The sequence below is a fragment of the Pinus tabuliformis genome, chromosome 4_2 (genome assembly GCF_031772625.1).
Source record: "Pinus tabuliformis cultivar Carrire ecotype Pingquan chromosome 4_2, CPIR1, whole genome shotgun sequence".
NCBI classification, from domain to species: Eukaryota; Viridiplantae; Streptophyta; class Pinopsida; order Pinales; family Pinaceae; genus Pinus; species Pinus tabuliformis.
The window spans coordinates 351,980,579-352,052,667 of record NC_142304.1 but is presented as its reverse complement, the minus strand read 5'-3'; positions in this window follow the sequence as shown (position 1 = coordinate 352,052,667).

The following is a 72,089-nucleotide window of genomic DNA, read 5'->3' as shown; positions in this document are numbered from 1 at the left end:
CTTTCCGAATTACTCGCATTCATCGAGAAGTAGAACCGGGGGTGGTGGCATTCCTTGAGTGAATAAACCGTTAAGGGATGGTATTTGACTATTTGCGATGCGTGATCCTGGAAATGAAAGTTGGTCTACGAGCTTGACCATTCTTCCTTCGTGCGGAAAACACATGACTCTAAAGAGCGAGGACACTATTGCCTCCATGCAATATATATAGTCTCGTCCAAGGAGTAAGTTATAAACCAAGGGTCCCTGGACGACCATGATGTTCATATGAACTGTCTTCCCTTTCAATGTAACTGGAACATTGGGGAGAATCCCTAACGGGTGACTGGTTCCTTTATCAAAACCTGATAGATTTCTTATCTCAGGTAAAAGCGCCGGGCAACCCAGTGCTTTCCAAGCAATAGAGGAAAGGATACTCACAGATGCCCCTTCATCAATGATAGTTCCAGCCATCACCATTCTGTAGATTTGGACGATGATTCTGAATGGGATACTGGCTGGTAACCGGGGTCTGCCTAGTTGATTCCAATCAAAGGATACAACTAGGTTGCTTGGTGGTGGGACCAAATACACGGCCGGATACGATCCTGACGATGTTCCTTCCTGCGATAAAGGAATGGGCGCATTGCCCTGATGCTCATCAGAGTCTGTGTTGATGAAAAGAATATGGACGGTGTCATCCTTATCCTCTTCAGTGAGGGTGTCATTTGAAGATGGGTCTTCAATGACGGAGTCATTTGAGGATGAAACCTTTGAAGGAAGAACCGGGTCAACTGCCGTTTCGACCTTTAGACTTTCGTCTGGTCTGGATTCAGCAGGTTCATTCTCAATGACCGACACTTCAGCTGACCACTTGAGCGGGCCAGCTGGATTTTCAACTATCGAGGGATTAGGCACGAGTTTTTGGTATCCAGGAGGAAGTCGTAACGGTGATACCGGACGATCTTCCAAAACTCTCTTCGCCTCATCTAAGAATGGACATCGGTGGATGGCGTGATCGCCTTCACACAACATACAGGGTGATCTTGGTTTCCCTCTTCGTCCTTCACTCTCGCTAGTTGACGGACTGCAATCAACATGACTACCAGAGGTTGATGCTACCGGATTGTGCAACCTTGGGGACCAGTCCCTTAGTATCCGGGGAATACAAGGACAATCACGATGGAAGTGGGTCCCTTTGCAAATGACACATGGCGATTTAGGCCCGGTCGGTGCAGTGTGTGGATTTTTGTCAGATGTCTTTTGCTTGCCCCCAGTCGCCTTCGCCATAGGCCCCTTCTGCTTCTTTTCTCTCTTCTTCTTTTCTTTCTTCTCCATGGGAGGCTGACTTTTGCCGGCTCTACCTTGCGAAGATGAAGGATCAGAGGAAGTATTGTAAGAAGTGGAAGGCTGGTGGGTAGTTCTAGACTGGTCTGACTGTTGATTCGACTGCTCAGGATTAGTGGCGATCTGCACTACATTAGTTGAAAAGAGCCATACGGGTAGGCCAATTGTCAATCCTGGAAGTGACAATGTGGCCATATGAGGCGCACCAACATCTCCCCAAGAGGAGAAGGGATTGGGACTTCCACCAAGGTTACTTCCTTGGTTGGTGGGCTCCATACTTTTCAACTGAAAGATCAACGTGGGAATAACAGGTGATTATGTTCCGATTTAAAATAAATTTTATTAACGACGCTTTAGACACAACTTTGCTTTTTCATGTTTTAAGAGTCGAGAAAAAGCTAAAGATGACTCTAGTCTCCTTTGATGTTTTAGCGAGCCCGAAGTGACAAATGCTCGGATGGACTTTTTCAGTTATAGAGTTTGAAAAAAGGCCAAAAGAAACTTCTCTGGAGTTCTAGGCAGAGGGTGTGCCAAACTTTTCGCGAAACCACAGAATACGTTTTACGGTACGGGTGGTCGATCTTCGTGAATGCTGTGTTCACTGCATCGCGATCAGTAGGGCGGCCGACACGGCTTCCTATGGATAAAGGATAATTGCCTATAGGGGTCTCCCAATATATACGCGACGGTACGTGGGAGCACAAGTCCGTATTAGTGCCACCGACTCTCAGGAGGAATCACCCACCTTCGTAGAGATCGACAGTCACTATGTTTAACGACGTCGGAACACATCTCTATCTAGAACTCTATGTGTTTGCGTTATGTTACAAAGCGTTGTTATGTAAATTGGATTTATTTTAATGTTGATCTTGCTTAGCAGTTTGCCTTTAAGGATCACCACGAGATGTATGTAACAAATTCCTGAATGCAGTCTAAGATGAGAAGCAAACTTTTCAATCTTTCAACTTTGAAAACCTTAACTACTGAGGGAAAAGAAAGGCAAATCTTTTCACACAGATCATAGAGCACACACTAAATGCAAATTTTTCCTAAATCGTCAAGCAAACAGTCAAATGCAAAATGCACAATGCATGTATTTTCTTTTCCCTTTCTTAATGTAGATGGGTTACAAAAAGAAAGTTGTTATATAACTTTGATTTCGATTTAAAGTGAAAACAAACAAGCTTGTCCAAAATCAAAAGACACCTTAAGATTTACTTGCTTAATCACTGGAAATGCATGAAATCAAACCATAATGATGAAAGTAAAATGACTAATCAGCTATGGACAGCAAACAAGCTAACTCTTTAGACCAGCAAAATGCCTAACACAGGTTCAGATCTAAGAGGCCAAAAGCAAGACTAGTTTACTCTTCGTTATGGGAAATTGTAAATGAGTAAGAAATACAAAGAACAAGTACAATTTCGTTATATAACAGAGGCGGAATGATGGCAAGTAATGTTGGTTTCAGAACAGGTGCAAGACTGGTAACTGGCAGCCAAATCTATAGTGAAAACAGGCAAGAGAAAAGGAGGAAACCCCAACAGCACTAGGCAAAATTGGGCCAACGCAGGTGCTGCACAACCAGTCTGGCTCTCAGCGCAGGTAGCCCCTTCGGGACCTGCGTTGCAAAGCAGGTAGCCTGTGTACTACCTGCTTTGGAAAACGAAAGTTGCGTTTTCACAGTTTTCGGGTCACAATTTTCTCAAAAATGCACAGTTTTTGCTCAAATCAGAAGCAATCAGTCAAGCACACTCAAAGGGATGATTATGAGGATGAAAAGCTATCACTAAGAGCTTACAAGGATCCTTGTAGATCAGCTCTTCAAATCATGAACATGCTCAGAAATGAGCTAGAGTAGCTGCCCTCTACTTCGCTTTTGATATAGCCAAAAGCTTTTCGATTTGGTACTCTTTTGTTCAGGAAATGAATAGCAAAATACTACAAACAATCAAACAGATACGATCCCCAGCGGAGTCGCCAGTTTGTTGTAGGGAAAAGTATCCGACTCGGATGACCCTATCCCACTCTAAGGGTGATAGTACCTCAGCAACAACTGTAAAGAAAACTACTTAAGGTTTACTTCTTTATGAAAGCAAAAGAGAGTGGATAAATGCACTAACCGTTGCCTTGCGCTTAATGTCGAATCCAAAACTCTTCTCTACGGCCGCTTGCTCCCAGCTCTTTGCTCTTTTGCCGGCCCAGCTACAATGAGATCCTGCAAAATGACAAAGAAGGAGACTACAAGAGGCATGCAATCATAACTGATTCACGGATTAGCATAAACCAAATATACAATTATCACAAAACATCATTGGAACAAATGCATATAGAAGAACCTCAATAGCTTTTATTAATGAAGAAGTAAAGGTTCTGAGAGTGTTACAACCATTGAAGGTCCTAATCCAGCAACACCTCCCAGCAGAAAGAATTTCTCCTCTTCACCTCCCTCAAGCAATCACCCAATAGCTCTATAGTGAAACCAACAGCATAGCATTACTTTGCACAAAATTCCAGCCTCCTGAGCTCATAGGAGAGAGCTCAATATATAGATGAATTGAGAAAGGATGAGTCAGCTTGCAACTGATGTGTAGCTGCCTTGTGTCCTTTCTCTCTTCAGTTAATCTTTAGTTGATCTTCAGTTCTTGAGTCCACTTGGAGAACCTTGCTTCCACTTGGAGAAACAGAGCCTCTGACTCATCACAAGGCGAAATCCCTGATCCAAGTGTCATTTTTGGAGAAATGACTCAGTGTGCCACTTGTCCCATCTCGCTCAGCGCAGGTGGCCTTTGTTCCACTTGCTTTGCAACGCAGGTACACCATGGAGGATCTGAGTTTCAGCGCAGAAGCCTAGTGGAGCACCTGCTTTGATTTCAGGATTGCTTGTTTTTGAGTGTTTTTAGGTGGAGAACTGATCTGAGAGCTGTTGGTTTGCTGACCTTGTTCCTCTAGGGGTAGGAACATCATGTTTAGGGAACTTTGGATCCCTTGGATTATTGACAATTCATGCCTGTTGCTGTAAGGCACAAAATTGTCTATAACACTCTACCCAAGTAATTTACGGCTCCATAGGGTTTGTTCCAACCTGAATCCGGGTTTAGTAACTCAACCCATTGTTTCCATAGGGCTCCAAAGCATTTTTCCAACCAAGGCTCCAGGACTAGTAACTCAACCCACCAAGGACTCTAGAGTGTTTATCCAACCAATTCTTCGATGACTAGTAACTCAACACAAGTTTTTCGAAGGCTTCTAGACCGTTTTTCCAACCAAGGCTCCAAGAACTAATAACTCAACCCACAACCATAAGGAACATGAGAACTAATCAGAAAACATATGGGCAAAACCCACAACAACATGGATATCCAATAAATGAGAAGCCTAGTCAAAACCACTATCAAGCTAGGCGATCCTCCATGCCAATGATAGCTCATAACCAAGAAACCACTTGCATGTACTATGCATTCCAAAACTAGCGAGGAAACCATACATGCAACTTGATACCTGCAGAGCAATCCCGTTGTAGCTGTTGATCCAATTGTTCCCTTGCACTTTCTTGCTTTCCTTTGCCTTCTTTTCAAATCCAAGTGAATGCTAGAGTGCTCTAATCATGCTCCAAGAATACTCTAAGTGTGCAAGAGTATGAGAGAGAGAATGAGGGAGAGAGCTCCAAGCTAAAACTGACAAAATTATGTGAGCTAGTCCTCAAAATCCCTTTATCATTGAGGCCCCTATTTTCTTCATTTTCCTTCACTTGTCCTTTAATTTCATCCTCATGCAAATTTGTGACCTTTCACCTTCCTTTTCTCCTATTTTCCATTATTTTCATAAATAAATTCCAATTAATGCCACTTTTCCTTTTCCAATGCCTTTTCCAATTTCCTTAGCCATAATAAACTGAAAGTGACAACCCACTAGGATTTTTTTCCCACCATTCATTTTGGAATACGTGTCCCTTGACCTTGGTCTTATATTTTTTTACATGAATTTTTAATTGGGGCTATTACAAATTCATGCAGAAACAATTGTCTAAAAATTTGGAGGAATTGGAAGTATATATTAATATCAAGCAATCCAAGATACATAGGATTGCATGCATGTTCCTAGTCATACCTTGTGCAAAAGTGATTGAATGGATTCTTACACATATGGATGATTTTGATATGGTTCTCCATAGTGAAAGCAGTGGTTAGATTTCCACCTATTACAGAGAAGACATGCATACCTATTATAAGATGCAAAATCCCACAAAGCATGCCAATAACAAATTTTACACTGGATGGGTTGATCTCAAGATAAGTGACATCATAAAATCTTGGCGTCGAGAGCTTGCTAAGCTCTAACACCACCCATCTATAGTCTACCTGACTAAGATTCTTAAATACATATATCAATATCTTATTTATATGTGTTGTAGGCTGCATGGGTGAAAGAACATTAACATATTTGAAGAGAATTGGATATATATGCTCAACATGGTGATCATCGTTGGAAAATTCTTCATTTTGGCATATATCCTTTCTTTTTAGTTGCAACATCATATTAGGTAGGCTAAAGCATATCTAAGGTCAAACTAGGCACTATATTTCTACATGTATGCATTTCTATTGGATGGGATCTGTGTAAAATATGCATTCCCAGGAGTGTATTGGAATTGGACCCCGCAGGATAAGTTTCCAATTTACTTCCATTTCAGGGTGTTATCAGATTTGAGTTTCGTAGGTGCATACGACAGATTGGTAGATCAATTCTTTGCATTCATATTTTAAATGATATATGAGATTGATCCTACTTGCATGACCGACCAAGTGAATGAGTCTCTACATAATATCACAGATTGGTTTTCTATGCCTAAAGGTACATAAATTTGATTCTTTGGATGTCATATTTATTGTCATCTCATGCCGCGATATGTAACTAATAAGGTGGTCATGTAAGAAGTGGCTTATTAGTTGAATAAAGAGTTGTCAGGAGTCCTTCACATAAGGAAGAAAGCCCCTTGGCCCACTTTCCCTTTGAGGATTAGATTGTATGAACTGATTATCCATAAGGAAACAAAGGAAGAAATATGGGAGTTACACTGATTACACTTTCCAGTAAAGGAATTTCATGGATATGACCCCAGGAGAGTGTGCATGAAGCATTGTGAAAGGATTGGTTTCACTTGGGGATATTCATCAATGTCTACAATAGACAATGAGAAGGTGAAGCACTAGTAAAATTCACTAAGGAATACACATCTAGGAATTGGATACGATTTCCCCCAAACTTCACCAACTCAAAATGTACAAGTACAAGAGGTACCACAAAGAACTTCTTAAGAAAAGAGTGAAACTCCCAGAAAAATGATCAAGTACGATAAGACAGGAGAAAGTAGTAGGAAATGGAAAGTTGATACTTTGAAGAAGGGCGCTATTAAATCTGACCAAGAGAGGAGAGAATTAGAGGAAAAGATGCAACAATAAGAAGAGGAGAATAGGAAGCAAGAATAAGTGCTTAGAAATAAGTAGGAAGAAGAAGAGGAAAGAAGGAGACTAGAAGAAGAGCGACAAAGGAAGTGACAAGATGAGGAATTAGGACATAGGATGGAGGAAGAAAAGTTGAACTAGGAGATAGAGGAAGAGTTGGAGGAAGATGATACCATCTAACACATAGATGATGAGCCAATTTCTCTAACAGAAGCTCCTCTTACGGGTGGTCATCTCCCATTCGACGAAATGGGAATCACACCTCCACCTAAAAACAAAGTCATGGATATTTGTAATGTCACATTTGATTAGCTCAAGAAAATGATCATGTAAAAAAGGAAAATATACTTCTTAAATGATCCTCAAAATCCAGTCTCTGTATCCATAGAAAAGGTGATAACTGCTAATACTAGAATGAATCCCTGAGAAATCATGGCAGTTAATGTTTCTTTTGCTAAAACAACACAAGACAACTCAGAGTATATGTTGAATGAGAATGCATGACTAAGGAAAAATTTGGTTGTATTAAAGAAACAAGTGTAACATCTTGTTTTGGAAAATCATCAAATTGTTAGCATTATGACGCAGGCTTGGCACTATGGCACAGGTATTGTCCTTGATGGCAAGTCTCTCGGCACAAGTATACACGCGAATTAACATACCAAAAGGCACATATGTGTATACACGCACTTTCATGCACATAAAAGCGTGTACAGTTTGGAAAACTTGGTTTTTGGTCCTTAGTATTCGGACCTATGGTTTTGGACCATGGTATCTCGTCCGAAGTGTTGAACCCAGGTATTTGGACCCAGGAATTGGTTCTAAGTGGTTTTGGACCATGGTATTGAGTAAGGCCTAAGACTATAAAAGGGGAAGGAGATCATTAGGCAAAGACACTCAAGGATTGAATATCTTATGAAGAGAAAGATCTAGTATATTGGTCATTGGGTTATGGTCCATAGCTGGATCTGAACCAAGGAGGAACCTGAGCGCTAGAAGAAGGATAAGTTATATTGATGGGTCAAGATCTTAAGAATTGAAGAGAAGTATCTTTGTGTGATTTTGATTTTTTATATTTGGCGCATGACTTGATCTATAAATCCGATGATTTGGGTAAAATTGATGTCTAAATAATTGAAAAGGGTAAATTATCTTTACAGACTTGTACGCGTGTTCAACACAGCAAAGGCACATATACACGTTGGTTCGATAATTCAAAATTGCATATACGTAGGTTTGCCTTGATATAGAAGTGTATGCACGCAGGTTCTACACATTGAAGTAGTGTACGTCCCATAAAATATGTTTTAGCTACTTTTGTTTATTATTACAGTGTTCTGGGTTCAGGATTGGTTTCTGGTTACTGTTACTGTATTCTGGCTACAACAGTTAGAGAAGTGATTTTTTGATTCAGTTTTGGTTGGTGCAAAGAAGATTGGTTGATGCAGGTATATTTAATGTTTGATTGATGTTATTGATGGATCCAATCTGAAAATTTATGAAACGTGATCCCTGGAAGAAAAGAGAAGGTTGTAGCCTTCTGCAGGTAGAAGCTTGCGTACTAGTATAAGACTACACCAGTACATAAATATTGTAAAAAGAAGTTTCTTATTAAAAGAAGATAGAGACGAATTGCAACAGATAGTTTTCACCCACATTGGGTTTCCACCTTATATCTTGCATTCATGTGTGTGATTTCCTATACTGTTTACTGCACTTGATTACTGTTTTATGGTCCTGATACGCAGATTAAGATTAGCTAACTCAATTATAAGTCTGTAAGATATACGTGGTTTTCTCTAAACACAGTTGCATATATACGCAAGTTGAATTAACATAAGTAGCGTATATCAATCTGTTTATGGAAATGAAAAATTATTAAATTTAACACTGATTCACCCCCCTCTCAGTATTATTTCCAACAATTGGTATCAGAGCAGGTCCTTCAGAAGAAGCTTGATCACTTGAAGGAAGATCTATCATCATGAGCAACTACGAAAAAGAGGCATCCTTCAGGCCACCAATTTTTGATGGGAGCAACTTCGTTATTGGAAGGTAAGAATCACAGCCTATCTTCAATCTCTTGGAACAAAAGTTTGGGATATCATGGAAGGAGGATACACATTTCCAGCAGCAACTCCTACAGATACGGTAGGTAAAAAGAAGTATGAAACAAATGCAAAAGTTGTCAATACTCTATTTGGGAGTCTATCACAATCAGAATTCATCAAGGTTATGCAGCTCAAAACCGCCAAAGAAATATGGGACAAGATTGTTCTAAGCTATGAAGGAGACGATCAGGTAAAACGTGCAAAAATACAATCTCTTAGAATTCAATATGAAACTCTAAAAATGCACAATGATGAAATTGTAGCTCATTATTTCCTATGTATAGATGAGATTGTTAATCACATGAAAAATTTGGGTGAAGAGATAAAAAAATTTACTTTAGTTGAAAAGGTTCTAAGTTTGAATCAAAAGTTTCTACCATATAAGAAAAGCAGAATCTTCAGAGTATTACTATGCCACAGTTGCATGGAATCCTAACCATTTTCAAAATGAGAAAAGGGGGTCCATCAGACATGAGAGAAGCCGCATTCAAAGATTCAGGAAAAGGAGAATACAATGAGTCAGAACATACGTCAGAAGGAGAGGAAGAATCAAATTTTGTCAAGAACCTTCAACGGGGTTTTGGAAGATTCAGAGGTAAGTTACCTTTCAAGTGCTTTGCTTGTGGAAGAGTCGGTCACTATGCAGCCACCTCATAAATATAAGCTCGATAAAGGTAAGGAACCGGCTAAATGGAATAGAAAACAGAGCGTACGTAAGAAGAGCTATTATACACTTGAAGACAGCGATGCACTTTCAAATAGTGATGAATATGAACATGGTAATGATTATAGACTTTTGATGGATTTTGAAGATGATGATTTCTTGGATGCTATAGATGAAGATGATCTCTATGAAGAAATTTCTAAACTTAAAATTTGTTTAGAAGAAAAGAGTATGATTATAGATACTCTGACATTCCAACTCGCTGAAAGGGAAAAACACAATGAAAAGTTAGAATGTGAAATTGTGGGACTTAAAAAAGATATTGAGAAAACAAAAGCTCTTAATCTTAGATTTGCTAAAGGATCTGAAACTTTAGATGAGATTATCAAAGTGCAGTGTTCTCCTCTAATAAATACAGGTCTTGGATATACTGAAGAAGCATCTCAAGCACAGAAGCAATCCACCTCCAACATTTATCTTGATGCAGCAAGGAGAAGTGAACAGGTTGACAATCAGCAGCAAAGGCATAAAGCGGATCACCAGGTAAATCAGGGTCAATCTACTTCAAGGATGAACAAAAGCTACAACCAACCGCAGGTAAATCATTCCCAATTTGCTTCAAGAATGAATGTCAATGGAAACTACAATCACATGGTCAGTAGATTTGATAATCGCGGGAATTTCTTTAATGGCCAATGTTTCTCATGTCATAACTTTTGACACAAAGTTGCTCAATGTGTTGCCTACAAGACCATCATGACTAGAGAAGCACAAAATCAAAGGAGTGTGACTGGGATCATTAAAAGGACCTACAATAATTTTTCTGCTCTTGAAAATGAAATAGAATGCTCTATTTTTAACAACTTCGGTCATGAAGATTTTGAACGCAAGAGTATGTTTCGGCAAACATCTCAAAAGGAGCAAGCTTCATTGGGTCCCAAAACATGGAGAAAGAAAGAATCGTGAACAGAAAGATGTGGTATAGCCTTATATGTAGAAGGACAGGAAAATCAGTGGTACATCGACAGTGGATGCTCGAAACATATGACAGGTGATAAAGAAAAACTTCAGTCATATATTGCTTTAGAAAAGGAAAGGAAGGTCTCATTTGGAAATGACACCCCTGCACTCATAAAAGATAAAGGCTATGTTCTTTTAAAAGAAAAGGTTAAAGCTGGAAATGTCATGCATGTTGATGGATTAAAGCATAATCTATTGAGTGTTAGTCAAATGTGTGATCAAGGGAATGAGGTAGTATTTCGATCAAATGGATGTATTGTTCGTGAGCTTGATACAGGAGAAACAGTGATCAGAGGCATAAGAACTCCAAATAATTTATACATACTCAAGGGAGGATAGAAACAATGCTATCTAAGCAAAAATGAAGAACACTTGCTATGGCACAGAAGATTGGGGCATTTGAGCTTCCCTCAGATAAGGAAAGCATGAAAATATAAGGTTGTTCGCAATCTTCCTGACATCAGAATACCAGAAAATACAATATGCAAATCATGTCAGTTTGGTAAGCAAACCAGAACACATTTCCTTGAGAAGGAAGGATCAGTTAGTAAGCCACTTGAACTTGTCCATACTGATTTATGTGGTCCATCAAGGAAAAATTCACCACGAGGAGAAGAATACTTTATATTGTCCATTGACGACTTTTCCAGGATGTGTTGGATAGGACTTCTGAAGCATAAAGACAAAACTTTCAAAAAGTTCAAAGCTTTCAAAGCCTTGGTCGAAAATGAATCAGATCGCAAAATCAAATGTCTCAGGTCTGATCAAGGAGGGGAATTTACCTTTGATGAATTTTTCAACTTTTGTGAAGAACATGGAATAAGAAGGGAATTCTCTACTAAAAGGACTCCTCAACAAAATGGAGTGCTAGAAAGGATGAACAGAATGGTTCAACAAATGGCTCGTGCTATGCTTGATGAGTCTGGAACTCCTACAACCTTCTGGGGTGAAGCTACATTTGTTGTCGTTACTATTCTCAACAAAACAAATGTCTGGGTAAACAACACTCAAACTCATGAACTTTGGTATGGTAAAACCCCTATTGTAAAATACTTCAAAGTTTTTGGAAGCAAATGTTACAACAAAAGGATTGATGAAAAGATTGGCAAGTTTGAACCTAGAGTAGATGAAGGCATTCTCCTTAGTTACTCTTCCCGAAGTAAAGGATATAAGTGTTACAATAAAATTCTTGGTAAAATTGTTGAAAGTATTAATGTGGTGATTGATGAAGCAGGAAACAATCCAAAATAGATAAAAGCCAAATATTTTGAAGATGATGAGGACTATCCTTCAACATCAAATTAGACTAATGCTGAAGAAGAAACTTATGAGGCACCAGAAGAACAAATAAGGGTAGAAGAAAAAAATCCATCCAGGTATGTCCAGAAGAACCATCAAGGGACTCAAATTTTGGGGCAGAAAGAGGCAGGTGTACAAACAAGAAGAACTATTACAGAAGCTTCAAGCTATCTAGCATTTCTCTCCTCTGTCGAACCATGAAATATAAGTGAAGCATGCAAAGATGAATGCTAGGTTAAGGCCATGAATGAAGAACTTCAGCAGATTGAAAAGAATAACACTTGGGAATTGATTCCTAGACCTAATGATAAGAATGTCATAAGGACCAAATGAATATTCAAAAAGAAGCTGAATGAAAATGGAGATGTTATTAGAAACAAGGCCAGACTTGTTTGTAAAGGGTATGCTCAACAAGAAGGTATAGAATTTGAAGAAAATTTTGCACCAGTTGCCAGACTTGAAGCCATAAGAATGTTCCTTGCTCTTTCTATCTTTCAAAATTTCAAAGTATATCAAATGGATGTGAAATCTACCATTCTAAATGGAGACTTAGAAGAAGAAGTGTATATTGAGCAACCAGATGGATTTATCCTTGGAAATGATCCAAAACTTGTATACAGACTCAAAAATGATCTCTATGGTCTTAAACAGGCTCCAAGGGCTTGGTATTATCGTCTGGACAAATACTTCCATCAACAAGGTTTTTCAAAAGGATCAGCAGATAGCAATCTATATATAAAAATAGACAATGATAAATTGCTAATACTTGTTGTGTATGTTGATGATATCATCTTTGGTAGCAATGAAGAAACCATGAGTCAAAACTTTGCTTTGGTGATGCAGAAAGAATTTGAAATGTCCCTGCTTGGTGAGCTCACATACTTTCTTGGTTTACAAGTCCAACAAAACAAAGATGGTATCTTTCTATCACAAACCAAGTACCTCAAGCAGATCTTGAAGAAATATGGCATGGAAGAGTCGAAACCAGTATGTACTCCTATGGTAACAGGATGCAGCCTCAACACAAATGATGAATCAGCAGTAGTATATCAACCAACCTATAGATCCATGATTTGTAGTCTACTCTATCTAACAAGTACCCGACCAGACATCATGCATGCAGTGGGAATAGTTGGAAGATTTTAGGCAAATCCAAAGGAAGCACATCTGCAGGCAGTTAAAAGAATTTTCAAATATCTTCAAGGAACTCAAAACTATGGCTTATGGTATCCTTGAGATACAGATCTCACACTTCATGCATATACAGATGCAGATTGGGCAGGAAGCGTGGATGACAGAAAAAGCACTAGTGGTGGTGCATTCTTTATGGGTTCCAGATTAGTGTCTTGGTTTAGCAAGAGACAAAGTTCAATTGCTTTATCTACAGCTGAAGCAGAATATGTGGCTACTGCATCTTTCTGCACACAACTCCTTTCGATGATGCAAACATTGCAAGACATTCAAATCACTTGTACTCCACCCATCTCCATTCTATGTGATAATACAAGTGCAATCAACATTTCAAAGAATCTTGTCATGCATTCAAAGACCAAGCACATACCTATCAAATATCATTTTCTTTGGGAACAAGTGCCTGAACAAAAAGTCAAATTTGGAGTATGTTCCCTCCAAGGAACAGGGTGCTGATATATTCACCAAACCACTGCCCAGGGAGACATTTGAATACCTCAGACAGAAGCTAGGAGTAGTTGATGCATCATCTTGTTGTTGACACTTATCTATTTCAGAGAAAAGTTGGTGTACATGAGTTTCATGAAGCGTATCTGCATACATACGTCAGTTTCTGTGGATACAGTGGCGTATATGTTGGTTTGAAAAATATCAGTTGGATAGAATCAGGATGAAAAGAGTCTGATATGGGTCTGATCACCTGCCACAGGATCATGGGGAGCATATACTTCTAATAGTGCATTGTTGGCATTACCTTAGAAGATCTTGGTACAATTTCACAATTGTTTTCGATTCAGTGGAACAGGTGCAGAGGGAGATCATGGTTGCTGGTCTGGATGGTGACTGACACATGCTAGTTTTTGATGACTATCATAGTCTTGTCTTAGATATTTGGTCTCTATGTCATGTATTTCTTTTAGTATCAAGGTCATGTAACAACCTATTTTGTTTCCCCACTATACCTGGGATGGATGATGTAATGTTCTTGTTTTACCATGTATAAATTTTTGGTATATCCCCACTTGGTTGGGAGATGGATGTATGTATGAGTCTTTGGTGATAGGAAGGTCATCTATGATGTATAGAGTCATGTTCTTTCTTTTAGAAAATACTTTTTCAGACCTTTCCTACAGTCAGGGGGAGCATGGACAGCGCAACAGAGCAGAGATTTCAGCATGTACTCAGGGGGAGCATAACCCTTTGTCCTTGATGACAAAGGGGGAGAGTGATTTGGGGTTTCCATCAAGTCCAAAGGGGGAGATTGTTGGCATTATGACACAAGCTTGGCACTATGGTATAAGTATTGTCCTTGACGGCAACTCTCTTGGCAAATCACTTAGATGACAGTTCAGGATCACAGGCTCTTAGAATAAAGGAAAAAGAGGTATACGCAGGTTCCCATTGATTAAGCCACGTATACATGCGGATTAACATACCAGAAGGCGCGTATGCATATACATGCACTTCCATGCACAGAAAAGTGTGTACATTTTGGAAAACTTGGTTTTTGGTCCTTGGTATTTGGACCTATGGTTTTGGACCATGGTATCTCATCTAAAGTGTTGAACCTAGGTATTTGAACCCAGGTATTGGTTCTAAGTGGTTTTGGACCATAGTATTGAGTAAGGCCTAAGACTATAAAAGGTGAAGGAGATCATTAGGCAAAGACACTCAAGGATTGAGAATCTTATGAAGAGCAATATCTAGTATATTGGTCATTGGGTTATGGTCCATAGCTGGATCTGAATCAAGGAGGAACCTAAGCACTAGAAGAAGGATAAGTTCTATTGATGGGTCAAGATCTTAAGACTTGAAGAGAAGTATCTTTGTGTGATTTTGATCTTTTATATTTGGCGCATGACTTGATCTATAAATCTAATGATTTTGGTAAAACTGATGTCTGAATAGTTGAAAAGGGTAAATTATCTTTTACAGATCTGTACGTAGGTTCAGCACAGCAAAGGCGCATATACATGCTGGTTCAGTAATTCAAAACTGCATATACACAGGTTCGCCTTGATACAGAAGCATATGCATGTAGGTTCTACACATTGAAGTAGCGTATGTCCCATAAAATATGTTTTAGCTACTTCTGTTTATTGCTACAGTGTTCTGGGTTCAGGATTGGTTTCTGGTTACTGTTACTGTATTCTGGCTATAGAAGTCAGAGCAGTGATTGTTTGATTTAGTTTTGGTTGGTGCAAAGAAGATTGGTTGATGCAGGTATATTTAATGTTTGATTGATGTTATTGATGGATCCAGTCTGAAAATTTATGAAACGTGGTCCCTGGAAGAAAAGAGAAGGTTGTAGCCTTCTGTAGGCGAGAACCTACATACTAGTACATCAGCTAATACAAGAGCTAAGGGGGTTGTAGCTCCCTTCCAGCAGAATCTGGAGAACGAGAGAAGGTTGCAGCCTTCTACAGGTAGAAGCCTGCGTACTGGTATAAGACTGCACCAGTACAGAAATATTGTAAAAAGAAGTTTCTTATTAAAAGAAGATAGAGACGAATTGCAGCAGGTGGTTTTCACCCACATTGGGTTTCCACCTTATATCTTGTGTTCATATGTGTGATTTCCTGTACTGTTTACTGCACTTGATTACTATTTTATGGTTCTGATACACAAATTAAGATCAACTAACTAAATTATAAGTCTGTAAGACATACACAATTTTCTCTAAACACAGTTGCGTATATACGCAGGTTGAATTAACAAAAGTAGCGTATATCAATCTGTTTATGGAAATGAAAAATTATTAAATTTATAATACTGATTCACCCCCCCTCTCAGTATTATTTCCAACATGAATATCTTCCCACAGCCTCAACACGACACAATGTCATACATGAGGAATTGGGACCAATGGAGGATACCATGGCACAATTGTATGATGAGGATAGTTCTACTACAAGCAGTGGCACCACTTGTTGGCATTTAGGAGAAATCACTAGAAGTCTTAAAGCTCCTGAAAGTGGCAAATAGAGTTGTTGATCAACCCAGGAATGGGCTTCCAAATATCTAAATGTTCTGCAATAGTTGGTTATAAAGGACTGTATTGCCGTTGAGATAGAAAAAGTACAGCTGAGACTCCATCATCAAAACTACATCCATCTTGGGGAACAATTGACTAGAACTATTTTTGCTTATAGTCGACTGCAAAACATTTTTAAGTCTCTAACACAGAAACATGGGATGCCTTTAATAGGATCACTTGAAGAAATATGAAGAGGGAAATTATCTTTCAAGAAATAAGGCAGTACATACAATAAATCAAGAAAGAATCATAACAAGAAGGCTTGGATATCACTAAAGACATTATTCTACAATATTTCATTGCACCAGTCAAAGATCACATGAAACTATCATGGATATGGAATAGTGTGCAATTAAGCTCCAAGACCATATTGATAGAAGCATTCGAGGATTTAGTATGCAGTAGACTTGTTGGTTCGGATCAAAGTCATCTATATGGAGTTTAGAGCATGGCATACATATATTACTAATGAGTTCCATGAGCAAGAAAATGACTTGTCAATTTAGTAGAATTTTTTTCCTATTACCAGTTTTGTCTCATAAATCCACCGTCTTACATGGATTTTTTCTTTTAATAAGTTGTATGTAAGGAAGTCCAAGAGGAACATGGGGAATGTAAAATATCATGTATATAATGTGAAAGGCTGTATGGAAGCCCATAAGTTATAGAAGTTGAAGAGTCATGAGGAAACTCAAAATTCATTTTCATTTGTTATAAATAACTCCTCATAACTAAATAAAATGGCTTGGATTTTGAGAATCTTTCCTTTTCTTCTCTTGTAATTCATAGGAGATAAATCATTCTTTGGAGAAGCAAGTTGTGGCTTCATGTTCCACTACTGGATCTAGTGTTTCACTTATGTAATAGTGCACCTAGAATCTTTCATTTATAATCAGAAGATCTATGAGCCAACACTTCTTCATGCATGTATCTTTGATGTAGTAATACTATTCTTGTTATGTTTTTGATATATGTTGGCTTAATTACATACTAAGACTAATGAACTATTTCATTGCTTAGATATGGATATTGTTGAATGAATGTTGTTATGATTTCATTATTGTTGTTTATCTTGTGAACTAATTTGCAAGTAATCAACAAGCCTTTCTCTTCGCTCTTGGTTCTCCCTTAGGATAGTACTATTACTTCCCTAACCAGAGGCTATTTTCCTTTACTAGTCGTCAAAGTTCCTTGTGCATCTTACATTTGGTGTCACACAAAGCTTACATACTTGTTTCCCCAAAGACGTGTTTGTGATCTCTTGTGCATGTGTTATAACCTAGGTGTACCTCTAAAATCTTTTCAATGGTCGCCAAACCATATAGCCAGATGTGACTCCTACACCAAATGATGTGAGGTCTAATTGGTACCTCATATTGGGGAGATCCCCTGCATGTTGGCGATATCGAACACTAACAACATTTTGGTGCTAGAAGGAGGGCAAAATGAAAAACTGAGTCTGTGAAGTCTGTTTGAATCTCTTACCTTTAATGGCTTTATCCAAAATCATAATACCAAGGTGTTTTTCCGAATCTTTAGGTCTTTCAATCCCTATGTAATTTTAACATAACTTGTTGCATCTAAAATTTGATGGCAAGGGCACAACAACCATCCTTGATTATGTAATTGAGTTTGTTCAATTTTTTTTTTTTCAAGTGGTATTTATTCTAAAGATATTCTCACAAGTTTTTTTACCCTTACATTGCATGGTTGTGCTAAGCAATGGTGTTATTCTTTACCCACTGCTTTTATCACTTGTTTCAAGAATTTGGTTAATGATATTCGTCGTGTTTTTGACAAGCATGAATATCAAGATATCCTTAATGAAATCAATTAGCTTACAATGGAATTGAATGAATATCTTGAACAATTTGTTGACCAATTCATTCATCTTTGCTATGAATTTCCTGACGAGGATGTGGAAAAGAATTTTTTAGATGACAAGTTTCATTTCTTTGTCAAGATTTCAAGAAAATATTTTGAATTAGATTCATCATGCACTCTCATTTGAAAGGAATTTCAACATCCCGAAGAAGAATCCAATGTCCATTTTATTCCTTTTCCTCCTCATTTTGATGTTCTGTATTTTGAACCTGAACTGATCAGTAAACCAGAAGATCAATTTGTTGATGAAGAATTATTTTTTATTTCACATCTTTCCCTTGGTGATGATTTTACTGATCCTATTAACAATTCATCTTTGTATATTGATAATCCTCTTTTCAATCCTAAACCCATTAATCAAGCTGAACCCTTGAACCACCATCATCTCGATCATTTATTCTTCTCTTAATTGTATGGTGATGATTGTTCAAGTTTCATCAATGAGCCTTTGTTCCCGCCAGAACATGTAGATTTGCATAAATTTAAAATTGAGTCTAATGCAATTATTGAAAACTTCCTTTCAGGTATATCTCCTTTTGATCAAGAAGATGGCGTGCTTGTTATTGAGGATTTTTCTCATAATTTTGAAGATCCATCCAATGAGCCTCAATTACCTTATGAATATTGCAATTTGAATGTTGACTCTTGTTTAGACAAGTAGCTAACAATGTTTTCTCAGCTTAACTTTCAATCTTTTTAGAATTCGAAGTCAAGTCATGTGGATGGGACACTTCAACCTACGTTGATGGTTAAGTCAGGTTCCTTCCACCCAAACGGTACTTGTGATTTTTGTTAGTTTATGATTTTCTCATAGAATCATGTCATTAATGTCATCTTATGGGATTTATATTCTCTTTTGAGGGATTCTCATTTCCTTCATGTACGATTTTTAAACCCTCAAGGTAGAAAGTTTCATCTTAATTTTGAACTTCAATTGCTACATCCCACCTGATGCAAATCTCTAATTTAAAATCTGGAAACAAGGAATGATCTTAAATATTGTCAAATGTTTCGATTTGACATCCCTTTACATTATCCATTGAAAACTTCAACCTACACAACAACACGTATTGTGATCGACCTGTCGATTCTACTCATAGTATGGATTTGTCTTTAATTAATCTTTCTTGTCAAATTTTTTCTAAAGGTTGTTTCTATGATCCTTTTTCATATTTTCTTGAAGAGACCTATCGATTAGGACCCATCTCTCAAGGCGTGTCCCTTCATGCATTTAATTGAGGCTTGTATGGTCATGAAACTGGTAGTTGTTGTTGTTATGGAGCCTTTTGTTCAATAGAGTAGTTTAGTGTGTCATACCATTGTGCTTTCACTTCTTATTTTTACCTGTTAATGTAGATGTTTTGGTTTTTTACCTTTTTCACTGCATTGTACCTCACTTTGATTTTACACATTCATGTTTTTTGACTCAAAAGTCGGGAGAAGATTCTATGGCTGCATTAGAAGTTGAATTTCACTTAACCCAACCCTATAATGTTTAGTTTAGGATAGGATAGCTACATTTTAGTTATATGCATTGCATTCCTATTTTACTTTTCATTTTCCCAATTTTATTTTTTTTAGTTTTATTAGTCCTTGCATAAAGTTGGTTTCGAGCTTCAAGATGATGTGGCTAATATTTTGTGAAAGGCAAGTTGTAGTAACATGCGACGCTTAGCTTATCTATGACTCACTTCTTTAATTTGGTTTACATATTTAAATTCAATGGTTTTTGGATGGAAAATACAATCCTTCAGTTGGGAATCCATAAGCAAATTGTAATGTCAATATATATCTAGGATTCTCCTTCCTTTACTCGCTTATGTTGGTCAATGATATTTTCTCACCTATCTATTTGAATGGAGAATGCTGAGGGAAAAATATTTAGCATGCAAACTATAAAAGGTTTATAAATGTGTATCTGAAGGAGCAACCTCTTCTCCTCTCAATAAGTCAGGATCCCTCTTCCACCCCATTTAAAAATAATAAGTGCCTAAGAATTGTCCTATTTAAAAGAAATAAATAAATGGTTAAAGAAGAGAAAGGCTTCTTATGCAGGGAGGTTGAACAAGTGACTTACCATGAGGTACTATCTAGGCTCGATGACAACAAATCAACACTTGTGTTCCTGAAGTAACTTCGCCGGGGTATTGTCTAGGCCAGCTGGTAGTGGAGCAACAATAGAGATGAACACTGATACTTTGATTAGTTTTGATTCGTTCTCTATATTACCCTTATTCTCATCAAAATGAGTTGGCTTGCATTATGTTGTGTTATACTGAGTAATGGAACAAGGAAATCTATATCTTTAACTTGGTAGAATGGGGAGATGACATAACTCACTGATATAATCAATACTTCCTAGAAAATTGATATTATGTGGATAAGTGAAACCAAAAGAGAGAAGTTGGGGTTTCCCCAATGTGTCACCAAGTGTTTTCATTGCGACAACGACCCTCCAAAAAATTTTCCTAACTCAATTTTGGAGCCTATGTGAACTATCATCACAAGCTATATTGTGTCATCACATTGTTTGATTTGCTATTTTTATGTTTTCTCTAAGTGTTGCATCCTCCTAAGTCAATGTTTTCTAAGTGTCATCACTTTACCTTTAATATCACTTGTGTTATCTTGTCCAATAATAGGTGAATACATAGATTTTCTTGACTTGATAACTAGCCTTGTTTGCCATATACACAAACAAAAGAAAACAAAAAAAAAGAAAATCACTTTAAAAGCAAAGGAAAACTTCAAGATGACGAAGAGTTTCTCTCTTTTTGAGTGAACTCATTCGAGATAAACAACAGTGCCCTCCTTGGAGTGAACTCCTTCAGGATCAGCCAGTGTGCCCTCACTTGAGTGCACTCCTTCACCATGAAGACACACTAAAAGGAAAATACCTTCTAATGGAGGTTATAATGGAGGTTTTTAGTGTTATAAAATTGGAAAAAATTGTCAAAAAACATCTACTAAAATATATGTTTGTGATAGCAGATGTTTTAGGGGAGATTATAACGGAACTTCATCACAACTAAAAACATCTGGGTGGCCAGAGGTTTTAGCAAATGTTTTTTGTAGTGTGTTTAATGGAAAAAGTAGCACCAATGCACTACATATATCAAAAGCATCGGGGTTGTATACATAACTAAAAGCACTGAGGCATTGAATGAAAATAAAAATGGTGCTAAAATGTATATTTCCCTAGTATGTATACATCAAAAAATGCCTCAAGGCATTATTTTAAAGAATGACACCATGACATGCAAAAAAGTATTACAAAAACGATGCTTTTTTTTTAAACTTGCAGCGTCAATGCATACTGTTTGTATAAATACATTGGTGCACTAAAATTATAAAAGGACTGGTGTTGTTAACTTTAATAAGGCACCAAGGCTGTAAATAATATTTTGTAGGACCGGGGCATTAGTTCTATGAAAGCACTATTGTGTTAAGAATTTCTATGCATCGAGGCATTAATTACAAAAAATACTAGTGCTTGCAGAGCTAAACACCTTGGTGCTATCATTTTCTGAAAAGGCACTGGTCATGCAAAAAATATGTCGTCACAATGATTTTATATAACATAACGCACTGGTGTGTGTTTATGTTATGGACATACCAATTTTTTTGTATGAGGCTCTCTTTTTTGGAAACATTGACCTATGATAGTGCTATTATTGTAATTTTTTAAATCCATTATTCATCTAAAAATAAACATATGTCTTATAACAATATTCATATAAATTAAAATTTGATAAGTGAATTTTTATATGATGTTTGGATTAATATGTTATATTATCAGACTTCACATCTCTTCATTTTAATATCTATTCATCCATACATTTAATCAGTGGTGTAACACTTCACAATGACATTGCATAATGCAATAGAATAAATGAAAATGTATTTTATTATATATCAATAAGAGGCTTTTTGTCATACAAAATGGTATTGCTGTTGGTAACCCCTTGTCTTCCAATTGGGACACTATGTCCATTAAATTAAACAAAATGTCTAACTTTCATGGACAATTATTTAAACAAATTACAACGAGTTGTATTGATATCCAAAATGGTCATCATTCTTCATTGGAACTACTGCCAGTGCTCGAGATACTTCCATGAATTGGGTTATTTGGATGAATTCTTTGTTGATTTCATTAATTGTTTTCGTATTCTTGATATTGTTCCATATACAAACATAAAAAGAAAAGTGTAATGAGTGTATCTACGTTGGTGAGAATAATGAAAATTAAAATAAATAATATAAATCAATGTAAATCGAATAGAAATTTACCACAGTAAGAAGTGACTCATAAATTGCACACATGGTTTCAAAACCAAGTCTCATGCCTTGTTGCAACAAGTCTTCTCCTAGTGTAGTTCCATAAGTCTTTTGTTTCTTGCATGTTTTAAACTCTATTATAAATCATAGATTTAATATAAAGGATTGTTTTGTTCTATTAATTATAAACTCAGAGAAGTAAAAAAAAATATACTTACAAAATCCACAATTAATTTTGGATATGCCAACAAATACTCACAACCCATATTTAATTCAATGCCAAGCAATTCTTCTAATGGCTCTTCTTTGTATGTTAGCACCTATTTGAAGACATTCAAGGATGTTTGTTGTAAAAAAATATATATATACAAAAATGAAACCTTGATTTGTTATAAGGAAATATTAACAATTACTCACAAACTTTGATATCAATACTTTTCTTCCTTATCATCATGTTTTATGTGATGAATGAGTTTGATTTTGTTTTATTTTCTGCAATAAAATACTTGAAAATTAATATTTAATGCTAAATTATTTTTTTATATGTACAAAGTCAATCATGTTTACATACATTTAAATCGCGTTGTTGTTGAGATGGTTTCTCCCATGATGCAATTATGTTCGTTTCTTTGACCTTCTCCTTGTACACAATTTTGGAAATTCCTACAGGCATGTTTCGCATATCAACTCGTTGATCATTTGGGTTTTTCATAATCTTCCTAAAAAAGTAATAAATTATTTTTATATTAATATATGAAAACTAAATATCACGAAATTGATATTAATAAATGAATAGTTTGTAGTAATATAAACATATAATTCTAGAAAATAATTTTAATTAGGAATGTTACTTTTTGAATGATTTTTTTTGTTGTTGTATGTTTTTGCTATTTCAAGTGTGACATGTCCCATTAACCATTGCTCTAGAAATGCTTCTTGTAGTTTAGATATAATTTGGTTCTTGGAATCATTGGATTTCTTTTGTATTGTAAGCGGAAAATATGCCTATATGTTCATTCCACTAGATCCCTCATAGTTTTGTAAGAAAAAATCCCCTTTTCATTAATCTCCAACACCACTCCAAATGAGCTAAGGACCAATTCATTGTCATTTACATGTTCTACAACTTTTCTTTTCTTAGAACAACATTGATCTTTTCCTTCGTTGTTTGAAACATGTTATCTAATATTCTTAAGTATACTATTAATGAAAATTAAAAAAAATAAAATAAAACTCACATTGAATAATAATTTTTCGTTCACCTGATTTATCCTTCTGCAATTTTTCTATCAGGATTTTACGTTTTTCTACACTTATATTATAAATAATATTATCGACCTTCTTCATTTTGTTGCTCCGCATGACACACACACACTAACAAATACATATTAGTTAAAATTACATATAGTTCAAACATATTAATTTTGTAAAGAATTTACAAAGAACTTTCCTTCTCTACTTTTTCTGATGTGCTATCATTATGTCGATCAATATTTTTTTTACTTGACACCTGCTTACACATTTTTTCTAAATATATGACCTCTACCATTCAATACAGAAGCCATCAAATATATTTTATACATAAATCAAATAATTTTGAGCAAAAAAGAGCTTTGATAACTGGTGAGTTTATTTGAATAAATGAATTAGTGTGTTTAGGCCATTAAACACACCACGTGTTTAATTGTTCAACACCATCAATGAAAATTAATTTTTTAAAATAATTTTATATTATGATGGTGCGATTTGTAATGATAAACGCACCACAATGACTTAACGGTTCTACTTGGTAGAGCCGCGTCAATGCATTATATTACACCAGGAGCACCAATGAATAGATTGGACAACACCAATGGGGTTATAATACGATAATGTGTTTTATTACATAGGGTGCACCTGTGTGTTATATTACGTTAGCACATCGTGAAACATATGCCATTTTTTTTAAAACAGATAATGTTACAAGGTTTGGATCTAGTTCAATAAGTGAACCCTATACTTTACATGTCAAATGCCTTATATATATTAAGTACACAAACCCATTAAATCTAAAAAGCCTAAAATGAAAAACCCTAATTGTGAAGTGGTAGAGGGAGTTAAACCTTAAGGTAAAATTTTGCAGTCACATAAGCAATAAGAAACAAGGGTTTAAGGTAAGTATTGATTTTTTTTTTTGTTTTCTTCTTCTCAATTTTAATTAAATTTAAATAGGAACAAAGATCGTAAACATTTTTACTAGTAAAATCAATAGTAAATTTGTTACTATGCATGACTTTTAATTATTTTTTTTTAATGAATTATGAATAAATCTAACAGAAATTGTAAAGTTTTTTAACTATAAAATTAAATTTTAGTTATGCAAGGTTTTGAGTGAATCACCATAGATTTCAGCTTCTGATCTTCTGAATAGTTCTCCTGATCAAAAGTATTATGCTTCTACACTGTGCTCCTGTCATATCTATCTTGAAAATCACTCCCTCGAAATTTTGGGGAAAATAATGAAATAGTGAATAAAGGACTTTATGAAATTATATTTTGAAAATCAATTTCCACTCATTTTTTAATTTTAAAAAAAAAAAGAAAAAGAAAAAAAATCAATACTTTTTTTTTCAATTAATCTAAACATCGGTGCATTTGATAGTAAAGAAAACTAGTGCATTTACATGTATAGCACATTGACATTGCCGGTACGCCAAATTTTTTTAACACACCGACATGATACAATTTTTACTTTTTATTTTTTTTCGAAATCCCAAAATGGTGCGATTAATATTTTAATGCACCGATGTAGTTTGTATTTAAATGCATCAGTGTTGTAATTGTTATAAGAGCACCAACATGGTAGAATTTGTTTTTATTTTCAAGGTCCTGAAAATATGTGTGTACCAATGTTGTTTTTATTTAAACACATTGATGCATTTTCGTACAAGAGCACTGATATGATAACATATTTTAAATTTTTCAGAACTTTGGAAACTAGTGTGGGTATTTTTTGAATGCCCTGGTGTTTTTATGATCCAAACACATCAATGTGACTTGTTCTGATAAGTGCACCGATAGGGTTTAAAATCCATATGAATTTTTATTTTCACATAAAATGCCATTTTAATTTTAAATTATACTTTAGGATGCATCCACATGAATTACAGTAGTTCATAGTATATATTTTCGGCTTAAAGTCACCTTATTATTGAAAAATGGTTTGAAAACTATATTGAAATTTAGATTTTTGTTATATGGTTCTCAAAATTAATTTAAATATGCACACAAAATTTTATTCCAATTTTTCTCAAATGCAGGGACAAACCTCAACAATATCAAATGGCCAATTATTCAAATTCTAGCTCGTTCCGTATTGCTGATCAAATTCCTTCGCAAAGTTATCCCTTTCCATCTCTAGTGAGTTAATATTTTATTTATATTTTGATTATCCAAATGATTTTTTTTTATCCATGTCAAGTTGAATAAAAATGTATCCAAATTTGCAGGATACTGATTCAAAATCAAGTTTAGATGCAAAAAATATTCTTCCATTTCAAAAATTTCAGAAGCCCTTATTAGGAGAACCATACCACAAAAAGTAGGTAGATGATAATGGACAACCTCTTCACCCTGCCAATTGGAACATGGAATCTTCCAACCACAATCTTGGATCAATGATGGTAATAATTGTTTGGTATAATGTAATTTCAACAAACCAATTTCATTGACACGCTTACTAATATCATTGATATTGTACTAATGACATTCAATATTTTTTGAAATTGGGATTCTAGTGATGATGAGTGACCCACTTACCATTTTCCAATGCACCCCACTATAGCGTAAACTCGAGAGAAGGATGAATTAAAAGTAGGAATCAGGGAGGAAGTATACAAAGAATGGTTGAATCAACCACATATTAAATTCCCATTATGTACAGATTCACCAATTAGGAATGACTACAACCATAGTAGCTCTTCATCACAAGTTGGAAATAGAGGCAATCAAATAGAGGTTGGTATGGATGATTTCTTATAGGATACGACTGCCATGGAGGCAATGTTGTTGTATTCATTCTAGAACTATGTGTTATGGGATGATGCTCATATCACTAATACCTTATTCAAAAGTTTGAAATCTGCTTCCACCACCCCTTTCTTTGGAGCTGGTAGAAAGTCAAAGTCTACTCAGTTGAGGACAACGATTTTGTTGTAAAATTTGAAAGCAAAGTTTGGCATGTCGAATGCATGTTTCTCAATAATATTGAGGCAATTCACTTGCATGATTGATAAAGTCCCTTATATTTTGAGAAATATTTTCACACAATCAACATTAAAAATGGTTGATTTTACGAACGTTAAATATTGATATTTTACAATTATATTCCCCACCAATTGCAGGCTATTTAAGTATAAGGTTCTTTGGAGTGATAATTTTTTGCCATGTAGCTACGAAGAGGCAAAGAAGTTGTTCAAAATGTTGGGTGTTGAGTACATATCATCGCATGCATGTTTGAATGATTGTATTTTATATAGAGGAGAATATGTAGACAAAGAGATATGTTTTAAATGTGGGCATGATAGGTACCACAATTAAAGAAGGGTAAATCACATGGTCCTCCTCATAAGATATTTAGGCACGTGCTTATAATCCCAAGGATTCAAAGGCTCTTTGATTACAAAAAATTAGCTATGTTGCAGAGATGACATACCTCAAACAGAAGTGAATCAAGAGTTATGTGAATTCCAACAAATTCAATAGCCTTGAAGATTATAAAGGATTCATGGCTTGAAAAATTCAAGGATGAAGTACGAAGTCTACGACTCAGCATAGCCATGGATGGCATCAGCCCATATTCTCTCCAAAACATAGCAGTGATCAATAAAAATATCCCCTTATGGTTGTCCACGAAGAATGAACATCTTATGTTGGTTCTCATAGTTCTTGGTAGAAGACAAGTGGAGAATATGAATGTCTACTTACAACCTTTGGTAGATGAATTGAAGGAATTATGGGAAGGGATACATGTGTAGGATATATCAAGACCCATTGCAATAAAGAGGAGTTTTATGTTGTATGGAATATTTGTTTACACCATACATGCTTATTTAGGATTAGGAATTTTCTCTAGTAAATTAAATTTTTATTGATTTGTTTATATACGTAACAATGTTGTTTCACATATATTTAATTTAATTCGTTGCATTTGTTCTGATCTTCATGGTCACTAATGTGTTAACTTGCATACAATAATTTCACAGGTTTTGTAACAAAATGGTATCATAGATGTAAATTTTGTGGACCTTATCTAAAGGTTATGTGGTCTTACCACCTATGAAATCTAGTGTATGACTGCTCCAGGGTATTCCTCCCATAGGAACATCCTTATAGAAGAGAAACATCCACGTTCAATGGTAAATCAGAGTGAACCCAAAGCTTGCAATAATGACACCAAATGAATGGCTTAGAGCACATGGGAGAGAGAAGGAGAAGGAGTTTTTAGAATTTTTTTATTCAAATGGGGAGCCTATATTTGATGATCCATAATTCTTTGACACCTATGTTGAGAAATTTCAAATTGGGATGAAAATGAAATTTGTCTTTAATGAGCTCCCATATTGGGAGCATCTTAAGATTGCCCACTTACTAGATCCCATGCATATATTTAAAAATGTCTAATCTTCCTTATGGAGACACATATGATCGAAAGAAAATGACACATTGGCTATTAGGAGAGATCTTGTTTCTTCAAAAACTAAAAATAAACTTTGACTAAGACAAGAAACTGGAGGAGAAGTTGGTCCCTCTTGGGCTTTCAAAGAAGGTGATTTCCCATGGATTTTAAAGAAATATTATCTTTCATTGGCAAAGGAAGTTATAATGAGTGTGAGGGTTCCTTATTTATATGGGTCTTCCCTACGACACTACTTCACTATGGAATACCATTTTTCAAGGTCGAAATCACATGACCATTTAAACCTTCAAAGAGTATGTATGTCAAAAACATGATTTTATTATTATTTTTTTATTTTTATGCAATGGAATATTTCATAATTATGTTTTGTATAATGTATTATTTACTGTGCAATACCATCATCCTATTGTTACGAGTGGAAACACCCTAAGGTATTGGGTTTAAAGACCCAACAGAGTGGAGGGCATACAACATAAAGAAACGCAGACAAACAATATGAATGCTTAAGCTATTCAATTAGGAAGAAGAGGTATTACCTGGAGGTCCTACGTTCGAGGTTGATCCTGCAGGGTCCAAACCCTCTGCTCCTTCCAATGCCTTTAGAACTTGTAATCTATCCAAGCAAATCATATATAACTGTAGTAATAGAAAGCATGTTCATGATATAGGTGTTAAATCATATAAGCATGTAAGCAAATAAGCATTAACATTAGATTCATAAGAAAATCATGACATAGATTAATGCATAAACACAATAAATATCAGGAACATAACAACATTTCTTTATTGATGTAAGCTAAATGAAATGTGGAAAACTACAACCTAAGTCTTCCTCCACCTCCAAGCGAAACCGTCCTCCGGATCTGTCCTACCCAGGCCTTAGCAATCCTCCTCCATAAACGTACACCAGGATGTCATACAAAGATGATGGACACCTCAAAGAAGGAAACAAAGGTTTCCTATAACTTGGGAGTGCAGAAGGCACATGGATTTCTTCAGACTTGATCAGGGATGTAATCAACTATAGTATCAATATCTCATCTCTCTTCCCCTTAGGCCTTCCCATGAAGGTTTATTTATACTTCGCCAAATTAGTTTTTTCAGTTCAGAAATAGTTGGGCCACAGGCTATAATAGGTTAGTAATAGGTAAAACCTATAAACTCCGCCTGATTTTAAGGAGATTATATACTTTTTAGTGTTTTAACACATATACATGGGTTGGGTATAGACTGACCTGCATGTACACGCTTTTTATACAGGGAAAAATAGCGTATGGAATTTAAAACATTGTTTCTTAGAATTTGGACCAAGTCTAGAAAGGAAGGGTTTCTCTAGGCCATAACCAAAGCATCAGATCTACCAAGAGTGGTAAATGGTTCTATAATATACCCCTACAATACATGAGGTCAGAAGTGGTACATGGTGGCCGAAATGTATTAAGTGTATTGAAGGAATCATGCCGAGACCTAAGAGGAGTTCACTAGAATTTAGCCTGCCAAACCAGTGAAAGAGATCCAAAAGAAAGTTGTTGTCTCAGGCGGGCATACCCATGCTCAAATATAATAAAGCATGTTTGCATATCAAATGAAAAACAAATCCAATATATATGCAATTATAAAAGGACTGAAAATACATAGTGGATCATTTGATCATATCCATAGAAGTAGATGTCTCAATATCACATATAAAGAACTGATCAATGATGTTGAAGTAGAAAGATGATCACTGAAGTCATAAAGTTGATCCAAAAAGTACCAAGTCAAATGGTGGAACAAATAGTACTACACACAACTCAGGTGAAAACATATAAGATGCCATTGTAATGAACTGCAACATATAAGGTGGATGGTGTCAATTAGTAGAAACATGAGCAACTAACAAGTGAACCAAGAAATGTTGATGCAAACCCGAGGTCTTCATCGACCACCGTGGTACATTTATACACAATGGGAATAAATGATCTGAAGTTGACCATGTGAGAAATCTTTTGATTACAAGTCATCGATGTATACTATTAAAAATGTGAGACTACTCACCGAGAATGATGATGAGAGCCAAGGTACCCAGTACAATCTAACAAGTGTGAATAAATGAGTTGAATTCAAACACTTGGAAGAATATATCAATCAGGAGATAATGATGTTTTCCCACTGTCGATAGCGAAGGAACCTACCACTGAAGACTGCAAAACCTAAGGTACTGCTAAATCGACTCTAGACCTTGTTCCCAGAGAAATGAGTTGAAGTCGATGGGAAAAGATCCACTAGAAGGAATGCATTAAGGCATCCTTCATCAATCCAGTGCAAGTGTAACCCGTAGGCCAATAATGTGGAAGGAATCGAATGAAGAAAGATGTAGTAACCCAACCGAACCATGTTTCCAACGTGCAAAAGATGTAGCTAGCGCACAATAGAAACCCACTGAACCAACCAATAATGAAAGCTGACACAGAGGCGAGGAATCCACCAATAGGTTCAGATGGAAACCAAGGTACCGCATGAATCCCAATGTGTGATAATGAAAGCTAACGTCAAACACAAGGGAAACCGCTCAGTCAAAGACCTATGATACTGATTGATTTTGACCACAAGGTGAACTCTCAATAATGAAAATAGGGCCAGGGTGTAGCTCTAGACCCGCTCTCAGAGTAATTTGTCATGGTCGATAAGAGAAAGACCCACCAGCAAGAAGTCAATTTAGACTTTCTCAAATCAGCACAAGAAAAGGACCAAAAAGCTAATGTGATAATGAACATAACTTTGAAACCCAAGGATGGCTGATTGAAAATAGGTCAAGGGACACTGCAGAAAGGTCAACTCATGTTTTCTCCCCTTGAAAAAGAGCACGACTCAAATGTAACTACATGGAAGCATATGATAACTTTGTATAAGTTTTTCATGTAGAAGGCATAAACAAACTCTCCATATGATTGGAAGAGATAACCAATTAGAGGAGTATTGACTCAATAACAAGGTTAAGCCTCTCCTAATTCAAACTAAAGCCCACCCAATGGAGGAAAGACTTATTTCTGAGTGCTTTGTTCAAGGGCAACACAACTGACTCTAGTTGCCATCAATCATGGCAGTAATGTCCCGTTCCCACTCTTTTTGGAATATATAATTTTTTTTTATCTTTTTCATATTTATGAAGCCTGAAAAAGAATAAAAGAATGCCTATGGTACAGTGGAAAGAACGAGTGTCCAAATACAGATGCACTAGTTCTTGGGAGGGGAACATTCCTATGCTCAATTCAAAGTGACGAAACTGGTCAATCACGGTCAAAGGAATCTCTTTCCATGGGTGAAAATCTGTCAAGTTACAGAGGCTAGGTGATTGCAAGGTTGATTTCGCAAAAGACTTGGTCAAAAGGTGGCTTAAACATGAGTCCAAGTGAAGTTGGCTTAAGGCCAAAATGTACAAATGGTCAACATGAAATCCAATAGTACAATTCAACACAAAGTAGCCTCTAGGGTATAAGGCCAGAAAAATAGCGAAGAAGTCAGAGAATGAGTCTTCAACGCATAAGTCCTGGCGGGACTAAAGAGGAATCCCAAGCCTACGCAATATATTAACATGGGTAACATATGCTAGCAAGGATCTAACTGTGCCCATGTAAAGGTTGGATCTACCATCATATCATGGTTTCACAAGTCAGCGAGTGAAAATGGTTTTAGAACCAAGACATGATGGGGTCGACCCTATCTCAAAAATATCGCAGTATGGAGGTTAGTATGCAAAATGTAGCAGAAAATGATATCCCTAACCTATATTCTAGTGAAAGAATGATACCTGCCATGATGGATTTGTAGTCATGGAATCAAAGCAATCTCTCAAAAAATTTCCAAAGTATCCTATAAAAACAACCCATCCCAACACTCCAAGCCAAAAAGGTAAAAAAGCCCACAAAAAAGAAAAATAAACTTTAGAAAAAGTAATTTTCATATGTCAATTTATATAAGGAATTTTTGACTCACAATTCTTCATTTGTGTTTTGAGCGATTGGGTGAAGGAGTTGTGGAGAAAAAACCAAGCAAGCTTATTCCATCAAATTCATTCGTTCAAACAGCCTCCAATCTTCCAGATAACCTTCCAACTGAGATTTTAATAAGTTTTAATTCTTTTCAAATGTTTTTGTAAAAAGATTTACCATGGGAATTTGGTTTAAAAATTTTGCTCTACACACACATGGGTTGGACACATGTGAACCGCGTAACCCACGTGTGTGCGAATTCAAAATTTGAAACACGGTTTTAATGATTCAAAACATCTTTTTTTGCATAATGTCAATTAATTGGCATGAAATAGAGCATAGTGTGATTTATAATGAAGTGATGGAAGATCAAAATGCATTAGATGCCTTATGAGGATGCGTATTATTGAAAATTTTCAAAATGCCAAATATGAAGGCAAATACCCAGTTGCTTGAGATGTTAATCCACTACTGGAATCCAGAAGAAGATTTTTTTTATTAATCATATGTAGGCCTGACTATTGAAATATATGATATATTTTTCATCACAGGTCTTTCCCGGAGGGTAGGGAGGGTCCACTCAGTAGGAAGAACAAGAGGTAGTCTTAGTGTGGAAGACTACGTACGCATCTATTGCCCAGACAACACTAAGAAGATTGGAACCCATATTCCAATCAAACATGTAGAGATTCTATCACTGAAAATCCTTCCTTTTACCATTACCAGAGTAAATGGTTCAGCTTGTCTACATCAGGCCTCTCATGTTTCAATGAGTCTTATAGTGGAGTGTCTCATGATAGTCTTCGATTGGTGCACACCAATGTTAACCAATATGAAAAAACAACTTACCTCTATCCAGAAGGGTCAGACAAAGAACTTTGGATACGAAACCATCTTATGTTCCTTCTTCATTGAGAGAGAATCTGGGCTTCGTCCCAGGGTATTATCCACCATCAGCAACCCAAGAGATCCACAGATGGGTAGGTGGGCTGATCTAATGAAACGACTAGGGATAGTGAGGTCCTGTTAAAGGCTCGAAAATCGTAGCCTCAACAATGGGGATAATGACCTGATCCGGACCTTAGGACAACTCCTTTTCCATTTGTAATAGTGGCTCCGACTAGTGATGATGGGACCAGTTTCCCAATCTATTTTTATGCTTGTGCTAATGGAATGATATTTTTGAGATTTTTGGAGTAATACTTAACCTTAAACTAATCTGATCTAATCAATAATCATATGCAATTTGTCCTAATAAAAAATATTCATCTAACTATAACTATCTTGGGAGTAACATGAAATATGCGATCTAAAATGATGCCTGAAATTAATTGATAATAAAGACCATTCAATTACAATAAGGAGTGAATCCATTTAATAATGATCGTTTCGTATAAAAATTTAGCCGAAACGATATGAGAGATATATCGCATAAAAATCATTCATGTATTTAGCATAAACTATAAATCATCATCATACAATAGTGCAATAATGGCAATCTAAAATTCAAACTTTCATACATAAATGACTTGAAGATAATGTATTTCTTGACACATAAGTAAAAGGAATTAAGAGATAAAAGTACCATTTATAATATGTTCTACTCATGTGCTCCAACAATATTAATCTACTTTCACATCACCCAACATCATCTAAGAGTACAGAAGTGCATTTCAGTAGAAGATGTTAAATTCAAGTAGAAAATAAATCATGTTCCATTAATATCATGAGAACCTCCTCAAAGGGAGAAGAATTGCATGTTCTGAAGAATGTTTTTGATAAAATTTCTGGACCCCTCTCTAAATGCATGAGATGGGTTTTAATACTAACTTATGAAACTAAAAATACATTATTACAAAAAAAATTGAGGAGGTTTAAATGACCTCCCTCAATTTAAGAAAAATAAAACAAAAATAGAAATGTGCATAATGACTAATCCTACATTCGATCTTTCAAATCGCAAATATCTAGCATGGTCTTGAGGAGTGTAGGTTGGTCGACGTTGGCTTTCAACTGTCCTATAAACACAACATTGATGAGAACTGGCACCATTTTCCTGGTAGAAACAATTATGCATTTCAGGGTCATGCATTGGTTGTGCGGTTTTACCAGATATTGCCAATAAGCCTTCTAGTTTAACCTGGTTACTTTCCTAATTGCTTTTATTCTTTCTTCTACTGCCTGCTTCCAGTGTAATTCAAGTTGTTTTGAATTTGGAAGGAAACCAAGGATGGTTTCTGCCACAATATTAGCATTATGCAAATTTTCATTTACATTTTCAATGATGTTGTTTGTTGTTGCTGCTGCATCCTCTGTTTCCTGTTTTTCCTCTTTGAGCCAAGAACCCCAATTTGTGAATAAGATCTCCTTATGTGATTCATCCAATTTGGGCATGTCGACTCTTCTCCCATTCTCAAAATTTTGCCAAGTTATGAAATCTGAAACCTTCTTAAGAATTTCATCATATTACAGTCGCAATTCCACGACTTGGCTTGTTAACTTGTCACTTATTTCACAACGACAATTCCATTGCGAGATTTTTTGGCATAGAAATACCTTTTGGTATGTGAGCTAGGAGTTGATGCTGAGTGCTTTAGTGACAAACTGATCGATCTTTGGTTGGTCCTTATGTAGATCGGTTATGCTTTGTATCTATGCCTCCTTACTTCCCAAGCTGCTTTGATGTTCTATTTGCATTTGTTGAAACTCCTCTTGTAGCTTAGCCAATTGTATTTCTACTTGTTGGTTGGTTTTGGCTTGCTGTAACTGTTGTTCTAGTGACAAAATTTTGTCATCCTTTTCTTTGAGCAACAGTTGTACCTCTACTACTTTGTCAATGGTTGTCGTAGCGTATGCGCCTGCGAACTGCAAGAGCTTGGTGAGGTTAGGCTATGGGTTGGTAGATGAGTCTTTCCATAGGACATCCATCAGCTCATTGTCTGGGGTGGTAATAGTTATAGATTCCAATATTATTTTCTTTCTCTATCTCTTCACAATAGCCTTGTGTTGTGGGCTGTAAAATACATCAAGAGGGGGAATTTTTTATATTCTTAAAACAACCTCAGATGTGGGAGTAACGGGAATGTGTTCTATTTCTTGAGTATTCACAGTTCCCCTTGTTATGAATTTCAGAGTTGTTTCTTGATGTGTTATTTGTGTCTCCAGTGCTTGTTCCTCTGCATTGAGTTTTCTATTGAAATTATCCCACTCCTCTTCCAAATCAATTTCCAAAGGCTTTATTAGTGGTGTAGGGGGAGTATGGGTTTCAGTCTCCTTGACGATCAAAGTCTGTTCATCTATCTTTGTTGTAGACTGGGTTGTGTCCTGGATTAATTCTCTGCTCCTGCTTTTCTTATTTTCTAAAGACTTCTTGGATTCCTTCCCAGAATTGGTTTTAGATTTTTCCTTATGGTCACCATCTATGCTTACACTGGGAGCGGGCTCCCTTATTAGTTCAATAATCAATTGGTTCAATGGGACCTTTTATAATCTCTTTTCTCTATAGCTATCAAATGTTTCAAGAGCCTCTTAATCAAAAAGTATCTATGCCATATGTTTCACTTCCTTGAAGGCATTCTTCTATAAGAAAACATCATCAAATGGGTCCTTCTCATGGCTAAATATTTTTATTTGGACCATAGTGGTAAAATCCTTAACAATACCAAATGGGTCGTATTGTCTTCTGGGGAACTTAGGTAGTCGTAGAGATAACATATTATCTACTTCCTTGAACGCATGTCCAAGGTCATGTAATGAAAACACTCCACATGATACAGGAAATTGAGGCCAAATGGCCTTCTTTGAGTCCTTCAATGTTTTGCTCATTCCTCCTTCACTGCATGTCTGATAGGCTATCTCTCTAGTCATTAATTTATCTGGGACATAGAAAGGGAGAACATGGGGAGAGGCGATGCTGCCAAACACTGAAATATGTAAATGTCCCTTCCCCAAACCATTAGTCTACTAAAAGGATGTCTATCTCAGTTTCTTGAGAGAATCTGGGGTCATCTCAGTTATAGATTCGCTTATGGATGGGAAGCATAACCCAGTGGCAAATCTTGAAGAAATGTGGTTCAAAATTGGATTACCACATATCTTTGTGGTGGATGTGAATAGGAAGTGGATCTTGAATAGTCCACTTCCACCCCATAAGAGGGAATTTAGAACCAAAACAAATAGCGTCCATAACATAAGCACACATAAAAAATGGAGGGTAAACCCTCGAAGCAATACTCCTTTTCCTTCTATACTCTGTAATTGCTTTAGCTAAATTGTCAGATAGGATTTGTGCCCAATCTATTATTGTTGCATTAAAGGCTGCATCTATTAAGGGCAACCATTCTAAGGAAAATTTGTTACTGTCAGGTTTGCCGAATAGTTTACAGACCATAGCCATAGCAAAATAGAAAGGGGAACAAACAAATGCAGTTGCATACATACCATTTTTGTCTTTCTTGATTCTTTCTTCATTATTTGACCAATTCTTTATGCAGTCCGTCGGGTCTTCATTTTCTTTGACGAATTTCTCAACAAATTGCCTATTGTAGGTATCCTGTGGTTCTGGTAAATGGTACACAAGTCTTAGGTTATTTGGAGTGAAATATCCTATAATTTCCCGGCCTCCTATTTTGAATTCTCTATCATATATATCAGCGTCGTCAATGATCCACTTAACCATGTCGGTATAAGAGATTATTTTTGTTCGTGCGGTTATTCCGTGCAGGAATGAGCACGCAAGTTCATTTAGGGAAGCATCAAAGAAATCATGCCCATCGACTGTAATCATTGTCTCAATAATCCTTGGTTGTTCCTCTTCTAGTAACTGATAGATAGTTTCCCATGTAGATGTCCTTGCTTCCTTATTACATGTAGTATCTATGAACAGCGGAGTCAATTCTGACTTCTCAGACGAGACTGCTTTTCCTTTCTTCACCATTGCTTTCAACTCCTTGTTCTGCTATTTTTCCCTGAAAGTTTCAAGAGGAACAACTTATCGAATAAAAATGATACTGAACATAGGAATGAATCGATAAAGAAAACCAGTAAAGGTGTTTTATTTGAAATCTCATGAGTTGATATCAAATCACTCTAAATGGCCTTTCACACATAAATGTAGTCACTTCTTCAATAATGACCACTAATGATACGTTATCTTTTAACTTAAATGTCCATAAATATTCACATCGTGAATTAGGAAACATTATCCTAGGGTGGTAAGCCTTTAAACCACGATGATAGTGATTTTGCGATTTGCAAAGCAATATCGCAGATCGCTATATCGCAATTTTTTGTTTATCTTACCAATTTTTGAGTGTGTGCAAGATGTGAGATGCGAGAAATAAACGTCATTAATTATCAAGTTTATTTTTTAACAAATAATGGACCTCCGTATGCATTGGTGGAAAGATTAGGAGGTGGGTCCAGGTTGAGATCGCATATCACAACTTTGGCATATAATAGGCCGAGGCTTGTGTCGCATGATTGAAATGCGATGTGAGCAAGCTATTATACCATTGCAATCTCGTAGATCGCAATACTTCGGGGTAATCTCTTAAGAGAATTCATTTATAAATAGTTATGTTGCAATGTGAGACTTTGGATTTTTAAAGAAGTTTTTGAGAACCTTCTAACATTATGACTGTTTTTCAAATATAGATTTACTTTTTTGAATTTTTCATCGTAGATCGTGGTGGGTTAGAAAGGTATCGTCTGAGATGCATTTCATTCTAGATATGGAAAAGTATCATTTGAAGGGTTTCAGAGGTTTTGTTTGATATCTTGATTTATTCCAAAAACGAAAGAAATGTCTACATACTAGGATTGACTTTTTGGTATATACATTTTTTGAAAGGGTCCCCATTTATTAAAGTAATATTCTACTAATAGCTTTAATAAATAGGGGATTGTTGACAAGCACAACAATTGGCGATTCACTTGGAAGAACCAGTTATCCCTAAGAATTTTTTGAATTTTCTAAAACTTCTAAAATAAATATAGTTTTGAAAATAAAACTAAATTGCATGGAATACAAGGTAAGTAGTACTACTCATCTATCCATAAAAAACATCTGCTTTAACTATCTTTCTTCTGATTGTCCTTTTCACACAGATACTCCTTTTACTTTCATCAGTCATTACTTGGTTATAAAGATAAAAGCAAAATAATCTCATTAGACCAGTTGTGGTATACTCATTTTTCATATGTAGAGCCTCTATTGCTGGCAGGCGTTCATAGCCTCAACAGGGTTACCGGTTACCGAGCAATGATTCAATATCCCACTTAAATAATAATGCATATTTAAAGATAAATTCTTCAATATACTTGATGCTTTCTTTATTTTGTTGAAGTAATTCATTCTTATTTTATTTCTTAAAGGACAATGTCTTGGTTTGGTGGCCAAAATTGACAATGCCATTCACTTGATTTATAACTGAACTGAACAAGTTGTCTCTTGATGAGACCCCTTGTCTTTTGATTGATAAAATCTCAAACCATTACCCTATTTTTATATTCAGTATTGGTAATGTTAGTTGGTTATAATCTTATGATCATGGTAAGTCGGCTCTTTATTAGACCTCTTATCCTTTAAGCTTAAATTATATTTTAGAATTACGCTCTAAAATTGAAAGCTACTCAAGTGGGGTGAATCATTGTCTCCTTAAGAGTTGATGGACGACAATTGTAGAGTTTAAAGATACTTTTCCGCAGAGAAAATTTGCCTTGTTATTGACACTTTTCCTGACTAATGTAAAGAAAATTTCTTTCTAAAGTTAATTTTTATCAAAGATTGGATAACTTAACAGAAAAACAAGTAGTTTTGGAGTTGTAGCACTCAACTATTTATTTCATGAATGAAGATTAATTTTCATAACCATTTCTACTTATACAAGCGAAAAACAAAATTAAAAAAGAGAAACTATCACTCAGCAAAGCCAAACTCAAATGTTTTCAACTTGTATTATTATTTCAAAAGAAAGTTAAACTAAAGAATATACTATACAGTGATCAGAAGAGATCATTTTCTATGGAAAATATTTCTTTAGGACTTGTCCATTAACAGGCAGAGGTTCTCTCTTACCTGCTAAATCTTGTAGTAGAAAAGTTGATGGGCCTATTAGCTTGACAATCTGGAATGGGCCAAGCCACATCCGTTGGAACTTAGTATGCTTTCCTTTCTCTTCGTGGGATTTATCCCATTTTAACACTAAGTCTCCAAGTTGGAAATTCTTTAGAGATACAGAATTTGAATCAAAAGACGCTTTGACTAACTGCTAATGATGTGCATGGATAATTCTAGCCTTTTATCGCTCCTCTTCAAGTTTAAGGATTTGTAATTGTCTATGTTGCATAGACAAGGAAGGAGTCTCTTCGATGAATTGAACCAAGGAAAATGAGGGAATATGTTATGAAACCAGCTCAAGAAAAGATAGAAAAGATAGATCAACGCCTTAGAATTCAGCCTGTTCGAGGGGGAAACCTCCTTTACATTACATAAATGAACAATTCTTGGATGATTCAAATGACAAAACCTCCTTTCTATATATAGGAGTCTAAGGAGTCACAATATAATACAGCTGACCTAAAAATAATAATATAAAGCCACAAAAATAGCAATAGAGGGATTCTATCGGGCACAGAAATAACAATATGGGGGTAATAGGGGCACAACAATATAAATAAGGGGTATAACTACAATAGTAATGGGGTAATCACTAGTATTATAGGCACCCAACATGCCCCTCTCCTTCAAAAAATTGTTGTCCGCAATGCTTGAGTAGTTTTGGATGCTTCTGCATAAAATTCTCATCCTCCCATGTGGAATCTTCAGCGAATAAGTTCTTCCACTTGATAAGATACTCTGAAATTGATCGATTTCGTAGCTGTCGAGTTCTTATTTCTGTGACTGCTTCAGGTTCCAATATAATTTTTCCTTCCTCGTCAAGTTCTAGCAATATTGTTTGAATTGGGAGCTTGTCGCCTATAACCTTCTTTAAAAATGAAACATGGAAAACTGGGTACAATCGAGAAGATGCAAGAAGCTCCAATTTGTATGCCTTAGTACCAATCTTTTGCAACACCTTGTACGGACCATAATACTTTGGTGATAATTTATTATCCTTCTTAGCTTGCTTTAGGGACATTTGCTTATATGGTTGTAGGTGTAGGAATACCCAATCACCTACATCAAAACTTCTTTCACTGCGATGTTGATCTGCCTGTTGTTTCATTCTATTTTGTGCCAACACGAGGTTATCCTTTAAGAGTTGGAGGACTTGTTATTGATGTTCGATGTGATGTTCCACTGCCTGAACCTTAGAATTTTCTCTTAAATATGATGTGATGGATGGTGGTTGATACCGATAAAGTGCCATAAATGGGGTCATTTTTGTTGCTGTATGGAAGGAAGTGTTATACCACCACTCAGCCAGAGGCAACCATTTGACCCATTGTGTCTGTTTATCAGATACAAAGCAACGAAGATATCCTTCCAAACATTTGTTTACTATCTTAGTTTGCCCATCAGATTGAGGATGATAAGATGAGCTATGAGCTAACTGAGTACCAAGACAAGAAAATAATTCTGTCCAAAAATTTCTAGTGAAAATGGGATCTCTGTCACTTACAATAATCTTTGGGTTTCCATGTAGTTTTTGAACTGTTTCCATAAATGCAGTAGAAACTGTATTGGCTTTAAATGGATGTGATAATGCACAAAAGTATGCATACTTGGTAAGTTTGTCAACTACCACCATGATGACACTCTTTCCCTCAAACTTGGATAAACTTGTGATAAAATCCATTGAAACCTCCTCCCAACGTTGGCTTGGAATGGATAAAGGTTGTAATAGACCCGGTGCCTTAATTGTTTCAACTTTATTTTGTTGGCAAACCAAACATTCCACCACAAACTTTTGAATATATGATTTAAGGCCATCCCAAAAAAATTCCTTCTTAACCCTGTGGTAAGTTTTTAAAAATCCTGAGTGCCCTCCTAAGGGAGAAGTGTGCAATTCCATAAAAATATTTGTTTTAGCTGGGAATTCTTACAGAGGTATAAGCGATCTTTGTACCATAACGAATCATTTTTCTAGCTAAATTTATCAGAAGTACTGGAATCTTGTTGTAGCTTTCGAATAAGTGCCCACACTTCTTCGTCATTCTTCCATTCCTCCCTTGCTTCGTTTATCCAATCTAGTTGGATAATAGAAATGGCACACAACAATGCTTCCACATCCTCATCCTTTCTTGAGAGTGCATCTGCCACCACATTTTGCTTCCCTTTGTTGTAGATGATTTCAAAGTCATAACCCAACATCTTTGTGACCCACTTTTGTTGCTCTTCAGAGGATAATCTTTGTTCTAAAAAGTATTTAAGGCTATCATGATCCGTTTTTACCTTGAAGTGTCTTCCCATTAGGTAGGGTCAGCATTTCTTAAGTGCATGGAGTATTGCCAACATTTCCTTCTCATAAATAGCTTTTCTTAAAAACTTTCCCTTGATTGGACGACTTTCAAAAGCAATGGGTCTTTCATCTTGCATTAGAACAGCACCAATTCCATTTCCTGAAGCATCACATTCCACAATAAAGGTTTTTGTGAAGTCCGGTGTAGCTAAGACCGGTGCTTGGCACATTGCCTCTTTAAGATGTTCAAAGGCCTTTGTTGCTTCCGGAGTCCATGAAAATGAATCTTTCTTCAATAATGTTGTTAGAGGTGCTGCTATTCTCCCATAATTCTTAACAAACTTGCGATAATACCCTGTCAACCCAAGAAATCCTCGCAGATGCTTTATGGATGTGGGGATTTTCCATTACTTAATGGCTTTAATTTTGCTAGGGTCTACCTTAACTCCTTCATGAGATACAATATGACCCAAATATTCCACCTCCTGGACTCCAAAGAAACATTTGGATCTTTTTGCATATAATTGTTTCTCCTCCAATAGTTGTAGCACCTTGTCAACATGTTCAACATGATCCTTCCAAGACTTGCTGTAGATTAGTATATCATCAAAAAATACTAACACAAATTTTCTAAGGAATGGTTTGAAAATTGAATTCATCAAACCTTGAAATGTTGAAGGTGCATTGGTAAGGCCAAAAGGCATGACCAAAAATTCATAATTACCCTCATGAGTTCTAAATTCCGTTTTCGGAATGTCTTCAATCTTCATTCTGATTTGATGATATCCCGAACGAAGATCCAACTTGGTGAAGTAAATTGATCCATGCAATTCATCCAGTAATTCATCAATGACAGGAATGGGGAACTTATCTTTAATAGTGAGCTTGTTGAGCTCCCTATAATCCGGACACATGCGCCATGATCCATCCTTCTTGTGCACCAATACTACTGGAGCTGAGAAAGAACTTTGACTCGGTTTAATTATACCAACCTCTAGCATTTCTGCAACCATACGTTCAATTTCACTTTTTTGGGCATAGGGATATCTGTACGGCCTGATGTTTGGAGGAGCACTTCCTGGAATCAGATGAATAGAATGATCATGATCACGCATAGGTGGGAGACCTTTGGGAGTCTCAAATACCTTGGAATGATTGTCCAAGACTTTTTGGAGATCTGGAGAAATAGATGATTCCAATGTGGAAACATCTAGCGAACATAATTGTGCAATTACACCTCTTTGCTCCTTTTTTAGAAGCTTAGTCATGCCATTAGAGTTGATTATCTTTCCTAGTTTCCCTACAATACCCCTTAATTCAACTTCCTTTCCTTCCGTAGAAAATTTGATGAAAAGTTCTTGAAAATTAAAAGCTATTGTACCCAACGATTGTAGCCATTGGACTCCTAGTACAACATCAGCACCTCCTATTGGAATGGAAAGAATTGGGCTAGTCAATACATATTCTCCCATGGATAGCTTGATATTATGGCACTTTCCAGAGCAATTTATTGTTCCTCCATTTGCAATCATCACTTGACACTCTGGTGCTGGATATAGGAAGCAATTCAATTCTTTTGCTACCCTACAATGAATAAAATTGTGGGTGCTTCCTGAATCAATCAACACTATTACCTTTTTCTTCTTGATTTGTCCTTCTATCTTGATGGTTTGAGGAGTGGTAATTCTCGCCAATGCATTACAAGATATGGTCGGATTTATTTTTTCTTCATCTAGGCTTTGTTCCTGGAGTATATCCTCTTCTTTTGACCTTTCTTTTTCTTCTTCCTCTTCACAATCTATGTAGAATAATTTCTTCTCAGCACACTTATGACCTTTTGTGTATTTTCTATCACAACTGTAACAAAGCCCTTTTGCTCTTTTTTCTTCTAATTGTTGTGGTGTAAACCTTGTAGGTTATGGAAGACTAGGGGCAACAACACTTCCGTCTTTATAGTTGTGAGTGGTATGCTTCCTAGTTGCCATAATTTTGCTTTCCATTTTTCTTGCTAACCTGAATGCCTTCTCTAATGAATCAGGTTACCAAAGGTGAACATCATGTTGGATATTATCCTTTAAGGATCCTATGAACACATCAATCCTATGCTCCTCTAGAATATCTTTTACCCTTATGTTCAATTTTTGGAACTCCTCAATGTGCTCCATTATTGAACCCTTTTGTTTGAGACTTATCAATTGGCTAAAAAAAGTGTTGCTTTTTGTATCCTCATAATGTGCTATCAATTCTTCCGTAAAAATTGCCCAAGTGATAAATTTTTTACAAGAACAAAGCCATTGATACCATACAAACTGATTTGGTTCCAAATATACAATTTCCACACGTACCTTTTGTGCGTTTTGCACATTATTGAGATCGAAGAATTGCTCCATCTGTAATATCCATGTGGCGGGATCCTTGCCATCAAACTTCCTCATATCGATTTTTGGAATATGGTGATTCTTTGATCCAACATTAGCGTCTATGGAATCATGATTAACATTTCTTTTCTTCTCATCATGAGTCTCCTTTACTACCTTTTCACCATTAGTAAGTATTTCTTGTAGAAAATTTGTCAAATCTGTCTTCAAATCTGCCATGTCTGTCTTCAAATTTGTGTTCACATCTATCTTCAAATTGTCCATCTTAGCTTCCATGCCATTCATCTTAGCTTCCACGCCATTTATCTTAGCTTCTGTTAACTTTTGTGAGCATGACATTTGTTGCACTTGTTCTTGTAATTTTGATATATCATGTAGCATTTCTTCCTCTTCTTCATGAGTCATGCTAGAGCTTTCAGGTTCCTTACTAGGTGTTTGCATTTTCTTTCCTCGGGGCATCAGTTACCGATAATAATGCTCTACTATGCCCTTTGAATTCCTTCAAAATAAATTTTCAAACCAAGCTTAAGCAAAAATTTAAAAAAATCTACACACCTTTTTTCACTTTGTAGGAGCTCGATATTGCCTCTGATGTATCTCTATACTTTCCAATAATCTAGTTCTAAATTTGTGACCTGTAGTAGCTCTCTGTGTCCTCTTTCCAATTCCACCAATCTGATCCAAATTGGATTCTCCAAGAAAGAGTTATGCACAATATCCCAAGATGACCTGATTATAGACCTTTCCAGAAGAGAAAAGTTGTATGAAGTTCCACGTGTACAATTTTTGATATTTGGTTTTGAAAAAGATATACAAGAAACTACAGTTCGTCCTCTTTCTGTACCTTCTTACAAAATTTCAATCTGATTCTTAGAGAGAAAGTTAGGACGATTTTCCCCAGGTCACCTGTTTTGAATGTAATTCAGGAGTCTGCACAAAGACCAACTTCCTCAGATCATATCTCCGCAAATATCGCGCGAAAAGCTCTGCAATTTGGACCCAAGGTTCAACGCGATGTTTTATCAAATGGGTTTTTTTTTCAACTTCTGAAACATCACAGAAAAAATGTTATAGCGAAAATGCCACAATGACCTGTTTGGATCAGCAAAACCCTAGAATCCAAAGCTCTGATACCAAATGTTATGAAACCAGCTCAAGAAAAGATAGATCAACGCCTTAGAATTCAGCCTCTTTGAGGGGGAAACCTCCTTTACATTACATAAATGAACAATTATTGGATGATTCAAATGACAAAACCTCCTTTCTATATATAGGAGTCTAAGGAGTCACAATATAATCCAGCTGACCTAACAATAATAATATAAAGCCACAAAAATAACAATAGAGGGATTCTATGGGGCATAGAAATAACAATATGGGGGTAATAGGGGCACAACAATATAAATAAGGGGTATAACTACAATAGTAATGGGGAAACTTCTTTCCCATAAACCAAATTAAAAGGAGAAGTGCCGATGGAGGTTTTCTGAGTTATCCAATCTGCCCACAAAGCAAACACTAAAGATTTATGCCGGTTATTTTGACTTTGATCGACTGTTCATTTAATAATCCTGATAAGGTTCTTATTTGTAGATTCAGCTAACCCATTTCCTTGTGGATAATAATTAGCAGAGTATTTAAGTTTAAAGCCTCTTTTAAGAGCAAACTCTATCATAGCATTACCTGAAAAGTAAGATGCATTATCGAACATTAAGGCAGAAGGTAAACCAAACCTGGTGATGATAAATTGATCTATAAATTCAATAATATTCTCAAAGTTTTCTACCTTGAGTGGAATTGTGTCAACCCATTTCGTGAAATAATCGGTGGCTGTAAGGATATATTTATGTTGCTTAGAAGAATGAGGAACGATCTCACCTATTATGTCCAATCCCCACTATTCAAATGGCTGATCAATGTTAACTAGTTGTAATAGTAGTGCTAGTTTCCTTTGTCTTCCAACAGATGTCTGACATATCTCACATTTCCTTACATAACTGTGTGCATCTTTGAATACGGTTGGCTAGTAATAGCCTGCACGTAGGATTTTATGTGTTGTATCATCTCCCGCAAAGTTTCCTCTAACTAGTCCATCGTGAAGTTCCTGTGGTACTTTCTCTGCTTCATATTTCTCAAGACATCTAAGCAAAACAAAATCATAATTCATTCTAAACAAGACATTGTTGACAATTTGATACTGTTTAGCTTTCAACCTCAAGGCTCTTTTCTTTCGATAATTCAAATGTGGAGGTGCATATCCATTTTTTAAATAGAATATTATATCAGCATATGTCGATTCAGTGTCAGTAAGGCTTACCTCACAGATTTGCACATCGTCACCTGAATTCTGTGATTCTGAGATATTTGATGCTCCTGCCAACATCCTGCAAAAACCTTGACCTTTCACAATGTTTTCTTATTTTATTTCAATGTCGTATTCTTGTAGAGCTGTAACCCAATTTTCTCTTTTTTCACCCACCTCCCTTTGTAGTAGAAGATTTCTTACTACTGAGAATCGTACTACCACCTTAGTGTGGGTTTTGAGTAATTCAATTCAGCTCCTTGTAAATTGGAGCTAAAGAAAGAAATCGGGGCTTCGGCTTTGTCTTGATCCACTTGAGTCAATATGGCTGCAAATAATTTCTCGGAACCGAAAGTGTACAAGGTGAAATGATTGGAAAAATTAGGCGTTGCTAAAGACGGGGCATTTATGGTTGCTTGTTTTGTCAAGTTAAAACCTTCATGTTCCAACTGACCCCATTTAAATAAAGAATTTTTCTTTATCATGGCTTGAAGTGGTAATACAATTCCTAAAAAATTAGGGACAAATTTTTTGACAAAATTTATTTGACCAATGAAAGAATGCATCGATTTTTTGTTATGGGGCAAAGGTATTTCAGAAATTTCTTTAATCCTGTGAGAGTCAATATGAATCCCTGTTTTGGACACAATAAATCCAAGGAGTTTTCCTTCACTTAACTCAAAAAAAATACTTTTTGTGGTTAAGAGAAATCCCATACTTTTTACAACGTTCAAAGATTTGTTTTAGATCTCTCAGATGATTACTACATTTTTTGGAATATACAGTTATATCGTCTAAGTAGATTACCACTGACCTATTTACTAAACCCTTGAAGGCAATATCCATGGCTCTTTAGAAAGTGGCACTAGCGTTAATTAGTCTGAACAACATCTTTTGATAGGCGTAAGTTCCCCATTTTGTTCTGAATGTGGTTTTCAGTTGATCATTTGGATGGACTAAGATTTGATTGTAACCTAAGAATCCATCTACTGAGCCTGCAACTGATCGCAATATCTGTTCCATAGGAGGCAACGTAAAATTATCCTTTTGGAAAGCTTTATTGAGATTGTGAAAGTCTATACAAATCTGAATATCACTGTTTTTCTTTCTGACTGGGATGAGATTGGAGACCCACATGGAGTGCCTAATAGGAAAAATAATTTTGGCTTTCAATAGTTTATTTAACTCAGATTTAATCTTTCTTTTTAAATTGGGATGAATTTTCCTCATTTCTACTGAACAGGTTTTTCATCAGAGGTCATGGGGATAGTATGTTGAATAATAGAAGTGTCATAGGTTTTAAGGTCATTGTAATTCCAAGCAAAGACATTCTTATATTGTTTCAACAGCATATAAAAGCTAATTTTTCTTCAGATGTGAGTACGAGACCTAGATTGATGTTTTGCGGTTTCATGTTAGTTCCAAGATTGAATAATTCATACCTCAGAGTTGAACTTTGAAGTTTTGAATTAGTAGCTCGTTTGAACCTATCTTTGAGGTCGTATAAATCTTCCAATTTAACTGCAGATTTTGGTATAGAGTTGTTGTTGGTTTCTTGCTTCAGTTGGTTGTCATGCTAATCTTCATCAGTTATCTGGTCTTCATAAGAGCCTTTTGAGGTGAGGAAGTTTACGATATTGGGATTTTTTTTAAAGACTCTCCAATTGGTGATTTTATCAGGGATAGATGGCCTAAAAATTAATTAAATGGAGAATCAATATGTGTTGTAGTCTTTTGGTGGAATAAGATTAGAAGCTACATTAGCTAGGAGATAAGCGCTAGCATTTTGGAGTCTTTGGATTGAAGAAATGTTAAACGCTGTAAAATGTGAAGTCAAGTCTTGGACTAGCGATTGATAATGTTTCAAATGTCCTGACAGATAGTTTATAGTATTTCTTACTTGTCTAAAGATAATTTCGGAGTCTCCAAACACTTGAAGGTATTTGATATTATCACCAATTGCTTTGTACAAACCTTGAACCAACACCTCATATTCAACAACATCGTTTGTGCAATCAAATTCAAGTCTACATGCTAGCATTGTCTTTTCCCCCTCTGGGCTAACTAATATGCATCCTCCCCTTGCTCCATCATTGGATCTAGATCCATCAAAAAATAATTTCCAAGATACAGATTTATGTAAAGGTTTATCTACAAAATTCAGACATTTAGAGGTGTCTGTTTGGGAATAATTTTTGATTTGAGATACAACAGAGTTTTCTAAGAAAGGTGAGGAATGAGTATTGAAATTTCCTAGGAATGACTCAACCGAATAGTATCTAATTATATTATTGCTATATGCTACCGACTCATTTTCTCCTTCTAGTTCTATCACTATATATTTTTGATGTTTCTCTCGATCAACCCTTATCTGATTTGGCTTGCCATTATAGGGAAGCCATATGTGAGACTAGTCAGTTGTGAAGTAATCATAGATCTTTTCTGACCAATCCCTACTGAGAATTAAGCCATAGAATTCAGGAATGTTAGCTACAATTATATCAATGACTTGACAAACTTTTGGGTTTGATGAAAGTCTAATGGTTACTTGATTTAGTTCTCCAACAACTTCAACTTGATACCGATCTAATTGTACTATTCATATTGCAGATTTCTGAGGCTGGACATTTAACTTAGCACAAACTGTTCTAGGAAAAATGTTAAATGAAGCACCAGAATCAACTAAACAGTTGTGCAAGTTTTTATTAAATACTTCAAAAGTAAGGAGAAATGGAAGAGTATGATATTTCGATCTTCCGCCAATTAGAGCAATGTTAGTTGGATCAATTTTGTTTGAAGAAATACTAGGGGTTTTCCCATTTCCTGAGTGGCCTGTGATATTACTGCAGCAAGAAGTGGGGTAGTGGGAACGGCTTTGAGTTCTTTTAAAAGTAGCTTCTGCTGATGCTTTAACTTACTAAGCTCATGAAAGGTAATGTTTGCCCTAGTTTTCTTCATATCCTCAATAATATTGTATTCCATTTCATCGGGAATTATCAGAGTTTTGGATGACGGTAAAGAATCTGATTGGGTAGGGTTTGTTTGAGTAGATTTTGGGGAAGATTTCTTACCTACAATTTTATCGCTGGGAGGTGGTATTAAATTTTTCTGTTTTGAAGTTGATTGAGGTGGATCAAGCTGATTTCTGCTTCTAGTGGCAATGGATAGTGCTTCCTGATCCTCTTCATTTGGAAGGATAAAATCCCACATTCCTTGTAATTCCTCTATTTCCTCATTGTCAGTCTGTTCTTGACTTGAGGCTTCTTCCTCTTCCCCATTTGATTCAGCGTTTGATATAGCATTTGGAGGTTTAGGATCGGTTGGGGCATTCCTTTTATATGGTCTAAAAGGTTTCTTGGAAGAGGATTCTGCTACTTGTTTTTTTATGTCCACCATTTCGTTGGACATGGTCTTGAGGACTTTTTGTAACCCTTCCAGATCAAAAGGATCCTTTGGTGGCTTTTTCCTAGAATCGTCTCTAAAGGTTACTTTCTTGGCTTTTCTTTCCTATAATGCATTTTTCTTTTTTACGGCCAAGATACGCTTTTCAACAGCTATTGCTTCTTTCATATTTTCTACTAACGTCAGTTTGGAAGCTCTATCCATGAAGATGTTTTTTTTGAAGGTAGATCAAAAATGTACCATTCATTTTGGACCTCCTCGCTAGGCTTAGACACCGCAAGTATTTTATTTAATAACTTATTGAAATGCGAATTGAAGTCCTTAATGGGTTCTTTAGGTTCGGCTTTCAAATTGGAGAGGTCATTTATCAAAGTTGTTGTTGACCTATCATCTCCAAATTTAGTTAAAAATTGTTCTTGAAAAGCCTCCCAACTATTAATTGAGCCTGATGGTAATGAAAAGTACCATGATCCAGCTGCTCCTTGTAATGTATATGGGAATAATCTTACAACTGCATCCTCTTCTGTTACTCCATTCAAATTGATGGATAACATAAAATTATTTATATGTTCTTCAGCTAACAGACCACTATCAGGGTTAAATTTAGGTAACCATTTTTCTGGATGAGCTGGCAATTGGGTCAAAGGTGCAGGCATTCTCACAGCTCCTGGGTTGGTCCATGGCCTTGGTTGAGGTTGATTATGTGCCAATATTGAGCTATTAGTAGAAGAGGGTGAAGCAGGGGTTGAAAGTGACTAGGTAGAGGATGGTGAAGCTCCTGTACCTGTGTGAATTATGATATGGAGTTGGGAAGTGGGTGTGTGACCTTGTGATGGTATGGATGGAATGGATGATGATGACGAAAGAATATCACTGTCAGATTCTGATGGTGTTTTCCTAGCCCTTTTTCGCCTTGGTAGAGGGAACTCAATTGGTGGGATTCCAAGTTTTTCACTCTTCACTCTAGTTAACGGTTGCGATGGGATATATTGAGAAGTGACACTGCCTTGGGATAACTCAGACTCTTCTTGAGATATTGAAATCCCTTGCAATTTGTGGATCAAAGATTGTAATTTAGGGGGTTCAAAAGAAGAATTGTCTAGCTTGTTTAGGATTTCAGCAGTGGACTCTGTATTTTTCTTTTCAACTTCTTGCTTGAGAATAGGAGATTTGGAATGTGAAGGAGAAGTTGGAGGTGATGGTGAGGGAGTTTTACTCTTAGAATGGCCTATAGTTTTGGATTTAGTTTTCATTCATAGTCAGGCCCTCCTTCTAGCACCAAATATGTTGAAGGCTCGAAAATCGTCGCCTCAACAATGGGGATAACCACCCGGTCCAGACCTTATGATAGCTTATTTTCCATTTGGAATAGTGGTTCCGACTGGGATGATGGGACCAGTTTCCCAATCTATTTTTATGCTTGTGCTAATGGGATAATATTTTTGATAATTTTGGAGTAATACGTAACCTTAAACTAATCTGATCTAATCAATAATCATATGCAATTTGTCCTAATAAAAAATATTCATCTAACTATAACTATCCCAGGAGTAACATGAAATATGCGATCTAAAATGATGCCTGAAAGTAATTGATAATAAATATCATTCAATTATGATAAGGAGTGAATCCATTTAACAATGATCGTTTCATATAAAAAGTTAGCCGAAACGATATGAGAGATATATCGCATAAAAATCATTCATGTATTTAGCATAAACTATAAATCATCATCATACAATAGTGCAATAATGGCAATCTAAAATTCAAACTTTCATACATAAATGACTTGAAGATAATGTATTGCTTGACGCATAAGTAAAAGGAATTAAGAGATAAAAGTACCATTTATAATACGTTCTACTCGTGCTCCAACAATATTGATCTACTTTCACATCACCCAACATCATCTAACAGTACAAAAGTGCATTTCAGTAGAAGATGTCAAATTCAAGTAGAAAATAAATCATGTTCCAATAATCTCACCAAAACTTCCTCAAAGGGAGCAGAAGTGCATTTTCTGAAGAATGTTTCTGATAAAATTTCTAGACCCCTCTCTAAATGCATGAGAGGGGTTTAAATACTAACTTATGAAACTAAAAATAGATTATTACGAAAAAAGTTGAGGAGGTTTAATTGACCTGCCTCAATTTAAGAAAAATAAAACAAAAATAGAAATGTGCATAATGACTAATCATGCATTCGATATTTTAGATAGCAAATATCTAGCATGGTCTTAAGGAGTGTAAGTTGGTCGACTTCGACTTTCAGATGTCCTGTAAACATGACATTGGTGAGCGCTGGCACCATTTTCTTGGTAGAAACAATTATGCATTTCATGGTCATGCATTAGCTATGCAGTTTTACCAAATATTGCCAATAAGCCTCCTAGTTTAACCTGGTTACTTTCCTAATTGCTTATGTTCTTTCTTCTGCTACCTGCTTCCACTGTAATTCAAGTTGTTTTTCATTTGGAAGGAAACCAAGGGTGGTTTCTGCCACAATATTAGCATTATGCAAATTTTCATTTACATTTTCAATGACGTTGTTTGCTGCTACTGTCGCATCCTTTATTGCCTGTTTTGCCTCTTTGAGCCGAGAACCCCAATTTGTGAATAAGATCTCCTTATGTGATTCATCCAATTTGGGCATGTCAGCTCTTCTCCCATTCTCAGAATTTTTCGAACTTATGAAATCTAAAACCTTCTTAATAATTTCAACATATTCGAGTCCCAATTCCACGACTTGTCTTGTTAACTTGTCGCTTATTTCACAGTGAGAATTCCATTGCGAGATTTTTTGGCATAGCAATACCTTTTGGTGTGTGAGCTGGGAGTTGAGGCTGAGTGCTTCAGTGATAAATTGATCGATCTTTTTGTCATCCTTATGTAGATCTGTTACGCTCTATATTTGTGCCTCCTTACTGTTAGCTCTACTACATAACTTTGATTCTTGAAGGTCAGAAATGAGCTTGGTCCGCTCGGTTATGCTTAAAGGAAGCTCATAATGGTCATTCTTGCCTTTTTCCTTTGCCCCGCCCATTCTCCCTGTTAGCCTCCTGCTGCAGCAGGTTAATCATCTTTCATGATTGACATTCTTACATGCCAAATATGTCGTACTATGCATGCTGCAATGCTCCATATTTGCTATAGATGACCAGAGAAGTATCCATGAAGGTGTGCCAGTTTTAATGCTACTGCTTTGTTCCAGTTTTGATAAGTAATCCATTTTGATCAGTTTTCAGTTAAGGGTAGGCCAAACAGCTTAATCTTGGCCTCCCTAGGTTTCAATTTCTTGTTGTGGAATATAGAGAATAAATATCTGTCCAAACAGCTTAATCTTGGCAGATTTGTAGATAGGTAGAGAAACAAGGGTGCTCAACAGTTTAATCTGAGCCCCTAGCTGAAATAAGTGTAGAAGTAGATAGGAGCACAACAAGAAGAAAGAGTGAAAAGCTGGGTATGCTAGTTCAAGTGCACCCAAACCAAAAAAGAAGAGAAAATGCTAAGTGAGTAGGTCGGGTAGGTAGCTTTGTGGTTGCAGAATCATGGTTTGTGATCCATTTCATATTGTCAAGTGTTATATCTATCATATCACAAGTTGAAGGCGGTTTTTTAGTTGGAGGACTTCAAGAAATGCATGTCTAACTTCCCCCTTCTTCCTCTCCCTCAAATCACTCACTAACTTCCCCCAAAGAGGTCAAGACATGCTTGATACCTCTTAGTTTCATCATTCTCCATATCATTTGCCTTGGTGAAGGTCTGCTTCACTCAAGGAAGGTCCATACTGCTTCTATGAGTCATTTTCCCTCTTAATAGCCTAAGATTCACATACTTAGCACTTTCTTATCACTTTTCATGTTAACTACTAACTTTACTATGTAGCTCCCTATCTATTTCCCTTTCCCCTACTAAACTATGTATATAACTCCCCTATATACTTATCCCCTCCCTCTGGTTGAAAAATAACCATATACATCTTTGGGGATTGCTAAGTTTTTCAGAAACTCAGCAAGAACCCACACTTCCCCCCTCTAACCATCTTCCATATGCATTTCGGACTCCTTCCGATGCTTAAAGCCCTTCATCACTCCATAAAACCCCTCCAATGCTTTTTGATTCCTTCACAAAGCATAAATTCCCTTCCTATGTATAAAAAACCATCTTTTGGCCTTGTTTCTACCTTTCCCAAGGCATAAACCCTTTTAAAGGCCTAAAAATCCATCTCAAGTCCATTGAAATCCTCCCAAGTGCCTTTGGAATCCTTCCAAGGCATGAATTCCTCCTTTTTGGGCCATCAAACCCCTTCCGATGGCTTATAAACCATTCAAAAGCATAAAGAATACCCCTCTGAATTCATTTGCCTTGCATTTTTGTGAAAATAATGGCTCCGACAGTGAAAGTTCCGACCAAATCTAAGCCGTCCATCTTTCCGCCCAAATCAAACAGGCCTCGGCGTTTCGGCGATCGCAATGTGTAAAGGCTATGCCCTCCACCCCGCCGATTGCCGAAGTCCCGAAATAATCACAACCATCCATTTTTGGGCCCCAGATCAACGGCCCATATGTAATCACATCGCTCCCATATGGCTCCAACCAGCGGAGCCGAAAAGTAATAAAGCGCGGCATAAATATATTTCGGGTCCGATGGGTTTCGGCGTTTCTATGTGGCAGCCCCATGACCCCGCCGATAGCGAAATGCCGACGTAATCTCTGTCGTCCATCACCTTCACCAAATCAGCGGCCCATGTTTGATCGGCGATCACCCCTTATGTTTGGCTCTGATATGGCGAAGCCGAAATATTATAAAGGCGGGTCTTATAAAAGCTATCGGGTCTGTAAGGTCCCCGGGCACAGCGAAAAGGGAGGTCTCCGATATTCCGGAGCCGATAATTTATAAAGGGCAGTTTTGAAAGGGATTTTGGGTCCGTTGGACCCGTTTCAAATGTAAATCCGCTGATATGATGGGTTCCGATGGTTCGGACCCGATCTCCCTTAAAAATGGGCACAAAGGCATTTCGGGTCTACGGCATTTCGGAGGCATTGTGTTTTGGGACTGATGGTCCGCCCCAATGCGATTTAGCGTCGGCCGTCAGATCGCCCTCCTAGATCAACGGTCATGATTTGTTCGCGGCTCTCCCCATGTCCTACTAGCGGAGCTGAATTATTATATAGCTTGGCATATAGGGATTTCGGGTCCGAAAGGCCCTTTGTGCAGCTGAGCGGGATTGCTCCGATATGGCGGAGCCGAAATAACATTAAAGCATGGTATATTAGCATTTCGGGTCCGCAAACCAAATTTTTTGTAAATCCGCCGATATGACATTGTCGATGGGCTGGACCCGAAATCCATCAAGAAGGAGCCTATAGCATTTCGGGTCCGCGGCATTTCGGAGGCATTGTGTTTTGGGACCGTGGTTCGCTGATATGCAATTTAGCGCCAGCCGTTGGATCGGCCCGCACCGGATCCAACGGCCAGGATTTAATGTTTGCTACAGTGTCCACTAAAGCTCCCAAATTTCATGAATTTGCACAGTTTTGAAAGCACTTTTGTATTGTAATAAAAGGGCAATTTTTTAAGTTTTGTGTACAGCGCTCCCACCTGCCAGAACTGCAAAGGAATGATGCTTTCTTTGGCTATTTTGAAATCGCTTCAGGCCCACAATATATCCGAAATGCATGGTTTCTCCTCGGCGGTCTGCTGGCGCCCCTTTTTCAGTGTTTTTTACAGCAATTTTATCAGTTTGAAGTCAGTTTTGGAATCAGCCAGCGCCGATAACATCCCAAAGGCCACGAAATCATTTGCAACAGTTATTTTGCATTAAAAGGCAGAAGGGGGCGATGGGATAGCTTAAAGAGTGTCAGCGGTGAGAAAAGGCCCAGAGGCGTGCCATAGCATCTCCAGAAGCGGTAAAGAGTATCAGTCCAGTTTTTCAAAGAAGATGAAAGCAAAGCAAGACCAACAAAAGTCAACAAAGCATCATTCAGCCATTAGGGCTCACCAACACTTCTTTTTTTTTGCTTTAAAGCCACTTTAAGGCATAGATGAAGGCTTTCAAGGTAGAGTTATTGCAGAGACATTGTTCCCAGTCATATTTTTGGAGCAGCGCTGCTTCCTTAAATGCATAGTTATCACACAGAGGACAACACGTGGCTCAAGGAACTCTTTCAGACCATTTGTGAAGCTACAGGACCATGCGCAGCCTTAGAAAGACATTTGTATGAGGCTACTGCATCATGTGCAGTTGTTTTAGATATTTTATTGCATTTATTTCCAGTACAACTTAGCATTAGAAGCAGTTTTTGCACAGATCTCTTTTGGCTCTGTTTTGATAGATATTTTGAGATATTTTCTCCCTTGACACCTGTTCAAGGGATGTTTGTAAATATTTTCTATTTAAACAACCCTCTGTATGATGTAAAGGGTTGGTTGGTCGATAACTTCCTCTAGACTTGCATTGTATTTTCTGAGAGTCTCTATAATCAAAGGTCGCTGGAATGTTTGGGAGATGAACTGGCTGTTGTGTTTTAATGTCTGAAGAGTGACTATGGAATCCTAACGCTTCTACATAGCCCAATAAGTGTTTCTTATCTCTGTTTACAGTTTATATGTTTTATGCCATCATTGTTTCACTATCTAAATAGCAGAAAGAAAGAATAGTTCAGAGCTCACTTAGTTGTATTCTGTTCTCAATTTTTGTGATTTATCTATGTTTTCCTCTGAATTAGTCCTGAATATGAATACTGATTTGCTAATATTTACACTAGTTCCTTCATATATGAATGTTGTTTAGGAATCCCTGATTGCTCCTATATAAAGGTTCATTCACCTTCCCTCTGTTAGCATAATGAGAGCTACTTAGTTGCCTTTCATTCACTGACCTTCATTCCATCTTTATTCTAGCTAGATATTGTTTTATGTGTAGCTATCCTGCTCTGTATTCCTCTTGTGACCAAGAAAACGCAACAGCAAGCCTAATCCACGACTCCATGCCCAATGGTTTGAACTTCTCACACTATGCATCCCAACTCTGTCTGAAAGAATCCTCCATCCCACCAAAATCAAAACAAAACCGAAGAAAATCATAACTAGCCTAAAAATCAACCCAAAATAAAGCTAAAGTATAAAGAGAGAGCCCTCTCTGATTGCAGGTAGGCTAGGACCTGCAGTCCAAAGATTGGTTTGTGGTTACCTCGTCCATATCCTTTAAGGAGCTTTAAGGACAACCTGAGTGATAACATAATGGCGACTCAACTGAACTGGGCAAGCTGATCATTACATTCAAGCTGCTGAGCCTGAACTTCGCTTCCTGCCAAAATAGGATCTGATTCCTCTGCAAAGCTGATTTGGTCGTTAGGCTCATAATCATCATCATACATATCATATTTGGGAAGACAGTTGAAAGAAGAGAAGCTATTATATTCACACAGTATATCAGGAGACTGCTCCTTCACATATGGCTCTATGAATATGTCATCTGATTTGTGGTAGGTTTGTTCGTGAATGTCACTACTTTCCTCATGCACAAAAGATGTTTTCTTGTGCTCTAAGCATTCAACTTTCATTGTGATCAACTGCATCATTTCCTCTGACTTTTGTAACACGCTATGAAGTCTTTCTTCTTGCTCTGTCTTGCGCTGTTCTTCCCTCCTCTTTAGATTTGCCTCCATGTCCACGGCTACGTCCTGCATCTGTTTCAAAGTGGACGGGCATCTTTCTCTCAAACGAAATTCCATTTCTGGATCAAAAGCTCTTGGATGTTGCAATAGAGCCAGATCAGGGGGAGGCCTAATATTCAATGGCATAGAGAGATAGACTTGATTGAATCGATCAAAAAATTGCTGAACCGACTCATTTGGAAGCCTTTTTAACTCATCATAGCCTTGAATGAGTGAGAGGAAACTAACTTTGATCATCCATCTATCAAGGAAGAGCTTGGAACACTGCTGAAGATTTGAGATGTTGGCCTCAGGAAATGCTTTAAACCAAGTCCTAACTTCGCCTTCCAAAGAAAGGGAAAATAGTATAAGACTAACATCTTCCTCTTCCACTTCAAAGATATTAAGATAGTCTTCAAAATCCTAGATATGTTTCTAGGCAGTAATACCATTCTCTCCATCAAATCTAGGGAGATACTCAAGATGATTTGCAGGCAGAGGATTAATCACAGGAGGCAAAATAAGAGGCTTATATCTATCAGGAACTTTACGAGACATAGGAGTATATACAGGAACTGTAAGACTGGGCTCTATTTTTCGTTCCTCCTTGGCTGTATGATGATCTTCAACAGCATTTGAATATTGTTGCTCTAATGTGCAAGGAGGCTTTTCAACAAGATTTTCCAAAGGAAAAACATAAAAATCTGATATAAAATAGTCTTTAAAATACAATATACACAGCAAAACTTTATGGGGAAAAAACATGACCTCTTGGATAGTAATCCAGGTCAAAAGCCTGATCTGCTCATATATCTCTTTTGGGTTCATTTCTCCAGTGGAGTCTTTATTCTGAGTGGAGTCGCCAGGTGGATGAATTAACCTTGAAGTGCCTGATCTCTGTCCACCGTCACAGATCAGAGCTAAACATGAGAAGCTCTGAAGAAAAGGGACACTTTCTCCAGAAAACAAGGCAAACTGATCAAAATTGGGGGTATACAGTAATAAACAAATGATTTCAGGTCCCCAGCAGAGTCACCATTATGTTATCACTCAGGTTGTCCTTAAAGCTCCTTAAAGGATACGGCCGAGGTAACCAAAAACCAATCTTTGGACTGCAGGTCCTAGCCTACCTGCAATCGGAGAGGGCTCTCTCTTTATAATTTAGCTTTGTTTTGGGTTGAGTTTTAGGCTAGTTATGATTTTCTTGGGTTTTGTTTTGATTTTGGTGGGATGGAGGATTCTTTCAGACAGAGTTGGGATGCATAGTGTGAGAAGTTCAAACCATTGGGCATGGAGTCGTGGATTAGGCTTGCTGTTGCGTTTTCTTGGTCACAAGAGGAATACAGAGCAGGATAGCTACACATAAAACAATATCTAGCTAGAATAAAGATGGAACGAAGGTCAGTGAATGAAAGGCAACTAAGTAGCTCTCATTATGCTAACAAGGGAAGGTGAATGAACATTTATATAGGAGCAACCAAGGATTCCTAAACAACATTCATATATGAAGGAACTAGTGTAAATATGAGCAAATCAGTATTCATATTCAAGACTAATTCAGAGGAAAACATAGATAAATCACAGAAATTGAGAACAGAATACAACTAAGTGAGCTCTGAACTATTCTTTCTTTCTGCTATTTAGATAGTGAAACAATGATGGCATAAAACATATAAACTGTAAACAGAGATAAGAAACACTTATTGGGCTATGTAGAAGCGTTAGGATTCCATAGTCACTCTTCAGACATTAAAACACAACAGTCAGTTCATCTCCCAAACATTCCAGCGATCTTTGATTATAGAGACTCTCAGAAAATACAATGCAAGTCTAGAGGAAGTTATCGACCAACCAACCCTTTACATCATACAGAGGGTTGTTTAAATAGAAAATATTTACAAACATCCCTTGAACAGGTGTCAAGGGAGAAAATATCTCAAAATATCTATCAAAACAAAGCCAAAAGAGATCTATGCAAAAACTGCATCTAATGCTAAGTTGTGCTGGAAATAAATGCAATAAAATATCTAAAACAGTTGCACATGAGGCAGCAGCCTCATACAAATGTCTTTCTAAGGCTGCGCATGGTCCTGCAGCTTCACAAATGGTCTGAAAGAGTTCCTTGAGCCACGCGCTGTCCTCTGTGTGATAACTATGGATTTAAGGAAGCAACGCTGCTCCAAAAATATGACTGGGAACAATGTCTCTGCAATAACTCTGCCTTGAAAGCCTTCATCTATGCCTTTAGGTGGCTTTAAAGCAAAAAAAAGAAGTGTTGGTGAGCCTTAATGGCTGAATGATGCTTTGTTGACTTTTGCTGGGCTTGCTTTGCTTTCATCTGCTTTGAAAAACTGGATTGATACTCTTTGCCACTTCTGGAGATGCTATGGCACGCCTCTGGGTCTTTTCTCACCGCTGATACTCTTTAAGCTGTCCCATCACCCCCTTCTGCCTTTTAATGCAAAATAACTGCTGCAAATGATTCCATGGCCTTTGGGATGTTATCGGCGCTGGCTGATTCCAAAACTGACTTCAAACTGATAAAATTGCTGTAAAAAATGCTGAAAAAGGGGCGCCAGAAGAATGCCGAGGAGAAACCATGCATTTTGGATATATTGTGGGCCTGAAGCGATTTCAAAATAGCCAATGAAAGCATCATTCCTTTGCAGTTCTGGAGGGTTGGAGCACTGTACACAAAACTTAAAAAATTTCCCTTTTATTACAATACAAAAATGCTTTCAAAACTGTCCAAATTCATGAAATTTGGGCGCTTTAGTGGACACTGTAGCAAACATTAAATCCTGGCCGTTGGATCCGGTGCGGGCCGATCCAACGGCTGGCGCTAAATCGCATATCGGCGAACCAGCGGTCCCAAAACACAATGCCTCAGAAATGCTGCGGACCCGAAATGCTATAGGCTCCTTCTTGATGGATTTCGGGTCTGACCCATCGGTGATGTCATATCGGCGGATTTACAAAAATTTCGTTTGCGGACCCGAAATGCTAATATACCATGCTTTAATGTTATTTCGGCTCCGCCATATCAGAGCAGTCCCACTCAGCTGCACAAAGGGCCTTTCGGACCCGAAATCCCTATATGCCAAGCTATATAATAATTTGGCTCCGCCAGTAGGACATGGGGAGAGCCACAAACAAATCATGACCGTTGATCTGGGAGGGCGATCCAACGGCCGGCGCTAAATCGCATCAGGGCGGACCATCGGTCCCAAAACACAATGCCTTCGAAATGCCGCGGACCCGAAATGCCTTTGTGCCCATTTTTAATGGAGATCGTGTCCGAACCATCGGAACCCATCATATCGGTGGATTTACATTTGAAACAGGTCCAATGGACCCGAAATCCCTTTCAAAACTACCCTTTATAAATTATCGGCTCCGGAATATCAGAGACCTCCCTTTTCGCTGTGCCCGAGGACCTTATGGACCCAATAGCTTTTATAAGACCCACCTTTGCACAAAAATGCAAGGCAAATGAATTCGGAGGGGTATTCTTTATGCTTTTGAATGGTTTATAAGCCATCAGAAGGGGTCTGATGGCCCAAAAAGGAGGAATTCATGCCTTGGAAGGATTCCAAAGGCACTTGGGAGGATTTCAATGGACTTGAGACGGATTTTTAGGCCTTTAAAAGGGTTTGTGCCATGGGAAAGGTAGAAACAAGGCCAAAAGATGGTTTTTTATACATATGAAGGGAATTTATTCTTTGTGAAGGAATCAAAAAGCATTAGAAGGGTTTTATGGAGTGATGAAGGGCTTTATGCATTGGAAGGAGTCCGAAATGCATATGGAAGATGTTTAGAGGGGGGCGGTGTGGGTTCTTGATGAGTTTCTGATAAACTTAGCAATTCCCAAAGATGTATATGGTTATTTTTCAACCAGAGCGAGGGGATAAGTATATAGGGGAGTTATATACATAGTTTAGTAGGGGAAAGGGAAATAGATAGGGAGCTACATAGTAAAGTTAGTAGTTAACATGAAAAGTGATAAGAAAGCGCTAAGTATGTGAATCTTAGGCTATTAAGAGGGAAAATGACTCATAGAAGCAATATGGACCTTCCTTGAGTGAAGCAGACCTTCACCAAGGCAAATGATATGGAGAATGGTGAAACTAAGAGGTATCAAGTAGATCTTGCCTCTTTGGGGGAAGTTAGTGAGTGATTTGGGGGAGAGGAAGAAGGGGGAAGTTAGACATGCATTTCTTGAAGTCCTCCAACTGAAAAACCGCCTTCAACTTGTGATATGATAGATATAACACTTAACAATATGAAATGGATCACAAGCCATGATTCTGCAACCACAAAGCTACCTACCCGACCTACTCACCTAGCATTTTCTCTTCTTTTTTGGTTTGGGTGCACTTGAACTAGCATACCCAGCTTTTCACTCTTTCTTCTTGTTGTGATCCTATCTACTTCTACACTTATTTCAGCCAGGGGCTTAGATTAAACTGTTGAGCACCCTTGTTTCTCTACCTGTCTACAAATCTACCAAGATTAAGCTGTTTGGACAGATATTTATTCTCTATATTCTACAACAAGAAATTGAAACCTAGGGAGGCCAAGATTAAGCTATTTGGCCTACCCTTAACTGAAAACTGATCAAAATAGATTACTTATCAAAACTGGAACAAAGCAGTAACAATAAAACTGGCACACCTTCATGGATACTTCTCTGGTCATCTGTAGCAAATATGGAGCATTGCAGCATGCATAGTACGACATATTTGGCATGTAAAAATGTCGATCATGAAAGATGATTAACCTGCTGCAGCAGGAGGCTAACAGTGGCTCCACTTGGGGATGGCTTTTCCTTGTGACAAGCCAAGAACAGTAGGTTAGAATGCCTTGATCCTCTGTAGTTGTTGTTAATTGAAAATCTCTTCCGTGCTAAATGCTGAATGACTAGAACTTTAACTTCTGAATGCAGCACTCCTCCTTATCTGAAACACTATGAAAAATAAAGCATCGCCTGCTTTCTTCTGCATGCTTGATATTGCATACACTTTTGCTTGAGCACTGCCTTGTGAAATAAACACAAAAAGGGAATAAAACTGGAGCTCTTCTTTTCTTGTCTTTGAAAGGGTGTTGAAGTAAACTGAAAATCCTCCTTTCTTTTTGATACTGTTGACTTGAAGACTACAAGCTGCAAACAGCTTCTCTTTAACATAAATAATTGTGATATGACAGTGCTGCTCTTGTTGTTTTGCTAAGATTACTGCAGAGACAAAGATTAAAAATAGAGGACTTGCATTGGCTATGTCTTCACAAACTTTGTTGCTGCTCCTCTAACAATCGGACTGTTTATACAAAATAAAAACAAAAGTGTTGATATATACAAATATCAATGTACAAAGAGATATTTACAAAGCTGCATTATGTTCAACAAAAGGGATCATGATAATGCTTCAACATACGGCCATTTACAGGGCGTTCTTCAGCAGTGCTGCCCTCTACAGATTTGAGGAAATATGTGTTATTTCCCTGAATAGCAAAAATAACAAATGGCCCTCTCCACAGGAAATCGAATTTTGCATGTTTTCCCTTGTCTTCTCTTCGTGAGTCCCACCTTAGAACTTTGTTGCCAACACAAAAATTCTCAGCCTTAGTCCTCTTATCAAACATCCTTTTGAGCTTTTCTTGTAACATTTGAGCTCTGTCATACACCTGTTCTCTGGTTTGCTGAAGGTGAATGGTCTTATTGATCCTGCGTTGAATATCATTTGGTTCAGCTTGAACCTCCTGCAACAGCCTCATAATGGAAATGCCCAAAGAAGATGGGAATCTGGCTTCCATACCGTAAACAAGCTCATAAGGGCTCATCCCAATTGATTTTTTTGTCGAAAGCCTGTCTGCCCAAAGGGCATTAGTGAGCTTTTTATGCCAGTTCTTCTTGCTCTCTTCCAAGGTCTTCTTAATGATACTGATCAGGCTCTTATTAGATGACTCGGCTAAGCCATTACCTTGATGGTAATAGGCTGTGGAATGGCCTAAAGTGATATGGAATTTATGGCAAAAATTGATCATCTTTTTGGATTAGAAAGCAGTGGCATTGTCAGTGATGATCCTCTCAGGTCAGCCAAATCTAGACAGGATATTGCACTCAAGGAATTGGATAATGGTGGTGTCATTGGCCTGCCTGCATGGAATGGTTCAATCCACTTGGTGAAATAGTCGGTGGCAGTTAGAATCCACTTATGCTGGCCTGAGGAAGAGGGATGGATTTCTCCAATGAAGTCAAGACCCCATTGTTGAAAAGGCTTTTCAGTTGAGATGGGCTTAAGAGGCAAGGGCAACAGCTTTCTTTTGCCCTCAAAGATTTGGCATTTGTGACATGAGATAGCAAACTTCTTTACATCTGCAAACAAAGAGGGCCAATAGAAATCAGCCCTTAAAATTTTATCAGCAGTGGACTTCCAATATAGATGTCCTCCACAGTCCCCTGCATGGAATTCTTTCATGACATTATTAGTTTCATTCATGGTCAAACAATTAAGCAATATGCCTTCATGATTTTTCCAAAATAAAGCACCATCTAAGACACAAAATTTCAAAGCCTTCATTCTTAAAAATCTCTTCTTGGCCCTGGACAATCCTGGGGGAGCAAACAGGTTTAACAATACAAAGCATATATCAGCATACCATGGGGATTGCAGAAAGGTGTCACTGATCTATGGAGTCGCCAGCTCCTGTTCATTGTCCAGTTGGTTGATGTCTAAGGCTTGAAAGTTTGTTTCGGACATCAGATAATGGCGACTCAACTAGGGACATCCTCAGATAATTTCATAAATCAAGGTGGAAAGCTCCACTGGGAAGGAACCAGACCTTCAAAAGTTTCTTTCTAACCCTTATATTCTTAGAAAATTCCCCAAAAAACAAGCTAGAAGTTGGCTCCCAAAAAGAATTCACGTTATACAAGGTCAAATCCAGACCCAAATCCTACAGCTGCCTTTGAAAATCCGAATTTGATCCAAAGAAACCTCAGGAAATTAGAGCTAAAGGAGGATTTTGCTAATTCTACTCCTGTGATAGTTCAGCCAAACTGTGGCCCAACCCCTGCCAAATTTTTATTTCGTTCAACCCCTAGTTCCCCTTGTTCATCATCCGCGTCTCAAAGCACTCCTTCCACACCTCCATTCACTGCACATACTACCACTACTACTCCTATTATCCCAGTTGTTCCTATTGTCCCTCTTATCCCTGTGAATATGGCTAACAGATATGCACCTTTGTAATTACCTACTAATCCTGGGGCTATGCCTCAGGATTACCAAACTAAAATCACATATTTTGATGGCACAAGTGCCTGCACAGCCCTTCAGCATACAAAGAAAATGCAGAATTACTTTGAAAGCTATGAGATTGACGATGATGGTGTGAGAATGAAGATTTTTGTCCAAGGTTTGACAGGCGATGTTAGGACTTGGTTTAGAGCACTCCCAGCCAATTCCATAGCAGACCCAGAAGCCTTATACCAGTCATTTATCAACAGATGGGAGAAAAAGAAAGATCCCTTGCACATACTAGCTGAATACGATACAATCAAAAGAGGTCCACAAGAAACAGTCTTGGACTATTGTGCAAGGTTCAATAGCATTTATAATGCTATCCCACAAAACTTAAGGCCTCCACCTGACCTTGCCTTGTATAAATTCCCTGATGGATTCGACCCAGATATGGCCTACCAGTTAAAATAAAGAGCCCCTAACAGCCTTGCAGACATGCAAAACGTGGCTGTCACTGTGGAGGCAAACTTAATTGGCAAAAGAAACAGAGCTAGAACTGAGACAAGAACCACCTTCAAGGAAGAACCCTCAGCCTTAGATCAAAAGCTAGATGCTATTATCACTGGCATGCACAGGCTGGGAGACAGAGTAGAGAGTGTTGAGAGGAAATCATCATGGGAAGGGCAACAACCCAATACCATAAGGAACCCAAATTTCAGGAAAACTCAGAACTTAAACGCTGGTAGATCTATCCCAGACCGTGATATAAGGCCTCCTTTCCAAGAAAAATATACAGAAGCATCCACATCTAGTGATGCCATAGAGGACACTCACATGAACTTGGTGGATTTGAAGGGTGAGCAACAAATTTTCCTAACTCAACAAGACCAAGATGAGCATGACTTTAATCAATTTCAGACCCAGTCAGGTGAGTCTTTTGACTTCAAACAAGGTTATGATTCAGTTGTTTATGAAGTGCACAAACAATATAAACTGAGAACTAGAACAATTGATGTAACCGAGCCCATCAAACAGAAGGAATCAAAGCAACCCAAGAAGATTAAGGACAGAGCTGCTTCCACAGAACTAACCAAACAAACAATCCCAGATTCGAAAGAAGTCACAATAGAGGATATAACAGACACACCAGACATGCAGCCCTCTAATGATCAGCCTCTGCTACCTTTGTCCTCAAAGGAAAATGTAAATAGCACTCCTAAAAGCCTTCCCAAAACAGAAATACCGCAAGGTATCACTCACCATAACACTGATAATCAAGAGGAAAACGCAGAAAATACACTTGAAAAGGGGAAATCTGCTATTGCCAACACAAAGACTCCATTGGAGAAACCATTCAACTTAGAAGCAGAAATAAGCAAACTTAAGATTTCCATCCCCTTATCTGAACTTGCAAAGCATGATGTGTACATGCAACAAATCCAAAGATCACTGCAAATTCCAGAGAAAAGGGATGATGTGAATGTTTTAGATGATACACCTGAGTTTCTTTTTGGTCCAGAAGTTGATGGAAAATCAGCACATGGAGTTTTTCTACCCTTTTATGTCAATCTTCACATACATGATAAATTTTTACATAATGTAATGTTTGACTCAGGTGCCTCACACAACCTTATGCCCAAAGCTGTAATGGAGAAGCTAAACCTTGATGTAACAAGACCCTACAAAGATCTATTCTCCTTTGACTCAAGTCAGGTCAAATGTTTAGGCCTCATCAAAGACTTGTGTGTCTCCTTAGTCCAATACCCAAACAAGACAATCCTCATGGATGTGGTGGTTGCTGACATTCCACCAAAGTATGGCATGCTGTTGTCAAGATCTTGGGGGGCAAAACTCCAAGGATCTCTCCAATTACACCTCTCCTATGCCACTATTTCAGTCTTTGGGAAACCAAAGGGACTGTATAGAGAAACACTGATGAAGTATGTGGTAAGTAGTGAGGAAAAGCCCCAGAATTTCCCTATCTATTCAATCCATTCTGATATGGATTCTTTTATTTTGTTTAATGATGAAACAAGTCCTCCAACTAATCAGAGGCCTTTACCTTTAGAACAAGAAACATGCATCAATCAAGAATCGGTTGCTCATACCCAGGAAACTGTCAAAATAGTCAGTGCAACCAGCATACAAGAAGAACCACATGAAGCACAAAACCTAGGTCTGCCCAATCCTAAAATGACTGAAACTCTTGATATCAACCACAAGCAAGAAATCACATGGTATTTAGAGTTTGATGGTTCTGTTAATAAGCTAGGAGCAGGGGCAGGAATATGGATTCACAATACACATAATAGTCATGCAGAGGGTCATGCTTACAGACTTAACTTCAAATGTACCAACAACATGGCAGAGTATGAAGCTCTCCTTTTAGGCCTTAAACTGCTCAAAGCTGTAGGAGCTGCAAAGGTGTCCATTCTAGGTGACTCTGATTTAATCATACAACAAATGAAGGGCAACTTCGTTACCAATGATAGAAGGCTAAGAGCTTATAGGACTGCTGCCACTGCAATACTTGATACCTTCACTGAATCCAAACTTGCTAAGATTTCTAGAAGCAATAACATGCATGCTCACAGCCTAGCTACTTTTGCTAGCACTTGCAAGCTTCCTTTTGAGTCCAATCACCACTTTACTGTTGAGATAAAGCACAGGCCTGCTGTCCCTAACAATGTTAAAGATTGGCAAGTGTTTGAGGATGATGCTCAAATCAACAATTTTCTTACCTTACAGCATGAGTTTTCAGGCCTAAACATTGATATGGATACTATGGATGATCCACTGCAAGCAATAAACCAAATCCAGCAAACTGTAACAGCTGAAACAGCGAGAAAATTGCTACAGCCAACCATCTTTGATGAAGAAAACATAGAAGAGCTGAAATAGATGCATTTGGAGGAAATAGCCAAAACAGAGGCCGAAATCATTGATCTAAAGGACAATTTTTTCTCGGTTGGCCTCACTCCACTAGAAGACATGTTTGATCCAAATGATGTGCCCAAAAAGCCAAAAATGCAGCCTATAAACACTGCCATAGAAGAATACAACATTGGGACAACAGAGAAGCCCAAAATGATCAAACTATCTCAATCTTTGCTGCCCGATCAAAAGCCCAAATATGTTGATTTGTTCAAAGAATTCCAAGATGTATTTGCTTGGAGTTATGAGGAATTGAAGTCCTATGACACCTCAATTATTCAACATACCATTCCCTTAAAGCAAAATCAAAAGCCCTTCAAACAGAAACTGAGGAGAATCAATCCTGTGCTTCTCCCTTTGATTGAGACAGAAGTGCAAAGAATGTTTGAAGCAGGTATCATAGCACCCATTAGATTTTCTGAATGGGTATCCAATCTTGTTCCCACAAGAAAGAAAACAGGTGAGACTAGGCTTTGTGTAGATTTGAGAAACTTAAACCAAGTTTCCCTTAAAGACCACTACCCATTGCCCAAAATGGACCACATCCTACAAAGAGTAGTGGGGTCATCTAGAATCTCTTTGCTAGATGGCTTTTCAGGTTTTAATCAGATACTGGTTCACCCAGATGATCAAGACAAGACATCCTTTACAACACCGTGGGGAACATTTAAATATGTGAAAATGCCTTTCGGCCTAAAGAACGCAGGTGCCACCTTTCAAAGGGCCATGGACATTGCATTTTCCAAGGAAATCCATGATTTCTTGGTTGTCTATCTTGATGATCTTACCCCTTTCTCCAAATCTGATCAAGAGCACCTAAGACATTTGAGACAAGTGTTCCTAACATGTAGGAAATATGACATTTCCTTGAACCCCAAGAAGTCTTTATTTGGCCTTGAAGAAGGCAAATTACTTGGACATATCATTTCAAAAGATGGGATTAGAATTGATCCACAAAGGATCCAAGCCATTCTCCAAATACCATATCCAAGAAACATAAAAGAGCTGCAAGCATTCCTAGGAAAGATCAATTTCCTAAGGAGATTTATCCCAAATCTAGCCGAGTTGATAAGACTGTTGAGCAACATGTTAAAGAAGGATGCCAAGGTAAAATGGTCTCTTGAAACCAAGCAAGCATTTGAAAGTATCAAAGTTGCCTTAACTCAAGCCCCAGTCCTCACAAGTCCTCAATTTGATAAGGACTTTATCATATTTTCATTTGCATCTGATAATACCATAGTTGTTGTCCTATTGCGAAAGGATGACCAAGGAAATGAAAAGCCAATTGCTTTTTTCAGCCGAGCCTTAAGAGATGCACCCTTGAAGTACCAAATCATGGAGAAGCAGACCTATGCCCTTGTTAAAGCAATCAAAGACTTCAGAATTTACATTTTATATTCACACGTGATTGCCTATGTCCCAAATGCTGTTGTAAAAGACATATTAACCCAAGAAGGATTAGAAGGCAAAAGAGGCAAGTGGATTGCTAACATTCTTGAGTATGACATAGAACTAAAATCAACCAAGCTAATAAAGGGACAAGGTTTAGCCAAACTGATGTCCGAAACAAACTTTCAAGCCTTAGACATCAACCAACTAGACAATGAATAGGAGCTGGCGACTCCACAGATCAGTGACACCTTTCTGCAATCCCCATGGTATGCTGATATATGCTTTGTATTGTTAAACCTGTTTGCTCCCCCAGGATTGTCCAGGACCAAGAAGAGATTTTTAAGAATGAAGGCTTTGAAATTTTGTGTCTTAGATGGTGCTTTATTTTGGAAGAATCATGAAGGCATATTGCTTAATTGTTTGACCATGAATGAAACTAATAATGTCATGAAAGAATTCCATGCAGGGGACTGTGGAGGACATCTATATTGGAAGTCCACTGCTGATAAAATTTTAAGGGCTGGTTTCTATTGGCCCTCTTTGTTTGCAGATGTAAAGAAGTTTGCTATCTCATGTCACAAATGCCAAATCTTTGAGGGCAAAAGAAAGTTGTTGCCCTTGCCTCTTAAGCCCATCTCAACCGAAAAGCCTTTTCAACAATGGGGTCTTGACTTCATTGGAGAAATCCATCCCTCTTCCTCACGCCAGCATAAGTGGATTCTAACTGCCACTGACTATTTCACCAAGTGGATTGAAGCCATTCCATGCAGGCAGGCCAATGACACCACCATTATCCAATTCCTTGAGTGCAATATCTTGTCTAGATTTGGCTGCCCTGAAAGGATCATCATTGACAATGTCGTTGCTTTCAAATCCAAAAAGATGATCAATTTTTGCCATAAATTCCATATCACTTTAGGCAATTCCACAGCCTATTACCCTCAAGGTAATGGCTTAGCCGAGTCATCTAATAAGAGCCTGATCAGTATCATTAAGAAGACCTTGTAAGAAAGCAAGAAGAACTGGTATAGAAAGCTCACCAATGCCCTTTGGGCAGACAGGCTTTCGACAAAAAAATCAATTGGGATGAGCCCTTATGAGCTTGTTTACGGTATGGAAGCCAGATTCCCATCTTCTTTGGGCATTTCCATTATGAGGCTGTTGCAGGAGGTTCAAGCTGAACCAAATGATATTCAACGCAGGATCAATCAGACCATTCACCTTCAGCAAACCAGAGAACAGATGTATGACAAAGCTCCATATTTGCTACAGATGACCAGAGAAATATCCATGAAGGTGTGCCAGTTTTAATGCTACTGCTTTGTTCCAGTTTTGATAAGTAATCCATTTTGATCAGTTTTCAGTTAAGGGTAGGCCAAACAGCTTAATCTTGGCCTCCCTAGGTTTCAATTTCTTGTTGTAGAATATAGAGAATAAATATCTGTCCAAACAGCTTAATCTTGGTAGATTTGTAGATAGGTAGAGAAACAAGGGTGCTCAACAGTTTAATCTGAGCCCCTGGTTGAAATAAGTGTAGAAGTAGATAGGAGCATAGCAAGAAGAAAGAGTGAAAAGCTGGGTATGCTAGTTCAAGTTCACCCAAACCAAAAAAGAAGAGAAAATGTTAGGTGAGTAGGTCGGGTAGGTAGCTTTGTGGTTGCAGAATCATGGCTTGTGATCCATTTCATATTGTCAAGTGTTATATCTATCATATCACAAGTTGAAGGCATTTTTTCAGTTGGAGGACTTCAATAAATGCATGTATAACTTCCCCCTTCTTCCTCTCCCCCAAATCACTCACTAACTTCCCCCAAAGAGGTCAAGATCTGCTTGATACCTCTTAGTTTCACCATTCTCCATATCATTTGCCTTGGTGAAGGTCTGCTTCACTCAAGGAAGGTTCATACTACTTCTATGAGTCATTTTCCCTCTTAATAGCCTAAGATTCACATACTTAGCGCTTTCTTATCACTTTTCATGGTAACTACTAACTTTACTATGTAGCTCCCTATCTATTTCCCTTTCCCCTATTAAACTATGTATATAACTCCCCTATATACTTATCCCCTCCCTCTGGTTGAAAAATAGCCATATACATCTTTGGGAATTGCTAAGTTTATCAGAAACTCAGCAAGGACCCACACTGCCCCCCTCTAACCATCTTCCATATGCATTTCGGACTCCTTCCGATGCATAAAGCCCTTCATCACTCCATAAAACCCCTCTAATGCTTTTTGATTCATTCACAAAGCATAAATTCCCTCCATATGTATAAAAAACCATCTTTTGGCCTTGTTTCTACCTTTCCCAAGGCACAAACCCTTTTAAAGGCCTAAAAATCCATCTCAAGTCCATTGAAATCCTTCCAAGTGCCTTTGGAATCCTTCCAAGGCATGAATTCCTCCTTTTTGGGCCATCACACCCCTTCCGATGGCTTATAAACCAGTCAAAAGCATAAAGAATACCCCTCTGAATTCATTTGCCTTGCATTTTTGTGCAAATAATGGCTTCGACAGCGAAAGTACTGACCAAATCTAAGCCGTCCATCTTTCCACCCAAATCAAATGGCCCTCGGTGTTTCGGCGATCACAATGTGTAAAGGCTGTGCCCTCCACCCCGCCGATTGCCAAAGTCCCGAAATAATCACAGCCATCCATTTTTGGGCCCCAGATCAACGGCCCATATGTAATCGCATCGCTCCCATATGGCTCGGACCGGCGGAGCCGAAAATTAATAAAGCGCAACATAAATATATTTCGGGTCCGATGGGTTTCGACGTTTCTATGTGGCAGCCCCATGACCCCGCCGATAGCGAAATGCCGACGTAATGTATGCCGTCCATCGCCTTCACCAAATCAACGGCCCATGTTTGATCGGTGATCACCCCTTATGTTTGGCTCCGATATGGCAGAGCCGAAATATTATAAAGGCGGGTCTTATAAAAGCTATCGGGTCCGTAAGGTCCCCGGGCACAGCGAAAAGGGAGGACTCCGATATTCCGGAGCCGATAATTTATAAATGGCAGTTTTGAAAGGGATTTTGGGTCCGTTGGACCCGTTTAAAATGTAAATCCGCCGATATGATGGGTTCCGATGGTTTGGACCCGATCTCCATTAAAAATGGGCACAAAGGCATTTCGGGTCCGCGGTATTTTGGAGGCATTGTGTTTTGGGACCGATGGTCCGCCCCGATATGATTTAGCGTCGGCCGTTGGATCGCCCTCCCAGATCAACGGTCATGATTTGTTCGCGGCTCTCCCCATGTCCTACTGGCGGAGCTGAATTATTATATAGCTCGGCATATATGGATTTCGGGTCCGAAAGGCCCTTTGTGCAGCTGAGCGAGACTGCTCCGATATGGCGGAGCCGAAATAACATTAAAGCATGGTATATTAGCATTTCGGGTCCGCAAACCAAATTTTTGTAAATCCGCCAATATGACATCGCCGATGGG